Source organism: Argopecten irradians, chromosome 14, assembly GCF_041381155.1.
Source record: "Argopecten irradians isolate NY chromosome 14, Ai_NY, whole genome shotgun sequence".
In the NCBI taxonomy this organism is placed as follows: domain Eukaryota; kingdom Metazoa; phylum Mollusca; class Bivalvia; order Pectinida; family Pectinidae; genus Argopecten; species Argopecten irradians.
The window spans coordinates 32,657,561-32,729,649 of NC_091147.1; the positions used below are offsets into that span (position 1 = coordinate 32,657,561).

The following is a 72,089-nucleotide window of genomic DNA, read 5'->3' on the forward strand; positions in this document are numbered from 1 at the left end:
ATACGAGTCAAATGTCACATTCTCCTGTAAAAATCTGTTTGCTGTTTTGCACTTATCATGATACATTAAAAAAAGAGTGTTTACAAATAAATAAAGAATAAAAAATATAATCTCCAATCTTAACGGAAAACAAAACCAAACAAAAGGTAAAAAAGTCAATATTATCGTTCATCGTGTTTATATTTGACATTAAAATAAAATTGACAGCAAACAAAAATCACAAACATGTCTAACGCAGTCTTTACTAAACACCGTGTCCAACCGTACTTTGGAGGCGTTGCGGTTGAGGTAACGCAGAGATTGCGGTTAAAAGGCGGAAGTCGGAGGTAAGTCGGAGGACAAAAGGTCATATTTTCTCCCGGAATAATTTTTCTGCAAACCTGAAGCGTGCACTTGGTGGAGTAATGCCATATTCAAATTTGGGAAGCGGTGACCTTGTTGTTTACCGTCCCTGTTTTACAAACACTTCGTAAATATTGCCAAATTTGGCCACTTTTTCACCGATTGTCAAGTTTATGACGTTCTTCTGCTTCAAATATTGAGTGCAGATCAATACAACGGGTAATAGGAAAAGGTTAAACCCTTATCAACAATCCGTCAAAAGACTTTAACCTGGTTCTTCAGAGATATGATTTTGAAAATGTGTTGGTAAAAATAACGTCAGTGTTGCGGTTGACATAACGCATTTTTGGGGGGTTGCGGAAAAAGTAGAGTAAAAAAGTAACGTCAGTCAATTGTTGCGGTTGGGATAAAGTATTGTTGCGGTTGGGATAAAGTATTGTTGCGGTTGGGATAAAGTATTGTTGCGGTTGGGATACACAACATTAGCATTTAATCATCGTCTGGAAAATTAATACCTCACGTGGGCCTTAAAACAGACGTCCTAGATGGTTCATATAGCACAAACCGTGTGACCACTGCAGCCCAAACATGAAATATATATATGACGATAACATTTCCGTGATTATGATATAAAACAATGTGTCAAATACCAGCATCAGTACTTCGAGGTTTATTGGTGTAAACTAATCTGTTACATAAACAGTAACATTCCATACTATCACTTGGCGAACTTATGGGTGTTATTGCAAGTTACGGGTACCCCTTAATTAACCGGATTCCTATCCCTCATGCCTACCCTAATTACAACCTACCTTACAGGTACACAAAGGAAGCAGGACCCTGGCCACACCTGTCGGTTGATAGAGGGAGGGGTCTGTGATGTACGAGGGGCTGTGATATATGACCTGACGGAAAGACACACATGAACACGTGTGTGAATACCGACAACATTCCTTCCATTTTATTGAACAGATTTTGTTTAACAATACGCTAAATTATCTACCCATTAATTGTAACATTCTTTTACCGTCACAACATAAAATGAACACATCACCTTTACTTTATAATAGCATGATGGGGAAAGTATTCTCTTCTGTAATTTTTAATTACGTTACTTAATGCATTAACCATATGTTTGATGGAAGACACGTTCGTCGTTAATATAGTTTGTATCGGTTAACGAGATAGCAAGCAATGAAATACTCCACAATTTGATGCTTTATCAGTCTATCTTATACATATACTCTCACAGTTTGTTACGTACAAAGTGTGATATCTCTTAATTAGCTTTCATTGCATAATATATAGGAATATATCAACAAGATTAAATTCAGATAAATGATTAGCATATATTATAAGACTGGTTTGATTAGTTTATCGTTCTATTAACAGCCAGGGCCATTTAAGGACATGTCAGGTTTGTTGGTGGAGGAAAGCCTGAGTACCCGGAGAAAAACCACCGGCCAGCGGTCAGTGCCTGGCAACTGCTCCACATGGGATTCGAACTCGCGACCCAGAAGTGGAGGGCTTGTGGTAACTTAACCATTCAGCCACCGCAATCCATCACTGGATTATAAGATACAGAAGCGTGAAAAGAGCGCGAATAATTTAACGGCTGACTTATTATCCACGCTTCAGTAACAATGTAATAATTTAACAGCCGACTTATTATCCACGCTTCAGTAACAATGTAATAATTAACAGCCGACTTATTATCCACGCTTCAGTAACAATGTAATAATTTAACAGCCGACTTATTATCCACGCTTCAGTAACAATGTAATAATTTAACAGCCGACTTATTATCCATGCTTCAGTAACAATGTAATAATTTAACAGCCGACTTATTATCCACGCTTCAGTAACAATGTAATAATTTAACAGCCGACTTATTATCCACGCTTCAATAACAATGTAATAATTTAACAGCCGACTTATTATCCACGCTTCAGTAACAATGTAATAATTTAACAGCCAACTTATTATCCACGCTTCAGTAATTAGGACCATATACTAAGCTGGATTTAGTTATACATCTTATATACGAAGTCAAATCCCATAGTAATTGTATTTTAGTAAGTGATACATGTATGTATAGTCGCCAATGGAAAAAAAAACCGAAAAGAACATAGCTTGAGAGTTGAGAATTAAATGAAGGTAAACTGCTCAGTGTACAGCCAAATGACCTCATATGGTATTATTTTCTTCATTGTTTTATGCTGTTACGCTGCTGTTCATTTTAGAGCATGTCAAAAAACAAAAGTTAACAGAAAGTTGCTCATTTTAACAGACAGGAGATTCTGCTTATCATTACAAGTGGTAAATTGAATGAAATGGCTTCAAAAATTGGTAAGCTGTACAATGTACATCTCACCTATTGATATTTACAGTAAACACATAACGTCAGTGTGTTATAAACACATAACGTCAGTGTGTTTATAAACACATAACATCAGTGTGTTATAAACACATAACATCAGTGTTCTAACATCAGTGTGTTATAAATACATAACATCAGTGTGTTATAAACACATAACGTCAGTGTGTTATAAACACATAACATCAGTGTGCTAACATCAGTGTACTATAAACACATAACATCAGTGTGTTATAAACACATAACGTCAGTGTGCTATATAAACACATAACATCAGTGTGTTATAAACACATAACATCAGTGTGTTATAAACACATAAGGTCAGTGTGATATAAACACATAACGTCAGTGCGATATACACACATACCATCATTGTGTTAGAAACACATAACATCAGTGTGTTATAAACACATAACATCAGTGTGTTATAAACACATAACATCAGTGTGTTATAAACACATAAGTCAGTGTGTATAAACACATAACATCAGTGTGATATAAACACATAATCAGTGTGTATAAACACATAACATCAGTGTGATATACACACATACCATCATTGTGTTAGAAACACATAACATCAGTGTGTTATAAACACATAACATCAGTGTGATATAAACACATAACATCAGTGTGTTATAAACACATAAGGTCAGTGTGATATAAACACATAACATCAGTGTGATATAAACACATAACATCAGTGTGTTATAAACACATAACATCAGTGTGTTATAAACACATAACATCAGTGTGTTATAAACACATAACATCAGTGTGTTATAAACACATAACATCAGTGTGATATAAACACATAACATCAGTGTGTATAAACACATAACATCAGTGTGTTATAAACACATAACATCAGTGTGATATAAACACATAACATCAGTGTGTTATAAACACATAACATCAGTGTGTTATAAAACACATAACATCAGTGTGATATAAACACATAACATCAGTGTGATATAAACACATAACATCAGTGTGATATAAACACATAACGTCAGTGTGATATAAACACATAACATCAGTGTGTTATAAACACATAACATCAGTGTGTTATAAACACATAACATCAGTGTGTTATAAACACATAACATCAGTGTGATATAAACACATAACATCAGTGTGTTATAAACACATAACGTCAGTGTGATATAAACACATAACATCAGTGTGATATAAACACATAACATCAGTGTGATATAAACACATAACATCAGTGTGTTATAAACACATAACATCAGTGTGTTATAAACACATAACATCAGTGTGCTAACATCAGTGTGTTATAAACACATAACATCAGTGTGTTATAAACACATAACATCAGTGTGTTATAAACACATAACATCAGTGTGATATAAACACATAACATCAGTGTGTTATAAACACATAACATCAGTGTGTTATAAACACATAACGTCAGTGTGTTATAAACACATAACATCAGTGTGTTATAAACACATAACATCAGTGTGTTATAAACACATAACATCAGTGTGTTATAAACACATAACGTCAGTGTGTTATAAACACATAACATCAGTGTGATATAAACACATAACATCAGTGTGATATAAACACATAACATCAGTGTGATATAAACACATAACATCAGTGTGTTATAAACACATAACATCAGTGTGTTATAAACACATAACATCAGTGTGTTATAAAACACATAACATCAGTGTGATATAAACACATAACATCAGTGTGTTATAAACACATAACATCAGTGTGATATAAACACATAACATCAGTGTGTTATAAACACATAACATCAGTGTGATATAAACACATAACATCAGTGTGATATAAACACATAACATCAGTGTGTTATAAACACATAACATCAGTGTGATATAAACACATAACATCAGTGTGTTATAAACACATAACATCAGTGTGTATAAACACATAAATCAGTGTGATATAAACACATAACATCAGTGTGTTATAAACACATAACATCAGTGTGTATAAACACATAACATCAGTGTGATATAAACACATAACATCAGTGTGTATAAACACATGTCAGTGTGTGATATAAACACATAACATCAGTGTGATATAAACACATAACATCAGTGTGATATAAACACATAACATCAGTGTGATATAAACACATAACATCAGTGTGATATAAACACATAACATCAGTGTGATATAAACACATAACATCAGTGTGTTATAAACACATAACATCAGTGTGTTATAAACACATAACATCAGTGTGATATAAACACATAACATCAGTGTGTTATAAACACATAACGTCAGTGTGATATAAACACATAACATCAGTGTGATATAAACACATAACATCAGTGTGTTATAAACACATAACATCAGTGTGATATAAACACATAACATCAGTGTGTTATAAACACATAACATCAGTGTGATATAAACACATAACATCAGTGTGATATAAACACATAACATCAGTGTGATATAAACACATAACATCAGTGTGTTATAAACACATAACATCAGTGTGATAACATCAGTGTGTTTTAAACACATAACATCAGTGTGTTATAAAAACACATAACATCAGTGTGATATAAACACATAACATCAGTGTGATATAAACACATAACATCAGTGTGATATAAACACATAACATCAGTGTGTTATAAACACATAACGTCAGTGTGATATAAACACATAACATCAGTGTGATATAAACACATAACATCAGTGTGATATAAACACATAACGTCAGTGTGATATAAACACATAACATCAGTGTGTTATAAACACATAACATCAGTGTGTTATAAACACATAACATCAGTGTGTTATAAACACATAACATCAGTGTGTTATAAACACATAACATCAGTGTGATATAAACACATAACATCAGTGTGATATAAACACATAACATCAGTGTGATATAAACACATAACATCAGTGTGATATAAACACATAACATCAGTGTGATATAAACACATAACATCAGTGTGTTATAAACACATAACATCAGTGTGATATAAACACATAACATCAGTGTTATAAAAACATAACATCAGTGTGTTATAAACACATAACATCAGTGTGTATAAACACATAACATCAGTGTGTTATATAAACACATAACGTCAGTGTGTGATATAAACACATAACGTCAGTGTGATATAAACACATAACATCAGTGTGATATAAACACATAACATCATGTGTGTTATAAACACATAACATCAGTGTGTTATAAACACATAACATCAGTGTGTATATAAACACATAACATCAGTGTGTTATATAAACACATAACATCAGTGTATATAAACCATAACATCAGTGTGTGATATAAACACATAACGTCAGTGTGTATAAACACATAACTCAGTGTGATATAAACACATAACATCAGTGTGATATAAACACATAACGTCAGTGTGATATAAACACATAACATCAGTGTGATATAAACACATAACATCAGTGTGTTATATAAACACATAACGTCAGTGTGATATAAACACATAACATCAGTGTGTTATAAACACATAACGTCAGTGTGATATAAACACATAACATCAGTGTGATATAAACACATAAGGTCAGTGTGATATAAACACATAACATCAGTGTGTTATAAACACATAACATCAGTGTGTTATAAACACATACATCATGTGTAAAACACATAACGTCAGTGTGATATAAACACATAACATCAGTGTAATAAACACATAACATCAGTGTGATATAAACACATAACATCAGTGTGTTATAAACACATAACTCAGTGTGTTATAAACACATAACGTCAGTGTGTTATAAACACATAACATCAGTGTGTTATAAACACATAACATCAGTGTGTTATAAACACATAACATCATTGTGTTATAAACACATAACATCAGTGTGATATAAACACATAACATCAGTGTGATATAAACACATAACATCATTGTGCTAACATAAGTGTGTTATAAACACATAACGTCAGTGTGATATAAACACATAACATCAGTGTGATATAAACACATAACATCAGTGTGTTATAAACACATAACATCAGTGTGATATAAACACATAACATCAGTGTGATATAAACACATAACATCAGTGTGTTATAAACACATAACATCAGTGTGATATAAACACATAACATCAGTGTGTTATAAACACATAACATCAGTGTGTTATAAACACATAACATCAGTGTGTTATAAACACATAACATCAGTGTGTTATAAACACATAACATCAGTGTGTTATAAACACATAACATCAGTGTGTTATAAACACATAACATCAGTGTGTTATAAACACATAACATCAGTGTGTTATAAAACACATAACATCAGTGTGTGATATAAACACATAACATCAGTGTGTTATAAACACATAACATCAGTGTGTTATAAACACATAACATCAGTGTGATATAAACACATAACATCAGTGTGTTATAAACACATAACATCAGTGTGATATAAACACATAACATCAGTGTGATATAAACACATAACATCAGTGTGTTATAAACACATAACATCAGTGTGATATAAACACATAACATCAGTGTGTTATAAACACATAACATCAGTGTGATATAAACACATAACATAAGTGTGTTATAAACACATAACGTCAGTGTGATATAAACACATAACATCAGTGTAATATAAACACATAACATCAGTGTGTTATAAACACATAACATCAGTGTGATATAAACACATAACATCAGTGTGTTATAAACACATAACATCAGTGTGATATAAACACATAACATCAGTGTGTTATAAACACATAACGTCAGTGTGTTATAAACACATAACATCAGTGTGTTATAAACACATAAGGTCAGTGTGATATAAACACATAACGTCAGTGTGATATAAACACATAACGTCAGTGAAATATTATACAAATATAGCATTTTGATGAGGTCGATACATGATTATATCGACCAAAGAAAAAATATTGACCAAGGACGTAGTCCGAGGTCGATATTTTTTCTGTGGTCGATATAACCATGTATTGACCGAAATCAAAATGCTATAATTGTTTTATTATTTTTCTGGATTTTTTACATTTTGAAATGAGTATGAAACTAAATGAGCATCGCATTGTAAATTCTGCTCCGTGATGACAGTTACAATCCTATTAATTTGTAACAAGTATAATTTATTACATGAACCCAGTGCATGCGTGTTTGTAAATTGCATAAATGTACACGTACTCCATTATACATGTAGCTCCATGTCTTAAGGACACAGACAATTAAATGTATAGTTTGTTCTCCGTTGAAATCATACACTTCGACGTCAAACATAAATTAACAGATTCAGATTGACATTAAGATACATTATCTTATGCTTAGTACTCCATTCCGTAAAATAAAAATCGTATACATACAGTAGGATTAGCCTAGGCCTAATGTTGTAAGTAGCCTAGGTGGAATTTTAAAAATAAATATCAAACGTATTCACTATTCAATGGCTCCAGACGCTTAACGGATTTTATTCGATTATTTCCTTCTCTCCTATCGTGTTTATATTGAAACTTTAAAAGCTTAAATTGTAGTCATCAGCTGGAAGTCATCATCATCTCTGTTAGAAACCGAAACAATCAATGTCGTCCGTCACATTTTGTGGTTACGCTTCAAACTCATGTCATCAAAGCGTTTGTTTCAAAGCGCCAGGAACACGAAACGTTTTGGTAACGTAAACAATAACTTTATCTAAAAATAACCTTGCAATATACTTTTTCTAAAAACTACTTCCGGAAAAATCGTGCAATATAGTTTTTTTATCGGTGATCACGTGGCGTGTTTTTGACCAATGAGAAGTGACAAAAAATCCAGAAAAATAATAAAAACACATAACGTCAGTGTGCTAACATCAGTGTGTTATAAACACATAACGTCAGTGTGTTATAAACAAATATTCAGATGAACAGGGCCCTCAGATAGTAGTTGAACTCGATTACAGTATGTTGCTTTTTACGCGACCAATTTTCGCCATTGTCGCAAATAGGTGATTGCAGCTCTCGCGAGATAAACACACTCTGGACGAGATTATATAAAGAGGTGTTTCATGTCATATAAGGATTTCTAACTATAAAATGTTAATCAAAGGCTCAAAATCAAACATACGTTTTCATTACCGCAACACGAGCCGCGAGCGCATGTCCGTCAACTCTCAGGTAGGGCGATAATATGGCCGAGCGTAATTTTCATTACTTCACCGAAAATTCCTTTAATAGAGCATTTATTCATTTTTATTACACGTAATTGCCCTGTATTAAAGCATGGCCGGCACGCGATAAGTCTGCCCGCCTCGCCGTTTAACTGATTGTCGCGTGAGGCGTGTCGCATTTCACCTGCGAGTTCCGGTATCCCTCGGGAGTGACCGTACAGTTAAATACATAAACGGTAACTACTCGATAGATGCTATTTTGCTTTAATCAAAGCTTCGGTTATTATCCTAAATGCACACAACATTTTACCTGTGACAGTAAATACTTTCCATGCAGCCTTAAATGTTGTTAATTGACTTATAATTTCCTGACTAAATGACGATAACAACTTGAAATTTACTGTGATATAAAATAATTACCGCACGCGTATGGGCGCCTGTTCCAAAGAGCTATCTATAATGAATAAACGACGTGTATTTTAAACAATAATGTTTACGTTAACAATTCCACTGCTGCCATGAGACCTTAATACCTGACAGTCGATATCCCCGGAGCTGCTCGATCTCACTTCCGGTTTGAATAGAGCGATAGCGAGGCCGCCCCCGGGACCGTCAGTATTGTTTAACAGATTGCCAACAACAAGTTCATAATACAAGAAAATCACGCCTGTCAAATTCAATCAAATACACTCTCGACATGAAACACCACCATTTCACAATATGTCCATTGATATGTCATCCCAGCCCCATCCAAATGTGTGTGTTCAACTTCAGAAACATCTCGACAAACTTCAGTCATTGTGTCTACTGATATTAACAGAAATAATAGTTTGATTATGGTAGTGCTATCGTGTTGTAATTGCCTCACCGCAAATTTTGAATTTAAATTCGCTTGAAGAGCCTTATTGTTTGTGTTACAATAGAAAGCAATGAAATAAAAAGGAAGCATCTTTATCATTCAGAATTTGTATTATACGCATTTTTGGTACATATAAGTTGAATTCATGTTATGGACATAATCAGGTTTTTGGACCTACCACTAAATGGTGGTAATTGTTTCAAGATGTTTTGTGTGTTTAAAAGTGATCAGATCTTGCTTCTTGCTTTAAAAGCCAGAGCTGTGGTGTGCGTGGTCATTCTGCGTGTAAACTGCAGTAAGATAGCATTATATCTCTTTAATTCTAATTCCTAAGGTAATATCAAACACACCGAAGTATATCCCCCAGTAAGGTATCTCTTAATTCTAATTCCTAAGGTACTATAAACACACCGAAGTATATCCCCCAGTAAGATATCTCTTTAATTCTAATTCCTAAGGTACTATCAAACACACCGAAGTATATCCCAGTAAGATATCTCTTAATTCTAATTCCTAAGTACTATAAACACACCGAAGTATATCCCCCAGTAAGATATCTCTTTAATTCTAATTCTAAGGTATATAAACACACCGAAGTATATCCCCAGTAAATATCTTTAATTCTAATTCCTAAGGTACTATCAAACACACCGAAGTATATCCCCCAGTAAGATATCTCTTAATTCTAATTCCTAAGGTACTATCAAACACACCGAAGTATATCCCCCAGTAAGATATCTCTTAATTCTAATTCCTAAGGTACTATAAACACACCGAAGTATATCCCCAGTAAGATATCTCTTTAATTCTAATTCCTAAGGTACTATCAAACACACCGAAGTATATCCCCCAGTAAGATATCTCTTAATTCTAATTCCTAAGGTACTATCAAACACACCGAAGTATATCCCCAGTAAGATATCTCTTAATTCTAATTCCTAAGGTACTATAAACACACCGAAGTATATCCCCAGTAAGATATCTCTTTAATTCTAATTCCTAAGGTACTATAAACACACCGAAGTATATCCCCAGTAAGATATCTCTTTAATTCTAATTCCTAAGGTACTATCAAACACACCGAAGTATATCCCCCAGTAAGATATCTCTTAATTCTAATTCCTAAGGTACTATAAACACACCGAAGTATATCCCCCAGTAAGATATCTCTTTAATTCTAATTCCTAAGGTACTATAAACACACCGAAGTATATCCCCCAGTAAGATATCTCTTTAATTCTAATTCCTAAGGTACTATCAAACACACCGAAGTATATCCCCAGTAAGATATCTCTTTAATTCTAATTCCTAAGGTACTATAAACACACCGAAGTATATCCCCAGTAAGATATCTCTTTAATTCTAATTCCTAAGGTACTATAAACACACCGAAGTATATCCCCCAGTAAGATATCTCTTTAATTCTAATTCCTAAGGTACTATCAAACACACCGAAGTATATCCCCCAGTAAGATATCTCTTTAATTCTAATTCCTAAGGTACTATAAACACACCGAAGTATATCCCCCAGTAAGATATCTCTTTAATTCTGATTCCTAAGGTACTATAAACACACCGAAGTATATCCCCCAGTAAGATATCTCTTAATTCTGATTCCTTAGGTACTATCAAACACACCGAAGTATATCCCCCAGTAAGATATCTCTTTAATTCTAATTCCTAAGGTACTATAAACACACCGAAGTATATCCCCCAGTAAGATATCTCTTTAATTCTGATTCCTTAGGTACTATCAAACACACCGAAGTATATCCCCCAGTAAGATATCTCTTAATTTAATTCCTAAGTACTATAAACACACCGAATATATCAGTAAGATATCTCTTAATTCTAATTCCTAAGGTACTATAAACACACCGAAGTATATCCCCCAGTAAGATATCTCTTTAATTCTAATTCCTAAGGTACTATCAAACACACCGAAGTATATCCCCCAGTAAGATATCTCTTTAATTCTAATTCCTAAGGTACTATCAAACACACCGAAGTATATCCCCCAGTAAGATATCTCTTTAATTCTAATTCCTAAGGTACTATCAAACACACCGAAGTATATCCCCAGTAAGATATCTCTTAATTCTAATTCCTAAGGTACTATCAAACACACCGAAGTATATCCCCCAGTAAGATATCTCTTAATTCTAATTACTAACGCACTATCAAACACACCGAAGTATATCCCCCAGTAAGATATCTCTTAATTCTAATTCCTAAGGTACTATCAAACACACCGAAGTATATCCCCCAGTAAGATATCTCTTAATTCTAATTCCTAAGGTACTATAAACACACCGAAGTATATCCCCCAGTAAGATATCTCTTAATTCTAATTCCTAAGGTACTATAAACACACCGAATCATATCCCAAGTAAGATATCTCTTTAATTCTAATTCCTAAGGTACTATCAAACACACCGAAGTAATTCTAAATCCTAAGGTACTATAAACACACCGAAGTATATCATACATTTCACTTCTGCCTTGGGATGTGCTTTAATGAATGTCCAACCCGAGGCATGCCTCACATTTGTTACGAGGGTTCACATCTCCACCTATAGACACTTGATTTTTCGTCCATAATTTAAAGCGGCTGTTTAGAAGCATTATCACTGACCCACTAACATTTCAACTTTGGAACTGTTACCTGGGTAGACAGCTCACACACGTTAGACTATTGTTTGAGTCTATCGTTAATAGATTGTTGTTGGTCCACAGAGAAGTTACAATTTTCTCACGAAGGGGTCCAACGACATGAGCACTTAGTTTGGGCTCTAGGTATTTTGACCAATAGTTTCTGAATCGTTCGTTTTTTGTACGGTTTTTGTCAAAGAATAGTTGTAGATCTTCTACTCTAGTGGCATATTCAAGATCATCTTTGCTGAAAACTAATCCATGCTCATCAAAGATGGCCTTGACTATGCAGGGGCGTAGGAAGCGGGGGGCAGGGGGGGGGGGGGGCAACTGCCCCCCCCCCCGTTCCCCAGGACGGGGGGGCAAACATGTCTTTTTGCCCCCCCATTTTCGCCGACTGAAATTTTCTAAAAATGCTTATTTGAAAGAAAAAAGGGTCCTCCTGCACATTTTTCGTACTTCATTCTAGAAAATTTTCCGCTGCGCGGCGCATTTCCTAAAACCTTCAAGCATATATGTCAAACCTTAAATAGTAAAAATTCAATACACACAAACGAGACTAAAATGTCCATCAAGAGAGTCTATGTACTATTTAAAAAAATGTCTCTTAAAAGATCAATTTGTCTTAGCGAGAAAATTATTCATTTTTTATGTTACACAAGAATGTGCCGATGGTGTGAAGCCGGTGTATTCAGATCGAGTAGGGTTGCATAATGTTATGACGACACAATTATCATTTCTAAATGCAGGTAGCTTTAAATCGAAAAACTACCATGTTCAGAACGCTTTATAATCATTAAAATACATCGTAAAACTCATCTCAGCCATTCTAAATCGTTTTTTTTTCCCGGGGAGACCCCCCCGGACCCCATAACACCAAATTCTCGCGCCTTTGGGCGCTCGCAAATTCATCGAAATACATCGTAAAACTCATCTTAGCCATTCTAAATCGTATTTTTTTCCCGGGGAGACCCCCGGACCCCATAACACCAAATTCTCGCGCCTTTGGGCGCTCGCAAATTCATCGAAATGCATCGTAAAACTCATCTTAGCCATTCCAAATCGTAATTTTTTTCCGGGGGAGACCCCCGGACCCCCAAAATACCGAAATCTAGCGCTTTGGGGCGCTCGCAAATTCATCAAAACTCATTTAAGCTATTCTAAATCATAATATTTTTCCCGGGGAAGGCCCCGGACCCCCCAAACACCAAAATCTCGCGCTTTCGGGCACTCGCAAAATCATCAAAATACATTGTAAAGCTCATCTCAGCAATTCTAAATTACTATATTTTCCCCCGGGGGTCACCCTCAGACCCCTAAAACACCAAAATTTCGCGCCTTCGGCGATCAAACGCTTATTTGGCCAATTTGCGTATTTTTAATTTCCTTTTAGCGGGGGGGGGGGGGGGTTATAAATATTGAGGACCTTTGCCCCCCCATTACGTTTCATCTTCCTACGCCACTGCTATGATTTGTCTGGACATCGAATTAGTCCCTGTCTTTTCCAGAAACCCCCCTATAATTTCCTTAATCAGTGTTTGGCGCAAAGAAGAAATTTTGTCCCAGAAAAGTATGCCTTCGGTGCATTTGTCATTGCTCAGTGCATAGACCACATTATCTCTTTCAAGCATTGCCCTGATATGTCCCAGAAAGTAGCTGTGTCCCCAAGTTTCTCTGTGGACCACGCCCTGATTCTTAGGCCAAAAAATATTTCTGTTTAGGGTTACATTGGGGAAAAAATAGGGTCGGTCGGTCGGAAAGATTTTTTTAGCGTCTTTCATTCTAAAATACTGGCCGGAACCGGAGTCTGAGATCAAAATCCCGATTTTTTTAAAGCAAATTTTCATAGAAAAGTGGAAAAAAATTAAGGGTCGGTCCGGTGACCCTAAAAAGACATATTTTTTGGTCTTATAAGATGTTGGGGTAACAAAACATTTACCAAGCTTAAAAGCCCTATCTATCCTAAATCCAGTGTCTCCAATGCAGTTTGATTCCATATCAATAATTTGTTCTGCAGCGTAAAGGATTATGTTTGACAGTCGGTCCTTTCCGTGATCTATTCGTGGTATGTGTGGGTCTGGTCCCGATTGAATCATGATGTCTATGACTTCATCTGTTATGTTCATGATGTCTATGACTTCATCTGCTATGTTATGGTTTGCTTTTGTGTTTGAATTTTGGTTTTCTTTTTTTTCCCTTTTGTCTCTTATTCGTTTGTTTGATGTTGTCACCTGTAAAATCCAAGTACAGATATGTTGGAGTTTTCCCATTAGTTTGAGCATAGGAAGCACAGTCTGCCGGTACTTTAAAATTGGTTCTGGTATATGGAGTAGTACTACTCTGTACTCTAGTTTGTTGTGTGTGTTTCCAGTTGTGTTTTTTTTTTTTTTTTTTTTTTATTCGTAATCACTTTTGAGTTTACATTAATAACAATTGAAGGTTGATACTCTGGACGGTGCACTGGCCTCATAGAAAGGTTTAACATTTTAGTGTTTACTAGAACATTAGATACTATATCTTTTGAACAATGAATTAATTCAATTGTATTCACTTAACTCGAAAGATTGGTTGGTTGTTTTACCTTTTTGGAGTCCCAAGCACAACGGTCATTCGGAAGATCTTTCTTATTCTCTTCTAACTCTTTTTCTTAATAACTACGTACACATTGTCCTTGCTATCGTTTGGAACTTTCTCTGAATGAGTCTTGGCATTTAACAGGGTTTCTAAAACTTGATCATTTCTCATGAATTTGTTGGAATGTGGGGCCAGTTTTAAACAAGAATTCGACTCCTCAGAGCAAGTTTTATCGTGGCGTTGTGATGAGGTGTTTGTGGTGGTGTGTTTGCATGTGTTTGATTTGTCGTGTCTATGCTTGTGTTTGGTTCTGATATACAATCACTTTGTAAGAAGTCTTCAAAAAAAGTAGACATACTCTCTCAGTTTTTCTTTGGAAGTCTTATTTCAGGACCATTTGTTGAGTGATCTAATGGGGATATGAAAGTGTCTGAGAGACACTAACTAAGGGGACCAAATGGTATGGTCCAGTGCTGGACCACATTATCTCTAGATCTCTGCGAGTGTGTTAAGACTTCATCTTTTCATGTTCTTCTAGATATGTTCTTTACCTCAGTTCACTAGACATGTTCTATACCTCAGTTCACTAGATATGTTCTATACCTCAGTTCACTAGACATGTTCTATACCTCAGTTCACTAGACATGTTCTATACCTCAGTTCACTAGACATGTTCTATACCTCAGTTCACTAGACATGTTCTATACCTCAGTTCATTAGACTTGTTCTATACCTCAGTTCACTAGACATGTTCTATACCTCAGTTCACTAGACATGTTCTATACCTCAGTTCACTAGACATGTTCTATACCTCAGTTCACTAGACATGTTTATACCTCAGTTCACTAGACATGTTCTATACCTCAGTTCACTAGACATGTTCTATACCTCAGTTCACTAGACATGTTCTATACCTCAGTTCACTAGACATGTTCTATACCTCAGTTCACTAGACATGTTCTATACCTCAGTTCATTAGACTTGTTCTATACCTCGGTTCACCAGACATGTTTATACCTCAGTTCACTAGACATGTTCTATACCTCAGTTCACTAGACTTGTTCTATACCTCAGTTCACTAGACATGTTTATACCTCAGTTCACTAGACTTGTTCTATACCTTAGTTCACTAGACATGTTCTATACCTCAGTTCATTAGACATGTTTATACCTCAGTTCACTAGACATGTTCTATACCTCAGTTCACTAGACATGTTCTATACCTTAGTTCGCTAGACATGTTCTATACCTCAGTTCATTAGACATGTTTATACCTCAGTTCACTAGACATATTCTATACCTCAGTTCACTAGACATGTTCTATATCTCAGTTCAATATGTTAAATACCTCAGTTCACTAGACATGTTCTATACCCCAGTTCACTAGACATGTTCTATACCTAATTCACTAGACATGTTCTATACCTCAGTTCATTAGACATGTTTATACCTCAGTTCACTTGGCATGTTCTATATCTCAGTTCACTAGACATGTTCTATACTTCAGTTCGCTAGACATGTTCTATACCTCAGTTCAATAGACATGTTCTATACCTCAGTTCACTAGACATGTTCTATACCTCAGTTCACTAGACATGTTCTATACCTCAGTTCACTAGACATGTTCTATACCTCAGTTCACTAGACATGTTCTATACCTCAGTTCACTAGACATGTTCTATACCTCAGTTCACTAGACATGTGCTATATCTTAGTTCACTAGACATGTTCTATACCTCATTTCACTAGACATGTTCTATACCTTAAGTTCACTATACATGTTCTATACCTCAGTTCACTAGACATGTGCTATATCTTAGTTCACTAGACATGTTCTATACCTCATTTCACTAGACATGTTCTATACCTAAGTTCACTAGACGTGTTCCAAACCTCAGTTCACTAGATATGTTCGATTCCTCAGTTCACTAGACATGTTCTATATCTCAGTTCAGTAGACATGTTCTATACCTCAGTTCACTAGACATGTTCTATACCTCAGTTCAATATGTTTTCTACTTCAGTTCACTTGACATGTTCTATACCTCATTTCACTAGACATGTTCTATACCTAAGTTCAATAGACGTGTTCCGAAACCTCAGTTCACTAGATATGTTCGATTCCTCAGTTCACTAGACATGTTCTATATCTCAGTTCAATATGTTCTATACTTTAGTTCACCAGAAATGTTCTATATCCCAGTTCACTAAACATGTTTTTTACCTCAATTCAATAGACATGTTCTATACCTCAGTTCACTAGACATGTTATATACATCAGTCCAATAGATATGTTCTATACCTTAGTTCACTAGACATGCTCCATACCTTAGTTCACTATTTTCTATACCTCAGTTCACTAGACATGCTCTATACCTCAGTTCACTAGACATGTTCTATACCTCAGATCACTAGACATGTTATATGCCTCAGTTCAATATATTCTATACTTTAGCTCACTAGACATGTTCTATACCTCAGTTCAATATGTTCTTTACTTCAGTTTACTAGACATGTTCTATACTTCAGTTCACTAGACATGTTCTATACCTCATTTCAATATGATCTATACTTCAGTTCACTAGACATGTTCTATACCTCATTTCAATATGATCTATACTTCAGTTCACTAGACATGTTCTATACCTCAGTTCAATATGTTCTATACTTCAGTTACTAGACATGTTATATACCTCATTTCAATATGATCTATACTTCAGTTACTAGACATGTTCTATACCTCAGTTCAATAGACATGTTCTATACCTCAGTTCACTAGACATGTTCTATACCTCAGTTCACTAGACATGTTCTATACCTCAGTTCACTAGACATGTTCTATACCTCAGTCCACTGGACATGTTCTATACCTCAGTTCACTAGACATGTTTGATTCCTCAGTTCACTAGACATGTTCTATACCTCAGTTCACTATTCATGTTCTATACCTCAGTTCACTAGACATGTGCTATATCTTAGTTCACTAGACATGTTCTATACCTCATTTCACTAGACATATTCTATACCTAAGTTCACTAGACGTGTTCCAAACCTCAGTTCACTAGATATGTTCGATTCCTCAGTTCACTAGACATGTTCTATATCTCATTATCTCAGTTCAGTAGACATGTTCTATACCTCAGTTCACTAGACATGTTCTATACCTCAGTTCAATATGTTTTCTACTTCAGTTCACTTGACATGTTCTATACCTCATTTCACTAGACATGTTCTATACCTAAGTTCACTAGACGTGTTCCAAACCTCAGTTCACTAGACATGTTCGATTCCTCAGTTCACTAGACATGTTCTATATCTCAGTTCAATATGTTCTATACTTCAGTTCACCAGAAATGTTCTATATCCCAGTTCACTAAACATGTTTTATACCTCAATTCAATAGACATGTTATATGCCTCAGTTCACTAAACATGTTACATACATCAGTCCAATAGATATGTTCTATACCTTAGTTCACTAGACATGCTCCATACCTTAGTTCACTATTTTCTATACCTCAGTTCACTAGACATGCTCTATACCTCAGTTCACTAGACATGTTCTATACCTCAGATCACTAGACATGTTATATGCCTCAGTTCAATATATTCTATACTTTAGCTCACTAGACATATTTTATATCTCAGTTCACTAGACATGTTCTATACCTCAGTTCAATATGTTCTATACTTCAGTTCACTAGACATGTTCTATACCTCAGTTCAATATGTTCTTTACTTCAGTTCACTAGACATGTTCTATACCTCATTTTAATATGTTCTATACTTCAGTTCGCTAGACATGTTCTATACCTCAGTTCAATAGACATGTTCTATACTTCAGTTCACTAGACATGTTCTATACCTCATTTCAATATGATCTATACTTCAGTTCACTAGACATGTTCTATACCTCATTTCAATATGATCTATACTTCAGTTACTAGACATGTTCTATACCTCAGTTCAATAGACATGTTCTATACCTCATTTCAATATCTTCTATACTTCAGTTCGCTAGACATGTTCTATACCTCAGTTCAATAGACATGTTCTATACATCAGTATGTTCTTTTTTATTCACACGAAACCATTCAACACGATGTATATATAGTTCTTCCCAACAATCTCGCACAGGCGTTTTAATGTTACATTTTTCGCAATGAATGATAAGGTTTTGCGGTGAACATAAAAGCAATATACTTCACTCAGGTGAAAATATCAAAATTGATTGATATTTTCACTCGCTTTTGACCAATCGGAATGCAGCATTGACAGTGAAAATATCATTTTGATTGTTATCTCATTAGATTGTGCGCAATAATGACGTCATATTTTTGTGTAGAAATATGACGTTACGCTCACACATATACGACGTAATATTTACAGTTTGCACTGACATGGACTCAATAACCATGCTTTCTAGTATTATCATTGTCAGTGTATAATAATGGCACAACACGTACGGCGATTCTTTTGTTACGGCGTAGCAACGTGGGGTCATGACCCCACTTTTGGTGGGAACATATGAATGGCTCGATTCCAATCAGCTGTTCAATCGAATTCGTTGACGATGACGGGAGAGAACAAAATATGGTTATTTCAATAAAAAATATGCAACTGCCGCGAGAAAAAAATTATATTCATTTACGTGAAAAACTGTAAATATAAGGATTATCTTTTCATTTTGTTGAGGTTACATAATTTACACGTGCTCCTTTATCATTATACCCTCATAACCTCAACGAAATAAAAATATTCCTTAATTAATCGCAAGGGTAATCAACTTTGGCGGAACTAGCAGTTATGGTCTTCTGTAAATAGAAGCGGGGAAAAATGTAATAAATAGAATGTTCATTGTTTCATGATGAATAACAATTATATTTCATCCCGTGAGGTGGAAACTTTGATATTTTTCACCAGTACGAAGTTTCAACCTCACGAGATGATTGTAACTGGTATTCATCATGAAACAAGAAATATCCTATATCAAGTATGGGGAAATATTTCACAACTAAAACCGGTGACATTGCAGTGAAAAGTGTCTCGGTCAGGAGAAAGAATGCAAAATCCTCCTCACATACTCAATTCTCAACTTGTTGCCAAAAGCAGATAGGGCGTAAGAATTGTACCTACTGTCCATCATTGTGTATGTTACCTTCTTCATTCCTTTCTTTTTCGTCTCTCTGGACTCATCTTCAAATTTGGACATAAGATGAACACTCGACCCTGTGATGTAGGCTTTTTTGCATAATGGTAGATCACGCAAAAACTGCCAAAAGCGATCAAATGGCACCATTTGAAATCTAGATTTTCATTTTTTTTCCAAGTGGAGACTCCACCGTTCCCCCATCCAACCTTCATCTAGCGCCTGCGGCGCTCGCTTCAAAAAAGTATCTACACATCCAACGCCCTTCAGCTACGCGCATGGGTGGAGAATAATTCAACACACAACCATATATGATTTACATACTTTTTTCACATTACTTTTTTAATATATCATTATACATATTTTTTTTATTTGCTTCATAATAAATTTGGCTTTCTGATTGGCAGATACTTTTACTTCATACTGCTATGAAAAAAATATATCCGAGAATGGCACGAAAACCCGACGTTATCATGACTTCATATATCAATTGAATCGTACGTTTAAACGTATCTTTTATTATCAAATAGTCTGAAAAATTAATGATAACCATTAATGCACCTATTTTTTTAACTTATCGGGTTATGAAACAAAATTTCTTAAAGTTAGAAAATAGTGACATCAATGCTTAAACATATAATTTTTGTACACATCTATAGACAGTGGCGTCGCTAACGAGAAATTATTAAGTACACAAATTGGCCACATTGGTGTTTTGGGGGTCCGGGGGTCTCCCCCGGGAAAAATGATACGAATTAGAATGGCTGAGATAAATTTTACGATGTATTTGATGATTTTAAAGAATTCTTAACATGGTGATTTTTCGATTTATAGTTACCTGCATTTAGAAATGTTAATTTTGTATGTCGTCACATCATTATGCAACCCTGCTCGATCTGAACATACCGGCTGGCTTCACACCATCAGCACATTTTTGTGTAACTCGAAATAATATAAAAATATAAGACATATAAACAAATTAATCTTAAGAGACATTTTTGAAATAGCAGAATCACTTGATGGACATTTTAATATAATCCATGTATTGAATTTTTATTATTGAAGGTTTGAACATTACGTGCTTGAATGTTTTAGAAAATGCGAAAATCCAATATATGTAGTTATTTGTACGCAGAAAATGAAAAATAAGATTTTAAGCTCAAAAATAGTGATTTTCCAGCAATTTTTTCATATTTGGCTTGACGCTGCTAAAATGCTTCCCACCAACAAATCATTATTCATAATCAGTTATTTGATCTCTTGTCAATCAGTTTATACAACAACAAAAAGAAAAGAGAATTTTTTGTTATACCATCATTTGGTTTACAAAATATCATCAGATATGTTCACAGGGCATATGATTGTTATTTTTTCCAAACCGCCGACACTTCAGTTCCTAGTGTCTTAGAATTTCCTGAATATAACATTAACGATTTAGATCTTAACAAATTTGAATTTAAAGTTGGCTGAATATCTAAGTGGGGCTTCAAAATAATCCATTTTCATGTTTGAAATTATTACAGCAAAACGCCAACTAATAGCTCTATGGTATCAAATTAAAACTGAGGTAAGCCTGTCATTCCGTAAATACCATGACAATCTCCGAAACGTAATTGCGTCTTTTAGAATGAGCACATCCATTGATATTTCTTGTGTATAACGTAAGGAAATGTCAAATGGTTACTACAGTGTCACATATTTATTTCACTAGGTCTTTGTCTTCGATGGCGATGAACTAATGTGACATTGCATTACCGGGTTACCATCGTGGTTCTAACTTGTCGACCGTCCATTGCCAGATTTAACATAAGAAACATCGGTTGCAGGGATGTGGGAGCTCTTCCTGTTTCCAATCTAGTGATTCAGATATCGTGTATGATGTTCCTGACTTCACCGGCATGATGGAAAATACACCAGATCCACATTCTGCGAAGGGTTGAGCTGGTTCTCCTAAATTCGTATGAAGCACAATTCCTCATTCGTGTGAACCCTCAGTGACCATAGATGACACAGGTGGATTCTTTGTGGTCATAAATGAGGTCTGCAGTGAAGTTCCACTATTTGCCAAGTCTGAAAAACATTGTAGAAAACTTTTTTTTGAGAGTCTTCAATGGTCTAATTATGCAAACATCATATGTGACACAACCAGCACCGTCAAGAGAGTGGGAAAAGTCAGACCAATGAAAAACAATTAACATTTATGGCCTCATTAATGACCTCGTTGATATCACCTGTGTCATTTATGTTCGTACGAGAGTCCACAGGATTGATGAATGGTACTTCGTACGAATTATGAAGCTATGTATTAAGGAGAATATATTCCACCATTCGAAGAATGTGGATCTGGTGTAATTTCCATTATTCCGGATAAATCTGAAACAGCATATAAATATATGTTAGAATATGTGGGAGATCCCGAATTTGACACTGATATCTTTATTACTTTTATTTGGACTGCCAGCTACCAGACATGCCGAGTCTCTTCAGTTGATAGAGAAAGCACGCACAATGATAATGGTCACCATTAAGAACAACTAGTGAAAGAAATATGTGACACTGTAGTTACCATCTGACTAAACAATGAATGTGCTCATTTTCAAAGACACAAACGTTCTGGCCACCTAAATATTCTGTCAACTTTACATTATTTTTTTTCAACTTATAGATCTATTTAAGGAAATTATAATACACTAGGAAACTGTAGTGTCACCGGTTTTAACTTCGAAAAATAGAAAATGCCCATTATACGCACCTGGTGGTGTTTTGTAAACCTAATTAGGGTATAACAATAATTATCTTTTGCATTTCTATATATTTTTGTATTTGTTGTTGTTTTTACTAATTGATAAGACATTGAATAACTTATTACGAATAGTAATTTGTTGTTGGGAAACATTTTCGCTGCGTCAAGCAAAATATGAACAAGGGCCCAATGGGCCCGAATCACTCACCTGCAATCTGGTAATCATGCATGGTTCATACTTAACAAATAGAGTAAATAAGAATATATATCATCCTAAACACATTAGAGGCCCCTTTGCCTCTTGGTTATTAAAAAGAGGTCGTTTAAAGATTTTAGCCTATTTGACCCCTGTGACCTTGAATGAAGTTCAAGGTAATTCTTTTGAACAAACTTGGTAGCCCTTGATCCCAGCATGCCACAGGCCTAATATCAGGTCCCTATACCTTTTGGTTTTTAAGAAGAAGTCTTTTAAAGATTTTAGCCTATTTGACCCCTGTGACCTTGAATGAAGGTTAAGGTCATTCATTTGAACAAACTTGGTAGCCCTCTATCCCAGTATGTCACAGGCCTAATATAAGGTCCCTAGGCCTCTTGGTTATTAAGAAGAAGTCATCTAAATATTTTAGCCTATTTGACCCCTGAGACCTTGAATGAAAGTCAAGGTCATTCTTTTGAACAAACTTTGAAGAGCTTCATCTCAACATGTCACATGCCGAATATCAGGTCTCTAGACTGTTTGAGTATAAAGAAGAAGTCGTTTAAAGATTTTAGCCTATTTGACCCCCTGTGACCTTGAATCGAAGTCAAGGTCATTCATTTGAACAAACTTTGTAGCGCTTCTTCCCAACATGTCCCATGCCCAATATCAGGTTTCTAGCCTTCTTGGTTATTAAAAAGAAGTCGTTTAAAGATTTTAGCCCATTTGAACCCTGTGACCTTTAATGAAGGTCAACGTCATTCATTTGAACAAACTTGGTAGCCCTTGATTCCAGCATGCCACAGGCCCAATATCTGGTCCCTAGGCTGTTTGGTTATTAAGAAGAAGTCGTTTAAATATTTTAGCCTTTTTGACCCCTGTGACCTTGAATGAAGGTCAAGGTCATTCATTTGAACAAACTTGGTAGCCTTGTATACCAGCATGTCACATGCCAAATATCAAGTCTCTAGGTCTCTTGGTTACTAAGAAGTCGTTTGAAGATTTTCACCTAGTTGACCCCTGCGACCTTGAATGAAGGTCAAGGTCATTCATTTGAACAAACTTGGTAGCCCTTCATCCAAGCACGCTTTAACTCAAATTTCAGGACTCTAGGTCTCCAAGTTTAGAAGTTATTTAAACGGAAAAGTTGACGCCGGACGGCCGGACGGAAGGACGGCCGGACGACGGACGGACGACGGACGGACGACGACGGACGGACGACGGACGGACGACGGACGCTGCACCATAGCATAAGCTCACTTGCCCTTCGGGCAGAAGAGCTAAAAATTTGCTGAAAATCACCATCTTTGAGCTTAAAATCTTATTTTTCATTTCCTGCGTACAAATCACTATATATATATTGGATTGTTTGGTCCTGATATGTATTTGTTATTCAATTGCGGTCGTTTTGATACCTCATTTGTCTACTTTAGTTGAAAAATGTCCATGCTATGACTATTTTTCACTTTTTAGTGAAATTCGAGATGGCGGCCATTTCGATGACGCCATAGCCGGAACTTACACAATGTTGACATTGGTGTTTGTTGTTGTTATTGTTTAAACTGATTGATTAGTGATCAAAAACTGATTAGAAATAATATTTTGCTGTTGGAAAACATTTTTGCAGCATCAAGCCAAATATGAAAAATTTGCTGAAAAATCACCATTTTTGAACTTAAAATCCAATTTTTTCATTTCCGTCGTAAAAATCTTTGATCCTGATATATATTTGTTATTCTTTTGTGGTCATTTTGATACCTTATTTGTCTACCTCGATTGAAAAATGACTATTTTTGATATTTAGTGAAATTCGAGATGGCGGCCATCTTGATGATATCATAACCGGAAGTTCATCCCAACTTATGCAATGTTAACATTTTGATTTGTGATCAATGGGTCATAATGGTTAAGAAAAATATTGTTTCGGAGGTTTGGGGGGTGTATGTGGGACCCTCTACCCCCACTCGGGGACGGGGAGTGGGGGCTTCCTACGCCCCTGAAATTGGTACATTGTGTACCAGTCTTTGACTTTTGATCAATGGCAAAACGACATAAGATATATATACACTAATTGTACATCGTTTACGTGTATTTCAGATATTCTAGCTAAAGCAGATCAAAACGATATTTTGACCTTGAAGAGAAGTCAGAAATATTGGAACAAAATGTCGAATATTCGTTGTAGGGGAGTTAACTCTTATTGAAATAAATAATTTCAAGATTTGATTATTGAAATCGAATAACATCCAGACAGAATAGCCGCTGTATATTGTTTTATTTTTCCTCTGATGTGCGCACTTTTACATTAACTTATAATAAGTCTCCTACCAGTTTGCTCCCACAATGCTGAAGATATCTTGAAAAACTTGTGAGACATACATCTGAATGACCTTTAGATGATTTGATATTTTTCTTATTGTATGTGAAGTGTATTGGACACAAACTTATTTTAGCCCTCTTCAAAAACATTTAACAAAACATTGTTATATAAACAAGGTGACAATTATATTATTATTTACAAAATCACTCGCTTTCTAAAGAGAGAAGTAGGAGAGAGAGAAGGCGTGGAGAAGTCAGGAGTGGGAAGGAGAGAGAGGGGAGATGAGAACTCAGGGAAGGGGAGAGAGAGGGAATGGAGAAGTCGGGAGTGGGAAGGAAGAGAGAGGGGGAGTGGAAAAATTCGGGAGTGAGAAGGAGAGAGAGGGGGAGTGGATCAGTGAAAGAGAAAGGGGAGTGGAGAAAGGAAGGGAGAGAGAAGTGGAGAGTTCAGCGAAGGAGAGAGATTGGGAGTGGATAAGTCAGGAGTGGAAAAGAGCGAAAGGGGAGTGGAGAAGTCAGGAAAGAAAAGAGAGAGAGGGAATTGGTGAAGTCAGGAGTGGGAAGGAGACAAAGGGGGATTGGAGAAGTCTTGAATAGGAAAGGAGAGAGAGGAGGAGTGGAGAAGTCAGGAGTGAGAAGGAGAGAGAGGGGAGTGGAGAAGGGAGAGTGAGAGGGAGAGAGAGGGAAGTGGAGAGAGAGGGAGAAGAGAAGGAGAGAAGAGGGGAGGAGAATGAGGAGAAGTGGGGAGTGGAGAACGGGAGTGAAAGAGAGAGAGGGGGAGTGGAGAAGTCGGGAGTGAGAAGGAGAGAGAGGGGGAGTGGAGAAGTCAGGAGTGAGAAGGAGAGAGAGAGGGGGAGTGGAGAAGTCAGGAGTGAGAAGAGAGAGAGAGGGGGGAGTGGAGAAGTCGGGAGTGAGAAGTAGAGAGAGAGGGGGAGTGGAGAAGTCATGAGTGAGAAGGAGAAGAGAGAGGGGAGTGGAGAAGTCAGGGGAGTGAGAAGTAGAGAGAGGGGGAGTGGAGAGGAAGGGAGTGAGAAGGAGAGAGAGGGGAGTGGAGAAGTACGGGAGTGAGAAGGAGAGAGAGGGGGAGTGGAGAAGTAGGGAGTGAGAAGGAGAGAGAGGGGGAGTGAAGAAGTAGGGAGTGAGAAGGAGAGAGAGGGGGAGTGAAGAAGTAGGGAGTGAGAAGGAGAGAGAGGGGGAGTGAAGAAGTAGGGAGTGAGAAGGAGAGAGAGGGGGAGTGAAGAAGTAGGGAGTGAGAAGGAGAGAGAGGGGGAGGAAGAAGTAGGGAGTGAGAAGGAGAGAGAGGGGGAGTGGAGAAGTCGGGAGTGAGAAGGAGAGAGAGAGGGGAGTGGAGAAGTCGGGAGTGAGAAGTGAGAGAGGGGGAGTGGAGAAGTAGGGGTGAGAAGGAGAGAAAGGGAGGGAGAGATGGTGAGAAAAGAGAGAGAGGGGGAGTGAAGAAGTAGGGAGTGAGAAGGAGAGAGAGGGGGAGTGGAGAAGTCGGGAGTGAGAAGGAGAGAGAGGGGGAGTGGAGAAGTAGGGAGTGAGAAGGAGAGAGAGGGGGAGTGGAGAAGTAGGGAGTGAGAAGGAGAGAGAGGGGAGTGAAGAAGTAGGGAGTGAGAAGGAGAGAGAGGGGGAGTGGAGAAGTAGGGAGTGAGAAGGAGAGAGAGGGGAGTGAAGAAGAGGGAGTGAGAAGGAGGAGAGAGAGGGGGAGTGAAGAAGTAGGGAGTGAGAAGGAGAGAGAGGGGGAGTGGAGAAGTAGGGAGTGAGAAGGGAGAGAGAGGGGGAGTGAGAAGTAGGGAGTGAGAAGGAGAGAGAGGGGGAGTGGAGAAGTCGGGAGTGAGAAGGAGAGAGAGGGGAGTGGAGAGTAGGGAGTGAGAAGGAGAGAGAGGGGAGTGAAGAAGTAGGGAGTGAGAAGGAGAGAGAGGGGAGTGAAGAAGTAGGGAGTGAGAAGGAGAGAGAGGGGGAGTGAAGAAGTAGGGAGTGAGAAGGAGAGAGAGGGGGAGTGAAGAAGTAGGGAGTGAGAAGGAGAGAGAGGGGGAGTGTGAAGAGGGAGTCGGGAGTGAGAAGGAGAGAGAGGGGGAGTGAAGAAGTAGGGAGTGAGAAGGAGAGAGAGGGGGAGTGGAAGAAGTCGGGAGTGAGAAGGAGAGAGAGGGGGAGTGGAGAAGTAGGGAGTGAGAAGAGAGAGAGGGGGAGTGAAGAAGTCGGGAGTGAGAAGGAAAGAGGGAGTGAGAAGTAGGGAGGAGATGAGAAGGAGAGAGAGGATGGGATGGGGGAGTGTGAGAGGTTAGGAGTGAGAAGGAGAGAGAGGGGGAGTGAGGATGGGAGAGTCGGGAGTGAGAAGAGATGAGAGGGGGAGTGAAGAAGTCGGGAGTGAGAAGGAGAGAGAGGGGGAGTGAAAGAAGTAGGGAGGTGAGAAGGAGAGAGAGGGGGGAGTGGAAGAAGTAGGGAGTGAGAAGGAGAGAGAGGGGGGAGTGGAGAAGGTCGGGAGAGTGAGAAGGAGAGAGAGGGGGAGTGGAGAAGTAGGGGAGTGAGAAGGAGGAGAGAGGGGGTAGTTGAAGAAGTAGGGGAGTGAGAAGAGAGAGAGGGGGAGTGAAGAAGTCGGGAGTGAGAAGGAGAGAGTAGAGAGGGGGGAGTGAAAGAAGTAGGGAGTGAGAAGGAGAGCGAGAGGGGAGTGGAGAGGTCGGGAGTGAGAAAGGATGTGAGAGAGGGGGAAGTGAAGAAGTAGGGAGTGAGAAGGAGAGAGAGGGGGGAGTGAGAGAAGTTAGGGGAGTGAGAAGGAGAGAGAGGGGGAGTGGAGAAGTAGGGAGTGAGAAGGAGAGAAAAGGGGGAGAGAAGAAGTAGAGTCGGAAGAAGAGAGAGAGGGGGAGTGAAGAAGTAGGGGAGTGAGAAGGAGAGAGGAGGGGGAGTGAAGAAGTACGGGAGTGAGAAGGAGAGAGAGGGGAGTGAAGATATAGGGAGTTGAGGAGGGAGAGAAGGGGGAGTGGAGAAGTAGGGAGTGAGAAGGAGAGAGAGGGGAGTGAGAAGGAAGGGAGTGAGAAGGAGAGAGAGGGGGAGTGAGAAGTAGGGAGTGAGAAGGAGAGAGAGGGGGGAGAAGTGAAGAAGTAGGGAGTGAGAGGAGAGAGAGGGGATGAAGAGGAGTAGGGGAGAATTTAGGAGTGAGAAGGAGGAGGAGGAGTGGAGAGTCAGGGGAGAGGAGAAAAGAGGGGAGTGGGGAGGGGGGAGAAGGAGAGAGAGGGGGAGTGAAGAAGTAGGGAGTGAGAAGGAGAGAGAGGGGGATGTGAGAAAGGAGGAGAGTGAGAGGAAGGAGAGGGGATAGAGTGGAGAAGTCGGGAGTGAGAAGGAGAGAGGAGGGGGAGTGAAGAAGTAGGGAGTGAGAAGGAGAGAGAGGGGGGAGGTGAAGAAGTCGGGAGTGAGAAGGAGAAGAGGGGAGTGAAGAAGTAGGGAGTGAGAAGGAGAGAGAGGGGAGTGAGAGAAGGTAGGGAGAAGGAGAAGGAGAGAGAGGGGGATGAGAAGAAGTAGGAGAGTCGAGAGGAGAAGGAGAGAATGGGGAGTGAAAGAAGTAGGGAGTGAGAAGGAGAGAAGGAGAGGGGAGGGAGAGAGTCGGGAGGGAGAAGAGGGGAGAGAGGGAGGGAGAGGAGGAGGAGAGAGGGAGAAGGAGAGAGAGGGGGAGGGAGGAGAGGAGGGAGAGGAGAGAGAGAGAGAGGGAGGAGAGAGAGGAAGAGGAGGAGGGAGAGGAGAGGAGAGGGGAGGAGAGGGAGGAGAGAGAGAAGGGGAGAGAGAAGGGGGAGGGGGGGGGAGTGGGGGGGGAGGGAGGGAGGGGGGAGGGGAGAGGGAGAGGGAGGGAGGGAGGAGAGAGAGGAGAGGGAGAGGGAGAGAGAGGGGGAGAGAGAGAGAGGAGAGGAGGGAGAGGAGGAGGGGAGAGAGAGAGGGGGAGGGGAGGAGGAGAGGGGAGAAGAGAGAGAGGGGGGGGAGGGAGGAGGGAGAGGAGGGGAGAGAGAGAGGAGGAGAGAGAGGGGAGGAGAGAGGGAGAGGGAGAGAGGGAGAGGGAGGGAGGAGAGGGGAGAGGAGAGAGGGAGGAGAGGGAAAGGAGAGAGAGGGGAGAGGGAGAGAGGAGAGGGGGGGGGGGAGGGGAGGGGGGGGAGGGGAGAGGAGAGGGGGAGAGGGAGAGAGAGGGGGAGGGGGAGAGGAGGGAGAGGGGAGGAGAGGAGGGAGGGGAGAGAGAGGGGAAGGAGGGAGGAGGGGGAGAGAGAGGGGAGGGAGGGAGGAGGGGAGAGAGAGGGGGAGGAGGAAGGGAGGAGAGGGAGGGAGGGAGGAGAGGGAGGGGGAGGGAGAGGAGAGGGAGGGAGAAGGAGAGAGAGGAGGGAGGAGGGGGGAGGGAGAGGGGGAGGAGGGGAAGAGGAGGGAGAGAGAGGGGGGAGAGAGGAGAGGGGGGGAGAGGGGAGAGAGAGAGGGTAGGGAGAGGAGAGGGGGAGAGGAGAGGGGAGGAGGAGAGAGAGGGGAGGGGGAGAGAGGAGGAGAGTGAGAAGAGGGGTGAGGGAGAAGAGAGAGAGGGGGGAGAGGAGAGAGGGGAGAGAGGGGGAGGAGAGAGAGAGAAGGAGGAGAGGGGAGTGGAGGGGAAGGGAGGTGAGGAGGAGGGGGAGAGGGGGGAGGGAGAGGGGGGGAGGAGGAGGGAGGAGAGGAGGGAGGGAGAGAGAGAGGGAGAGGGGAGGAGGGCGGGGGGGAGGGGGAGGGGAGGGGAGAGGAGGGAGAGTGAGGGGAGGGGAGAGGGAGAGGAGTAGGGGAGGAGAGAGGGAGGAGGGGAGGGGGAGGGGAGAGAGAAGGGAGGGAGGAGGAGGAGAGGGAGAGGGAGGGGAAGAGGAGGAGAGAGAGAGAGAGAGGGGGAGGAGAGGGAGGGAGAGGAGGAAGGAAGGAGAGAGGAGAGAGGGAGAGAGGGGAGAAGGGAGGAGGAGGGGAAGGGGGGAGAGGGAGGGGAGGAGAGGAGGAGAGGAGGAGGGAGAGAGAAAGAGGGGAGGGGAGAGAGAGAGGAGAGGAGAGGGGGAGAGAGATGGAGGAGAGAGGGGGGGGGAGGGGGAGTTGAAGGAGTGAAGGAGAGGAGGGAGGGAGGAGAGGAGAGGGAGGAGAAGAGAAGAGGAGGAGAAGGGGAGGTGGGAAGGAGGAGAAGGAGGAGAGGGGAGGAGGAGGGAGAGGAGGGAGGAGGGGGGGGAGGAGAGGGGAGAGGGGAGGAGAGGGAGGGAGGAGAGAGGGAGGGAGAGAGAAGGAGAGGAGGGGAGAGGGAGAGGGGAGAGGGGGGGAGAGAGAGGGGGGGAGGGGAGGGAAGGAGAGGGAGAGGAAGAGGAGAGAGGGGGAGAGGAGGAGGGAGAGAGAGGAGAGGGGAGAGAGGAGGGGGAGAGAGAGGGAGGGGGGGGGAGGGGGAGAGGAGAGGGGGGGGGGAGAAGAGGGAGGGGGGAGAGAGAGGGGGATAGGGAGAGGAGAGAGGGAGAGAGGGAGAGAGGGGGGGAGGGAGAGAAGGAGGGAGGGAGAAGGAGAGAGAGGGGAGAGTGAGAAGAGAGGGAGGGAGGAGGAGAGGAGAAGAGGGGAGAGGGAGAGAGGAGAGAGGGGAGGAGAAGGAGAGAGAGGGGGGAGAGGGGAGGAGGGGGGAGGAGGGAGAGGAGAGAGGGGAGGAAGGAGAGGGAGGGAGGGAGGAGGAGAGGTGGGAGAGAGGGGGAGGAGGGAGGGAGGAGAGGAGAGAGAGAGGGAGGGAGGAGGGGGAGAGAGAGGGGAGGGAGAGAGGGAGGGAGGGGAGAGAGGGGGAGGGGAGGAGGGGAGGAGAGGAGAGGGAGAGAGGGGGAGAGGAGTGAGGGGGGGAGGAGAGGGGGGGAGAGAGAGAGGAGGGGAGGGAGAGGGGAGGGAGGGAGAGAGGGAGGGGGAGGAGGAAGGGGGGAGAGGGGGAGGAGGAGAGGGGAGAGGGAGGGAGAGGGGAGAGAGGAGGGGGGAGGGGAGAGGGAGGAGAGGGGAGGGAGAGGGGGGGGGAGGGGGGGAGAGAGGGGGAGGAGAGAGAGAGGAGGGGAGGGAGGGGGGAGGAGGAGGAGGGGAGGGGGGGGGAGGGGAGAGAGAGAGGGAGAGGAGGGAGGGAGGGAGGGAGAGAGAGGGAGAGGAGAGAGAGAGGAGAGGAGAGGAGGGAGAGGAGGGGGGAGGGCGGTAGGAAGAGAGAGAGAGAAGGGGGAGAGAGAGGGAGGGGGAGGAGAAGGGGGAAGAGGAGGGGAGGAGAGGAGAGGAGGGAGAGGGAGAGGGGAGGGAGGAGGGGAGGAGAGAGGGGGGGGGGGGAGGAGAGGGAGAGAGGAGAGAGAGAGGGAGAGGTGGAGAGGGGGGGGGGGTGAGGAAGGGGGGGAGGGAGAGGAGGGGAGAGGTGGAAGAGGGGGAAGAGGGAGGAGGGGGAGGGGGGAGGAGAGAGAGGGGGGAGAGAGTAGAGGGGAAGGGGAGAGGGAGTGAGAAGTGAGAGAGGGGGGAAGGAGAGAGAGGGGAGAAGGGGGGAGGAGGGTGGGGGAGAGAGAGAGAGAGAGAGAGGGAGAGAGGAGAGGAAGAGAGAGAGGGGGGGGGAGGGAGAGAGGGAGAGGAGGGGGGGAGAGGGAGAGGGGAGAGAGGGAGGGGAGGAGAAGAGAGGGAGGAGGGAGGAGAAGAGGAGGGAGGGGAGAGGGGGAGGGGAGAGAGAGAGGGGGATGAGGGAGGAGGGGGAGGGTGGGGAGGGGAGGGAGGAGGAGGGGAGAGAGAGGAGGGGAGGGGGGAGGGAGAGGGAGGGGAGAGAGGAGGGGGGGGGGGGAGGGAGAGGGGGGGGAGGGGGGAGGAGAGGGGGGGAGGGAGAAGAGAGGAGAGAGAGGGGGGAGGGGAGAGAGGGGGGGAGAGAAGAGAGAGGGGAGAGAGAAGGGAGGGGGGAGGGGGGAGGGGGGAGAGGGGAGGGGGAGGGGGGAGGAGAGAGGAGGGGGAGGGGGAGAGGGAGAGGAGAGGAAGAGAGAGGTGGAGAGAGAGAGGAGGAGGAAAGGAGGGGAGAGAAGGAGGGAGGAGGGAGGAAGGGGGAGAGGGAGAGAGGAAGGAGGGAGAAAGGAGGGGGAGGGAGGGGGAGAGGAGGAGAGAAGGAAGGAGAGAGAGGGAGGAGAGGGGGAAGGGGGGGGGGGGAGGGGGAGGGAGAGGAGAGGAGGGAGAAGAGAGAGAGAGGAGGGAGAGAGAGGGGAGAGAGAGAGGAGAGGGAGGGAGAGGGAAGGGGGAGGAGGAGGAGGAGAAGGAGTGAGAGGGGGAGTGAAGAAGTAGGGGTGAGGAGGAGAGAGAAGGGGGAGTGAAGAAGTAGGGAGTGAGGGAAGGAGAGAAAGGGGGAGTGAAGAAGTAGGGAGTGAGAAGGAAGAGAGGAAGGAGAGAGGGGGACGGGCGAGAGAGTGAGAGGGAGTGAGGGGGAGTGAGAGGTCGGAGGGGGAGAGAGAGAGGGGAGGAGAAGGTTTGAGAGTGAGGGAGGGAGAGAAGAGGGGGAGTGAAGAGAGTAGGGAGTGAGAAGGAGAGAGAGGGGAGAGGGAGAGAAGAAGTAGGAGTGAGGAAGGAGAGAAAGGGGGGAGTGAGAAATAGGAGTGTGAGAAGGAGAGAGCGGGAGGGGGAGTGAGGAGAAGTGAGAAGGAGAGAGAGGGGATGGGGAGTGAGAGTTAGGGAGTGGAAGGGAGTGAGGGGGAGATGGAGGTGAGGGGAGGAGAAGTGAGAGGAGGGGAGGGGAGAGGAGAAGGAGGAGAGAGAGGAGAGAGAGGAGGGGAGTGAGAGGAGGAGAAGGGAGAGAGAGGGGGGGGGAGGAGAGAGGGGGAGAGAGAGGAGAGGAAGGGGGGGAGGAGGAGGGGGAGGAGAGAGAGGGGAGGGAGGAGAAGAGGGGTGAGAGGAGGAGGAGAGGGGGAGGAGAGAGGGGAGAGGGGGGAGGGAGTGGGAGGAGGGAGAGGGAGAGGGGGAGAGGAGAGAGGAGGAGAGAGGGAGGGAGAGAGGAGAGAGGAGAGGGAGGAGAAGGAGGGAGGGGAGAGATGGGAGGGGAGAGAGGAGAAGAGGAGGGAGAGAGGAGAGGGGGGGGAGGAAGGAGGGAGGAGGGGGAGGGAGAGAGGGAGAGGAGGGAAGAGGAGGGGATGGGAGAGAGGGGAGGAGGGAGGAGAGGGAGAGAGGAGGAGAGAAGGGGGGAGGTGGAGAAGTAGGGAGTGAGAAGGAGAGAGAGGGGGAGTGGAGAAGTAGGGAGTGAGAAGGAGGAGAGGAGGGGGAGTGAAGAAGTCGGGAGTGAGAAGGAGAGAGAGGGGGAGTGGAGAAAGGGAGTGGAGAAGGAGAGAGGGGGAGTGAAGAAGTCGGGAAGTGAGGAGTGAGAAGGAGAGAGGGAGGGGGAGTGGAAGAAGGGGGAGTGAGAAGGAGAGAGAGGGGGAGTGGAGAGTCGGGGAGTGAGAAGGAGAGAGAGGGGGAGTGAAGAAGTCGGGAGTGAGAAGGAGAGAGAGGGGAGTGGAGAAGTAGGGAGTGAGAAGGAGAGAGAGGGGGAGTGGAGAGTAGGGAGTGAGAAGGAGACGAGAGGGGGAGTGGAGAAGAGGGAGTGAGAAGGAGAGAGAGGGGGAGTGAAGAAGTAGGGAGTGAGAAGGAGAGAGAGAGGGGGAGTGAAGAAGTAGGGAGTGAGAAGGAGAGAGAGGGGGAGTGAAGAAGTAGGGAGTGAGAAGGAGAGAGAGGGGGAGTGAAGAAGTAGGGAGTGAGAAGGAGAGAGAGGGGAGTGGAGAAGTAGGGAGTGAGAAGGAGAGAGAGGGGGAGTGAGAGAAGTAGGGGGAGTGAGAAGGAGAGAGAGGGGGAGTGAAGAAGTAGGGAGTGAGAAGGAGAGAGAGAGGGGGAGTGAAGAAGTAGGAGTGAGAAGGAGAGAGAGGGGGAGTGAAGAAGTAGGGAGTGAGAAGGAGAGAGAGGGGGGAGTGAAGAAGTCGGGAGTGAGAAGGAGAGAGGAGGGGAGTGAAGAAGTAGGGAGTGAGAAGGAGAGAGGAGGGGGAGTGAGAAGTAGGGAGGAGAGGAGGGAGGAGAGGGGGAGAGGAGGAGGAGGGAAGGGAGGGAGGAGAGAGGAGGGAGGGGGAGGGGGGAGAAGGGAGGGAGAGGGAGAGAGGAGGGGGAGGAGAGGGGAGGAGAGGAGGGGGGAGAGGAGGGGGGGGGAGAAGTGAAGGAGAGGGGGGAGGAGAGGAAGGGGAGTGGAGAGAGGGGGGAGAGAGAGAGGGGGGAGGGGGGAGAGGAGGGAGAAGAGAGGGGGAGAGGGAGAGGAGGGAGGGAGGAGGGGAGAGGAGAGAGAGGGAGAGAGGGGGAGAGGAGTGAGGGGAGAGACGAGAGGAGAGGGGGGAGGAGAAGAGGAGAGAGGGAGGAAGAAGAGGGGGAGAGAAGAGGAGGAAGGGAGAGGTAGAGGAGGGGAGGAGGGGGAGGAGAGGAGTGGAGAGGAGAGAGAGGGGGGAGTGAAGAAGTAGGGGAGTGAGAAGGAGAGAGAGGGGGAGTGAAGAAGTAGGGAGTGAGAAGGAGAGAGAGGGGGAGTGAAGAAGTAGGGAGTGAGAAGGAGAGAGAGGGGGAGTGAAGAAGTAGGGAGTGAGAAGGAGAGAGAGGGGGAGTGAAGAAGTAGGGAGTGAGAAGGAGAGAGAGGGGGAGTGAAGAAGTAGGGAGTGAGAAGGAGAGAGAGGGGGAGTGAGAAGAAGTAGGGAGTGAGAAGGAGAGAGAGAGGGGGAGTGAAGAAGTAGGGAGTGAGAAGGAGAGAGAGGGGGAGTGAAGAAGTAGGGAGTGAGAAGGAGAGAGAGGGGGAGTGAAGAAGTAGGGAGTGAGAAGGAGAGAGAGGGGGAGTGAAGAAGTAGGGAGTGAGGAAGGAGAGAGAGGGGGAGTGAAGAAGTAGGGAGTGAGAAGGAGAGAGAGGGGGAGTGAAGAAGTAGTAGGGAGTGAGAAGGAGAGAGAGGGGGAGTGAGAAGTAGGGAGGTGAGAAGGAGAGAGGAGGGGGGAGGAGTGAAGAAGTAGGGAGTGAGAAGGAGAGAGAGGGGGAGTGAAGAAGTAGGGAGTGAGAAGGAGAGAGAGGGGGAGTGAAAAGAAGTAGGGAGTGAGAAGGAGAGAGAGGGGGAGTGAAGAAGTAGGGAGTGAGAAGGAGAGAAAGGGGGAGTGGAGAAGTAGGGAGTGAGAAGGAGAGAGAGGGGGGAGTGGAGAAGTAGGGAGTGAGAAGGAGAGAGAGGGGGAGTGAAGAAGTAGGGAGTGAGAAGGAGAGAGAGGGGGAGTGAAGAAGTAGGGAGTGAGAAGGAGAGAAGAGGGGAGTGAAGAAGTCGGGAGTGAGAAGGAGAGAGGGGGAGTGAAGAAGTAGGGAGTGAGAAGAAGGAGAGAGAAAGGGGGAGTGAAGAAGTAGGGAGTGAGAAGGAGAGAAAGGGGGAGTGGAGAAGTAGGGAGTGAGAAGGAGAGAAGAGGGGGAGTGAAGAAGTAGGGAGTGAGAAGGAGAGAGAGGGGGAGTGAAGAAGTAGGGAGTGAGAAGGAGAGAAAGGGGGAGTGAAGAAGTAGGGAGTGAGAAGGAGAGAAAGGGGGAGTGAGAAGTAGGGAGTGAGAGTGAGAGAGAGAGGGGGAGTGTGAGAAGTAGGGAGTGAGAGGAGAGAGAGGAGGGGGAGTGAAGAAGTAGGGAGTGAGAAGGAGAGAAGAGGGGGAGTGAAGAAGTAGGGAGTGAGAAGGAGAGAAGAGGGGGAGTGGAGAAGTAGGGAGTGAGAAGGAGAGAGAGGGGGAGTGAAGGTGGGAAGTAGGAGAGGGAGTGGAGAAGAGAGGGGAGAGTGAGGGGAGGGAGTGGAGAAGTAGGAGTGAGAAGGAGAGAGAGGGGGAGTGAAGAAGTAGGGAGTGAGAAGGAGAGAGAGGGGGAGTGGAGAAGTCGGGAGTGAGAAGGAGAGAGAGAAGGGGAGTGAAGAAGAGAATGAGTGAGAGGAGAGGAGGGGGAGTGAGAAGTAGGGAGTGAGAGGAAGAGAGGGGGAGTGAAGAAGTAGGGGAGTGAGAAGGAGAGAGAGGGGGAGTGAGAAGTAGGGAGTGAGAAGGAGAGAGAGGGGGAGTGGAGAAGTAGGGAGTGAGAAGGAGAGAGAGGGGGAGTGAGAAGTCGGGAGTGAGAAGGAGAGAAGGGGGAGTGAAGAAGTAGGGAGTGAGAAGGAGAGAGAGGGGGAGTGAAGAAGTAGGGAGTGAGAAGGAGAGAGAGGGGGAGTGGAGAAGTAGGGAGTGAGAAGGAGAGAGAGGGGGAGTGAAGAAGTCGGGAGTGAGAAGGAGAGAAGGGGGAGAGAAAGGGGGAGTGAGAAGAGAGTAGGGGAGTGAGAAGTAGGGAGTGAGAAGGAGAGAGAGGGGGAGTGGAGAAGTAGGGAGTGAGAAGGAGAGGGAGGGGGAGTGGAGAAGTAGGGAGTGAGAAGGAGAGAGAGGGGGAGTGAAGTAGGGAGTGAGAAGGAGAGGAGGGGGAGTGAAGAAGGAGAGGAGAGAGAGGGGGAGTGGAAGAAGTAGGGAGTGAGAAGGAGAGAGAGGGGGAGTGAAGAAGTAGGGAGTGAGAAGGAGAGAGAGGGGGAGTGAAGAAGTAGGGAGTGAGAAGGAGAGAGAGGGGGAGTGAAGAAGTCAGGGAGTGAGAAGGAGAGAGAGGGGGAGTGAAGAAGTAGGGAGTGAGAAGGAGAGGGAGGGGGAGTGAAGAAGGGGAGTGAGAAGGAGAGAGAGAGGGGGAGTGAAGAAGTCGGGAGTGAGAAGGGAAAGGGGGAGTGAAGAAGTAGGGAGTGAGAAGGAGAGAGAGGGGGAGTGGAGAAGTAGGAGTGAGAAGGAGGAAGGAGAGAAGGGGAGTGAGAAGGAGAGAAAGGGGGAGTGTGAAGAAGTCGGGAGTGAGAAGGAGAGAGAGGGGGAGTGGAGAGGTCGGGAATGAGAAGGAGAGAGAGGGGGAGTGAAGAAGTAGGGAGTGAGAAGGAGAGTTACTTAATATTATAATTAGGGCTTTTCGCCATGTGGTGAAAAGACCTATTGTTTTTGTTCTGTTTTTAATTATTATTATAATTATAAGCTAACCGATACTTACATTATATATATCATTGGCTTCTTAGGTAAAATATGTGTTTTCGTTTAAATATCACATACAGTGTATATAACAATAATGACAATCAAAAAACTAACCTAATTTTATAACATATATGTATAATTCATTTTTCACAAAAATAATACGGGCAGCCACTTGAAACGTCATGATATACTCGTGCGTATCAAAAGGTCTCCAATACTTTTAATGACATATGTATCAAATTACTAGTAATCGTTTCTGTCATAATTTGCGTGCCCCTGTGTTTTGGCTGAGGTGACCAAGATTGCATTTTACGGTCTCGGAATAGCAGTTGAGACTGCTTGTTTTACATATGTTCATAGAAATTTAACTGTCAAAAACAGATATATCTAGATTTAATATCCCATGAAAAGTTACATAATATAAGACAACGATCGAGAGCATCGTGGGTAGCGGTAGGCCAATGACGTCTCCTTGCAGGCGGTGTATGGGATTTGTAATTTATTTAGTCTAGATGAAATAAATGATTATTCTAATTACTGGTTTATGTAAATAATGAATATACTTGCAATATTTTCAACGTTGGAATTTTTGTTTTGCTATAATTAATAGCGATACTGCTATCGTTTGTGCGATAAGATGAGATGAGGAGGTTTTGCCGAGTCATCTCGGTTTTCCCTTTGGACACCAAAATAAAACTTGTATTGTAAGATATTGACCGTGTATTCTGTTTATCCTGCAACTTTTTCATTATACATACAGAAGATGGCATTCAAAACGAAAGCAAATTGCTTGTTATTTACACGATTTCGCTCAAAGCGAAACGCTTCTTTGATGATCAAGAGATGAATTCACTAAACCAAATGAGTAGGTACTCCTTTTTACTACCGTGGGAAATATGTAAGCGACGTCATTCCGGTGATTGTGACGTCATTGTTTGCCGGGACTGACTGCCGTTTCATTCACTCCTACTAAAAGTGACGTCACTGGAATGTTCGGGATCAAATCATCAAATTTAGAAATTGAATCAAACGAAAGAAATTAAACGTTTATTTCCTGTAATTCCTATTGCAACTATTACAGGAAATTCTTATTATCCGGTATCGAGTTCTGTGCCCGACCTTATGTCGATATTAGAGCTGAAAATGCATTGTTTCTTGATATCGTTCCGCATCTTTTGTTGAGGTAGCAGAAAACAGTAGATTTGGACAATCTATGAAATTAAGGCGCATGCCTTAGAAATATAGATATAGTCATTTAACTGTAAAAAATACCTGTACAAAAGTATATATATAATTAATCAGCACAACTTTTGCAATTACAATTTGATATTTTGATACAGATTTGGCCATATTCTGCGCTTATTCATGTATGTGAATACCATGGTAACAACAAAAAAATACCTGAAAAATTGCAAAATATCATGATTTTTAGCCCAAAATTGCAGAAAATTGTACTCAATTTTTTTCTTAAGACCAACCTTAAATTGAGCACTTCTATCACAATGGCAAAATAAGCCAATTTATTTCATAGGTCGATTAGGTGGATTTTTCAATATTTTTGCCTAAACCCGCGCCATGGATTTTCCTTCAAGTAAAGCTAGCATTTCCGGTCAAGACGCACTTCCGGAGGAGCCCAGAATTGTAATCTCTAACCCATTTTTGTTATGTTTATTTTTGAAAAAAATGAAACTTATATCAAACCCTCCATATTGGATGTACCAATTTCAGAATATATTTTATTTTTAATTGTTTATGCATGGCTCAAAACAGGGGCTCCCCACTTAATAAAAATATAGACCGTGGCCAGGCTGTTCTTCTCTGGTTTGCTACCTGACTTTAAATTCGTAAAATGAACTTTACCCGCGAAGGGCGTCAGAACGCTTGTTTTCAACGGGAATAAACACCGTAGTGATAAAGACCTTTCAAGTATGGCAACAGTCAATATTTGCATCAGGGAAATAGGGACACAAATAGTCGATTTTCTCCAAAAGTAAGTAAGTTGCACTACATTAATTTTGCTGGAACACTTAAAAAGTCGTTCTGATTTTAGAACAATTGGAATTATGAAGATATCTCTTACAGTATTTTTATTATGATTATTATATATAATGTAAGTTAATTATTATCATTCTACACTTTTTTGTGTCCAAAAAATCTTCAAATTGGTAAGGGGTGACCGCAACATTTTTATGTAGGTCAAAAATCCAAGATGGCCGCCATGACGTCATACCTAAAAAGTTTAAAACAGCCATAACTCAAAAACCGTTTAAGATACAGCAAATATTTTTGATGTTTTATGTAGATCGTTTAAAAGACTAGACTGGTTCCCGCCTCAGTTACCTCCCTTGCGTACGCTTCACTGAGGACCGGTAGCGAGTAGCCATCTTGAGTGAGAATTTCAACTCCAGAGTAGTGCGCATTATTTCTGCGCATGCTATGTCATCATGAAGACGGCTACTTCCGTTAAGAGAAAATAACGTCATTAACGTCGTTCCTATAAACACTTTAATCTCTGTTAGCACGAAATAGTTTCAAAACTTAAGACCTTATTTCCTTTTGTTTATATATCGTTGAAATTAATTATTTATTCTTTAAGTGAAGATCCGTCGCTTCGTGCGTAAAGGGGTTTCCCACGTCTAAAAAAAGTGATGCCTGTGAACCGGATATGTAGATTGACCAATCAGAAAAATCATCATGGTTACCCGCTACCGGTCCCTAGTGAGCGGAGCGCAGCCTGGCGGAGAGTAGAGAACTAAGGGAAGGGAACCAGTCTAATAAAAGACTAACTTTTATTTAATTACAGCTATTAGGTCAAAGGTCAAACAAAAAAGTTCGCTATGGGGTCAAAGTTCACGAATTTTTATTTTTTTGATTTTGCAAAATCTCTTTTTATAAATTGAGCAGAATGTCATTTTGATGAATTTGGTGTCTTTTATTTTTCGATAACACTTCCGGTTAATGCTGTATGCCATTTTGAAAAATCCTTTGATCTTTGCTAAATTCCCGCCAAAATGTTTATCATTATATATTGTCGAACTGAATGACTAATATAGTCTGCAATTGCTATAGAAAAGACCCCTCTAATGTTCTCTAACGTTTGATATGATTTTCATCTTCATCAAAAAAACAAAATGGCCGCCATGACGTCATATCTTAAGATTTAAAAATGCTTATAACTCACTAACAGTTCTTTTCACAGATTTCATCCAATAATATTTTTTGCAGATAATCTTAAGCGTAAACTTTTTTTCTCTACATGTTATTACAAAAAATGGCAACTTTCGGTTTTCGGTAAGGGTCAAATGTTAAAGGTCCTGTTTTTAACAATAAACTTGAAAACTTTTCTCCTGAAGTTCTGTAAGGTCTAGGATCTTCATATTTCATATATAAGATGTCCAGGGGATGGGCTATAAAGTCAGATACTAGGAATGACCTTAACCCATATTCAAATTCACAGAGGTCAAATACATATATCACAAATAAATTGTTTAAATGGTCATAACTAACTTATTGTTGGTTTTACAGCTTTCATGATATTATGTTATTTGAAGATGATCTACAGGGCAACTTCAAAACCCATGCATTACCTAGTTCTTAACTTACCTGGCAATGACGGTATTGTAAACTAAATATAACGAAAAGCCCGCTAAATTGTCTATGACAATTTCTAGTTTATGCTATTATCATTTTAATGTATATGTTTTAAATGTGTCAGTAAGTAAATTCACGCGTGATTGGTGATTTGTGATTTTACAACTTCAAAACTGTAACCACGGTGCCGATTGGAACTAGATCGGAACAGAGCTAGAAAGGCACCCCAACCCCGTCGGGGCGACACACCTCAAGTGTAATTACAGTGTCACAAAAGGTGATTAGCGGGTCGCGCGTGAGATAGTGTCCCTTACCTGAGGTTTTGACACCTTTTCTCTAATCTGATTCCGAAACAGGTATGTATTGTGTGGTAATTTGTCTGACTCGGAGAGAGCTGCTCATGTCCAGTGAGTGAGTTTTTGTCTTTGCCCCCGGGCAGACACTTTATCCCGCGAAGTGACTGTTATATTTCCGTTACCTACCCGGTATATATATCGCACGTGAACACGACTCGCGAGAGTACTAATAATGATGTCGTTTGAGAGACGTGCACCTAGACGGGCTTCCTTTGGGGGGAGAACCTCATCTTGTTTACGAGAACCACTTGTATTCCGTCGTCTGTCTACAAGATCGCCGATATCAGCTCATAAAACCAGGGACACTCAAGATAAAACTAAAGGTGGAATCCTCTTCAGAGTGTCGAGTCCTCGTGGGGTGAGTCTCTCAAATAAATATTCAGTTGTGACAGTCCTCGTAGGGTGTGTCTCCCAAACAAATATTCAGTTGTGACAGTCCTCGTGGGGTGAGTCTCCCAAATAAATATTCAGTTGTGACAGTCCTCGTGGGATGTGTCTCCCAAACAAATATTCAGTTGTGACGGTCCTCGTGGGGTGAGTCTCCCAAATAAATATTCAGTTGTGACAGTCCTCGTAGGGTGTGTCTCCCAAATAAATATTCAGTTGTGACAGTCCTCGTGGGGTGAGTCTCCCAAACAAATATTCAGTTGTGACAGTCCTCGTGGGGTGTGTCTCCCAAATAGATATTCAGTTGTGACAGTCTTCGTAGGGTGAGTCTCCCAAATAGATATTCCGTTGTGACAGTCTTCGTAGGGTGTGTCTCCCAAACAAATATTCAGTTGTGACAGTCCTCGGGGGGTGAGTCTCCCAAATAAATATTCAGTTGTGACAGTCCTCGTGGGGTGAGTCTCCCAAACAAATATTCAGTTGTGACAGTCCTCGTGGGGTGTGTCTCCCTAATAGATATTCCGTTGTGACAGTCCTCGTGGGATGTGTCCCCCAAACAAATATTCAGTTGTGACGGTCCTCGTGGGGTGAGTCACCCAAACAAATATTCAGTTGTGACAGTCCTCGTGGGGTGAGTCTCCCAAACAAATATTCAGTTGTGACAGTCCTCGTGGGGTGTGTCTCCCAAACAAATATTCAGTTGTGACAGTCCTCGTGGGGTGAGTCCCCCAAACAAATATTCAGTTGTGACAGTCCTCGTGGGGTGAGTCTCCCAAACAAATATTCAGTTGTGACAGTCCTCGTGGGGTGTGTCTCCCAAATAGATATTCAGTTGTGACAGTCTTCGTAGGGTGAGTCTCCCAAATAGATATTCCGTTGTGACATTCTTCGTAGGGTGTGTCTCCCAAACAAATATTCAGTTGTGACAGTCCTCGGGGGGTGAGTCTCCCAAATAAATATTCAGTTGTGACAGTCCTCGTGGGGTGAGTCTCCCAAACAAATATTCAGTTGTGACAGTCCTCGGGGGGTGAGTCTCCCAAATAAATATTCAGTTGTGACAGTCCTCGTGGGGTGTGTCTCCCTAATAGATATTCCGTTGTGACAGTCTTCGTAGGGTGTGTCTCCCAAACAAATATTCAGTTGTGACAGTCCTCGGGGGGTGAGTCTCCCAAATAAATATTCAGTTGTGATATATGGTAATTATCAGTCTTAACCTTAATTATACGTTTGATTCATTCCAACGAATTAGGAATTATTGATTATTCTGCTGAAGAGTCAACAATTTATTGTACGGTATGAATTTTTACAGAAACATATATACAATGTGTTCATATGTATATACATGTATACATATGTTTCTGCTCTTTATTATGGTTTTTTTTTGGAGGGGTTATTGACAAACAAACAAATACAATGAAATATATGTATGTATGTTGGTGTGCTAGTGTTTTTCTCTCTATTCTCGAAAGTGATTTAATCATTGTTTCATCATTTTTTCTTTTCAGCTGTCAAGTAGAGATAATCATATTGTTTCTATACAATAAAATTTCACATGATTGATAGGACCACAAATTTAGTGCCTTAATTATAGTTATTACAAGGAGTGAAGGACGTATGAGATCTCACTTATAAATTCTTGGTTATTATTTCTTTTACAATTACATAAAATTATGTTGTTAAAGTGTTGAACAATTTAATAAATAAATCAAAATGTGTGTTGTTTTTTTAATTTCACCTAGAAGGTCTAGATTCTAAATACAGTACCATTTCATTATGTTTTCACGATAAGAAAAGAATGGCTGGTGTAATACCATAATTTATGCCAGAGAAAAAAAAATATCCATTTTAAATATGATATGAAAAGTGAAAATAAGTTGTAAAACATGTTGTAAATAATTTCATTCCCATTTCACGTGTGCAGGTATCCAGTTCAATATAGACTGGCCACCAGACTCTTTAAAGATGCTCCACCGCTGACAAATGGTATTTTTTTTACTATAAAAAAACGGGAACAGACGATTTAGTATTTTTCTCCAGTTAAAAAGTTACTTACCTTTACACCATTACCACCATTGAAAAGTTTGAGCTTATAATTTTACTTCAAGTTAGAAATATGAAAAATATTTAATTGCATCCCGAAATTCCGTGACACTATATCCTTTATGAAATGAAGTACTGATTGCGCATGCATCAAAGGCGAAATAAATTTGTTATATTATTTTTTGTGTTAATTAGGCATATATATACACGATTAAACACCAATTATTGTTCAAATGATTAACATCATTTAACAAGTTATGCTCTGTCGGCGGTGGAGCATCTTTAAGTTACTGGTAAGACTTTAACTACTATGTGATCCTGTATGACGTTATTGTCTAGAATCAGGCATGTAGTAGAGACAAAAATAATCAAGCCAGATTTAAGTGATTTTTTTTTAATATTCTAGAGACTGGTGGCCAGTCTATATTCTGTCACGTTTCGGTCAAGTTCATTCTGAATCCGATATTTACTAACTCCCGCATTCTTACCCACAATGCCACAGTCAATATGAATCCTGTGTCGTGCATTTCCTGTTCGATCCCTTCCTGTTAGTTGTCACCCCAGCTCTCCTGGTTTCCTCGACCCATTCTCCCATCGTTTGCCGTCTACCATCCCACCATGGCATCATGACGGTGATAGCAGCATGCAGTCGCTTCCTGCGTCGATATTTGTTCTGCCAGGAAGCGTTGATCTTCTTCGTTATATTTGTGATTCTCTACAATTCACTGTTCCATGCTAAGCCAATATGGCGTTATTTCCAAAGAGCAAAATTGAAAATGCAACTCCGATGGAATGGACCCAATAATACATACAGTAAAGTAGGCTATCATTAATTTTAGAAACTGTCTAACATAGAAAATGAATCATAGTCTATTTCCAAAAGATGTTCACAATATGATGATTTTATGTAATGGATGCATGTGTTTATGAATCATTGATTTTTATATGTGCAACTAGCTGGTCGGGAAGAAGTCCTGATTCCACTTATTACAGTGGAATACCACTATAACATCTAAATATAGCTAGCATGACACTACCCAAATTGGAACACTTTTGGAATGTAAGAGATTGTAAACATTTTCTAAGATTGGCTTGAATCCAGGTTTGTCTCTTGACATTCCACAAATAGACGCCTTCAGGTTTAATTTCATGATCTGTTTATTATACTAGTTAATATGTTATTTTTTGTCTCAAAAAGTAACTCGCATCATCTGAAGACAATTGAACTATTATAACAACTGTTACATATAAAAGTTTTCTGTACCTCGGTATTTAGCTCTGTAAGAGAATTCTGGAAGTTGGAACCCAACCAGAAGTCATTAAGGTAGTGATGATTTGGGAAAAAAATAATTGTTTAATACATCTCATGAAACACATTATTACCACATAAACAATACAACACCATCATGAAGTATTCGTCAGCAGAACCAGACATTCAGAAATCTGGACGCACAGTAGAATATGCATCACGACTACTGGTTGGGTCTCAGTATGGAAAAAACCCTAGAAACATACAGAGGTACATCTGTCGGTCGTAAAAATGGCAGAGTTGCGAATCTCTCATTCTATATATTTGTTTCTGGTATTATCAAACCATATTATTTGTTTTAAATTTTCTATTTATGCAATAAAACCTTACCAATTTTTTCTTTTTCTTAAAGATACCAGCTTCCCTCAGTTTTACGGAAACTGAAGTGAAAAAGGCCTCATGGGACTTGAGGAAACAGAATGCTGCTGTTTATGCTATCCAGGGGCGACGTCCTCACATGGAAGACCGCTTCAACATCGTCAGTCATTTGGAGCACACTGGCACATCTATCTATGGGGTGTTTGATGGACATGGGGGAGAAGTGAGTATCATTCCAATCTCATTCAAACTTAGATCTTTATTGTAGAAGGCTATCTCATTCTGACAGAAACTCATTAATTAGTGTCATCTTGATTTAAATTGAAGTGGCTAGGGCTTAAGGATGAATTCTTCTGAGGTTTCAGTCCCTTTGAAGTCTCGTTTCAACAAAGATCAAAGAAGTTATGAGATTTTCAAATGCAATTTCTCAATGTCTGTAGCAAGTTGCCAGTTGCAAATTTTGTCAAAAAATTTAATTTCTATATTTGAATTATTTAGTTGCTAATTTTTGCTGTAAATCTTTATTAGATATGTGGTAATTAAAATATTGAGCACTAATATGTGAAATGATATATATGCTTTTGTCACTTTATTTTACATTTAATGGTAATTTGAGCACTTTTATTTTTTACTCTAAAATACCGAAAAATAACAAATATTCAAATTGGGCACAAAAATAAGCACACAGACCCCCGGTTTTTTTGCCTGATTTAGAAAGAACAATCCTTTCCTTTCTGATATGCAAAATATTACCAAAATTTTAATACCAGAACTTTTCCTATAAAGGGTAAAATTTGGCAAAAATGGTTGAAAATGGTGCATTTTGTAGCTCAAAATTAAGGGGTAGAGGTAGCATATGTTGTTATTCTGAGAAAAAATATGTCTTATTAATCAAAACTGGTACATGTATATCTTTAAAGAAGACTACTAGAAAATAAATTCTACAACATTCGTACATAGCAAACACCTCATTATGAAAATATGGCTTCTCTTGTGTATATGGTTAAAACGGCCAAATTCCCATGAAATCCAATATTTTGTCAACTAAGTATCTTACAGTGACAATAGCTTAATAATAGACACAGACATATGTTTTTTCTTCCATTTTCTTTTATGGTATGACCTATTTCCGAAAATCTGTATGAGAAAAAAAGTTTAATACAAGAAAATTTTGACTTCTCAGAGGAGTACATCCTTAAATATATATTGCAGTTAACAAATATAACAATTCCAGGTACAGTAGATGTTCTCTAAAAATAGTCATCTTCAGTAAAACATGGTGTAACACATTTCTGAGGACCATGGGCATTATTTTGTTGTAAGCGTTTTGTTAAATTACAAAGAAATGAAGAACTTTCACAAGGAATGAAACAAATGCTACATTAAGCCATGGATTTCTGTGCTGGGTATAATTGTGTATTACTGTACTACCATGGGGCATGAAAATGATTTTAAATTAAACTATTTTTGTTGTTTCTTTTCAAGTTTGCTGCTGACTTCGCTGAAAAGACTTTGTTCAAAAGTATTATGATTCGGCTGCTGAAAGCATCACTTGACGAGCAGACGGAGAACATAACATCAATGTTGACTCAGGAAATGCTCAATGTTGACAACCAACTTCTTGATATAGCACGCTCCAACATGGACATTTCAGGTTTGTTGTTTTCATTTGTCATGTGTAGAGTACTTTCTTGCTCTGAAATATTTGAATTACCTCCCTTTAGCTACGATATTGATTGTGACATGTGTTATGAATAACTATTTATGTACATTGAAGTCAAGATACAGTAACTATGATATGACATCATAATACAGTAAGTAGCTAGGACGCCTTGAAGATGCACAGGAGGGCTGAAAATGTTAGCGGCGAACTATGATATGACTAGGGCTGTCACGGGTACTAAATTTTGTCCCCGGGTACCCTAATTTTAGTACCCTACCCGTACCCGGGTATTCGACACAGATCTACTGCTTTTCTAACAAATTAGGTTACGTTATGTTTGCTGTTTGGAAAGATTGGTTGATCGACTGAGATTTGATGAAATCATATGTGAGTTCAGTAAAGATAGCTTCAGACGTTAATTGTCTACTTCATTTCTATTTGACATTCATAATTGCTAATGAGCTGCCGTAAAATGTCAGTCTAACCAGCTTGTCTGTAGCATAACCAGTCCCAGAGAAATGTTTTTGCAATGCGCAACAGGAAGTACTACATTTGGACGGTCTCGTGTGTTATCGGATATGACTATAGTGTGACCTATTTAGTGCACATGTCCGTCAAGTAGATTGTTCTCGCATCAAAAGACGGTCATGAGAAATAAAATGTATTGAAAAGATAAGGTGTCATCCTTGGTGAGTGAAAACAAAAACAAATGAGTTGGATTTTGTAATACTTTAAATATAAGTTCTAGACTTGTTTACGTGCATCCAGACAAATTGTCCTATTTTGACGGTTACCCGGGTACACATTTTTTGACCCGGTTACATCCCCAACCCGACCCGTAACCGGGTACTCGGGTACTCGTAACAGCCCTAGATATGACGTCATAATACAGTAAGTAGCTAGGATGCCTTGAAGATCCCCAGGATGCTGAAAAAGTAAGCGGCGAACTATGATATGACGTTATAATACAGTAAGTAGCTAGGACGCCTTGATGCCCAGGAGAGCTGAAAAAGTTAGCAGCGAAATACTTTTGCCATGAAGGTTTTTTTCTTCATAAAATGTACATTGTATATACACTATGTATATAAATAGTTTGCTGTAAAGCCTTAAAGGCTTGTGTTAAAAAACTTTGAATTCAGATGTATAGAATTTAAAGGCCCGTTACCTCTCCGGAGCAAAATATAAAGGTTTCTTAAAAAACATTAATAACACCAGAAAATGCATAACGATGATCTAAAATAAGGTTACGACACCAAACATATGCAAGATTGCCTGCGTAATATATGAAAACAGTGGAGAGTCAATTCGCTGTTTTGCCGTCTGGCGCAGTGATAGTCAACTACCGCGCGGTATTTAGAACGACGGCGGGAAACATAATACGACCCGCGTTATGAAAATAAACATTTTATTTAAATTATTTTAATCAAATCGTTCAGAAGGTGATGATAAATGTAGTATTAACGGTAAGATAATAATTTTTAGGACTCTACAAAATTATCGATCTTGTTTTACATTCCCATTTTAAAAATTAAAAGCCGTGTCGGAAAGGTAGTGGGCCTTTAAATAAGAATTACTTGAACTTCAACAGCCTTGAATTTCAAATTTAAAGAGAAAAACATTACCATGTGACATGAGTTGTATTATAGATGAATTAAATGTATTTGCCGTAGCCATGGTAATTGTCTGGTGTATAAAGCATGTCTGTGTTCACCCCTTATTCACCCCTAAAGATACATTTGAACTCTTCTGATTCAAAGGCCAGAACAGTTCATTATGAATTTTCAGGGGTGAATGAATTATTGAAGGAAATTTGGGTAATGTTTCTTTTAATCAAATACATATAAAATTACCCACATGTTTATAATAATATAGTAATTATTTATTTACTGTGAATTATGTAGTCATTGTCACCATGTAAAACAGAGTGTTCTATGTTTTTATGACTTGCAGCAGAAATATGTTGACTCTTACGTCGGCTAACTTCAGGAAATGATGTCCAGCATGTTAGTTTGAGTGACATACACTCACAGTTTACAACCATTTTTACACCATTTTTACTGAAACAGGAAATGGACTGGAACCGCAATGTATAGAGCGCCATCTATTTTAGCTATAAGGGGACGTAATTGACAAATGTTCCTCATTGGAAAACCATTCGTTACAAGTCCTAAGTTCTAAGTCTGCATGTTCTCTAAGTACATGCAGTATAGCTATACACTTATATTGAGCTCCATAACCTTTAATTTACTAAAATTAGAATGTTTTTATCTAACAGGTTCTACAGCTTTAGTAGCCCTCATGAAAGATGGCAAACTGACTGTAGCAAACATCGGAGATTCCAGGGGCGTACTATGTGATAAAGATGGTAGGAGTATTCCCTTGTCGTATGACCACAAGCCTCATTCGGTGAGAACAACTTTCCTGAATAATAGATAAGCCAATATAAGCTTCAGTATAACAAAATCAAATATCAACTCAAAGCTACATAGTGTATTGATACAATTACGTGCCTGCTCCGAATCTTAAAGCAGTAATACAGGTTCATGTTAGTATGATGTTACACAAGAATTAGTGTAACATCATTACACTATAAACTAGTATGGTAAGTTCATTTATATCAAAGTTATGAAATTATTTTACTTTTACATTTATCAGTGATAACTCCATTAAATTTGATGGTAAAATGTATGTGCTTGACTTTTCAGGTGAAGGAAAAGAGGAGAATTAAAGAAGCTGGAGGTTTTGTGAGTTTCAACGGTGTGTGGAGAGTTGCTGGTGTTTTAGCAACATCAAGAGCTCTCGGCGATTACCCGCTCAAAGACAAGAACCTTCTTATTGCCGAGCCAGATATCCTTAGCTTTGACTGCAAAGAAATACAGCCCCAGTTTATCATCTTAGCAACCGATGGATTGTGGGATGTGTTTGGTAACCAGGAAGCTGTGGATTACATCAAAGAGAGACTACATGAGCCTCACTTTGGTGCTAAAAGTTTAGTGCTTCAAGCTTACTATCGAGGTTCTCTCGACAATATATCTGTGATGGTAGTTAAATTTGATACAAATTACAAACTGTTACGGTAGTTAATGGCCCCAAGCAAAGGAACATTTAGCATTTCTCATGTGTTCACATCTCAACACACGATCTGATGACCATTATTTCCTATGTACATTTACGATGTTCTCTATGACTTTGAAAATTTCAATGTCAAATTGTATGCACTTTAGTGCTGAAGTTTCTTAAGACAAGAGGAATGAGATGTTTTATTAAAACAAATTTTTTATTTTACAATCTTTAAGTGATTATAGATGACTTTTGTCAATACATATGTTCAATTCTAATTTATACCTTGCATAACATCTGCTATGATCTAGTACTTATCTTATGCACCGTGAAAACAGAACAATGTCTTTTAATAGTGGAATTTAAAAAAATATCATCATGAATTTGAAAGTTGATGATGCAATGTTTCAAAATAGTTTCAGTCCATATCATTGAAAAGAATTATGAATAAAAAAATGACTGAAATATTGTTCAAAGAAATTGTGTAGTTCATGTACAGTACTGATTATTGTCTTTGCATTGTACAGATATATGTTCTTTATATGGGAGGGGTTAGTTTGTGACAAGACATTAGTTTGTGACAAGACATATCATTGACATAAGTTTTTGAGAAAAAAAATAACATAATTTTCTCAAACAGAAGTAGATTTTTCTCCACTGTGAAATGATTACAAAGGTTGTGCCAGTTCAAATTGATTGTGTGATATATCTACCAGTTAAATTGAAAGTGTTGATTGTGACATTACATGATACCTTATTAGTATTTTTCATAAATTTAGATTAAAATTGCACCACAAGTAAAGTTGGGAGGCCATTGGAAATTTTCTGATTCAAAGCAAAACCAAAGTAAGTAACTAATTCTTTTATGTACCAATTAAAAAATATATAATTTAGATGATATATTAATAGTTGATCTGATTTTTATTTAAGCATTGATGTAACTATTTTTAACTTCATCAGGTTATGAAATAAATATTGTTTGCAAACTTTTGTGAGAATCCGCTGTGTGAATCTGCGTAGTGGATTCACACAGTTTGCAAACAAAATTTCTTTCATAACCAATGAAGTTAAAAAATTGTTACATTTTTTTTTTAATTTTTCAAGCTTCTTAATAATATAAGATGCGTTTAAACATAAGATTCCATTGATTTTTCAATGGATTATTTTAATAAATCAATATGCAACGTCGATGTCTCTATTGTGACGTCATGATTACGTTGGGTTTTCGCGCCTTTCTCAGATTTTTTTTCATGGGTTAATTATGTAGTGGTGTACAATAGTCATTCTTCATTGACGGTATTAATTGTATCATTTTACATTTGTTTTTATTAGGATGTTATGAACCTATACACAGAACAATGTCAAAGTCACAGTGGTCTATCTTTTAATCTAGGTTGAATCTTAAAATCAAGTTCATTGAAGTAACTACATATTTGAAAGAAACATAGAGTTCCTGTGTGTTGAATTGAATTGGTTTTAAGATACAAAAATGCATATTTGAGGATCGTTCTGTCTCTTGTTTAAAGTGAATAGTCGGGCAAAGAAAACCAGTCAAAATGCGTTCATTAATTGGCCTTAAGCCTTTCTTTGTCCAATTGTTCACTAGAAGTTCTATGTTTCAGCTAATTTTACCTAGTTGGTAGTTGTATGGAAATATTTGTAGTTGTATGGAAACGTTAAATATTAAAATTGAAATTGTATTTGAGAAAAACCTACTTATTTATCTCACTGTTTTAACATAATCCTGGTTGAAGGAAGAGATGATGATTTTACAATAGTTTTATAGTGTTAAATACTGTCAGTATGCCACAGAAAATTACATTGCATTCATATATCATTTGTATAGTGTTGTGAATACAAGGAGAGTATTATTAAACACTTTTATATACAATAGGAATGAAAGTTTTTATGTGTAAATACAGGACACCTAGATATTCATGTGGTTTTTATTCGGTGATAAAATGTCACAAAAGATGATTTTATGCAAATTATTCTGAACTTATTGTGTTATTTCTAAAATATGTTAATTGGCATATCAAGAGTCATATTTGTCCTTGTTGATAATTCCGTCTTTTCAAATTACAAAGTTGTCTGCCTTTTGGAAAGTATGGGTAGTGACATCATCAATTTTTGTGCGAGACTTATGTTTCTCTAAAATGAAAACAACGTTATTGTTGCAAACACATAACGTCTTAATACCTGCCAACAAGGGCAGATAATTCTGATATGTAAAGACGGAATACATGTATGTAGTACTCCCATGAATAAGATGCAATACTATAAAGTGCAATATATATATATATATATATAGATGTTATGAGTATTTTATAATGTTGGGTGTAATTGGATGCTGTAAAAATGTTACAAAAAATATTAAACTTATCTTAAGTAGCTTATCACTGAGGTGTTCTTTCATTTGTAATAATTGCCAATTAAATGAAAGCAGTTATAAACTATTAGACGTTTTGGTAACTTTTCTCCTTGGATGTGCTGAAGATTTGTACATTATAGGCTTACCCAGGGTAATGTGGAAATGTATTTCTGTTGATATGATAGCTTTGATCATTACTGGTATATTTTGACCCTGAAGTACAGACATGCAGGTGTGTATTTTAGAAAAGTGAAAAACTGCAGTACTCAGCTTAATTTCAGGCAGTTTCCTACTCCTCTACATTTTGATGCATGCACTTATATTTAGATGTGATTTTGAAATCAAGTGACATGTATACCATCTCCTGTCTTCGGGTTTGGACACTTTCATCATATTGCAAGTCTACAGAAAAAAAACCCACACCTTATAATTGGCAATACCTGTGTGACCTTGGCCAAAGCTTCAAATGTAGGAATTACTGAAAAAAACTAGTTTCTACTTCATCTTAATACATATACAGTTTGAATGAGAAAAAAATAAAATATGAAAAAATCATGAATTTTACTGATATTGCAATAATTATTTAATTGAACAGTTGGGCAAGGATGGCTAAAGTCGGTAAAAATGGTGTGAATGTATCCAGTATAATTTCTTATGAAATGGAAAAATAAAATCTCTCGTCAAAATCTGTCTGCGTACGAAGAAATTAATTTAAGTATGGAAATTCTAAAACGTCCTCCCGGCTCACTATGTCCGTGATTACATTTCCACGCAGCCTCGCTTTCAATGCTTTCAACTTTTCTTTACTTTAATGGTCAGAACTAGTACTGGAAAACTAAGCAGAACTTGACCGTCGTATTAATATGTGAGAACTTTTGGAAGGCCAATGAACGCATTTAGACTGGTTTTCTTTGCCCGATATTGCAATAATTATTTAATTGATTATTCACATTTATATGTTTCATGGAAAATATACCTTGATTTTAATCTTTTAATTTGCCAACATACAATTGTAAGTACCTAAGGTCCTAGATTCATCATGACCAACAAGTCAGTATACAATTAATGTGTGTATATGTATATAGTAAAAAATATGGGAGTCCAAACAGAGTGAAGAAATATAAGAAAATAAACAACGACAAAATTCATGTTTGCGCTTTAGCCATATCATGATGACTTTTCAGGGAAAAAATTAAGCATTCCTGAAGAGCCATCATGACATAACGAATGCTCTAGCTAGAATTGTGTCATTTTTTTTTTAATTTTTCCTTTATTTACATAATTATAAATTAATCAGGAAAATGCCTATGGTGAAAATTTGACAGATTTACCAGTTTTAGAGTTTAGTTAATAGAAAGTTGGATCAGTCCCATGTCCCCATATCAGTTGATGAGGTTGGCTCTATTCAACACAATAGAACAATGTAATTCAGTGTATAACATAACTGTCCACAGGGACCTGGCACAAATTTTTTTAACCAACATATAGATATACCGTATATGTTAAAAAATTTGTGCCAGGTCCCTGTGTAATTGTCCATATATGGATGTAGTGATAGAAAATAATAAATCTCTGATTGTGAAATATATTACTGTAGTATTTTTTTAAGTACATTGTTTTAAACATTTTAATTTAAGATACCAGTATAGATTACTTGTGTACAAGTTCTGATCTCTGATATACAATTTGACTACAAAGGATAATTATGACACATTTCAGCAGAACACCCACAACATCAAACCTTGTCGGTTTTCAGGTCACCTGAGACGAAGTCTCAAGTGACCTATTCTAATAGCCTTTTGTCTGTCGTTGTGCGTCGTTCGTCGTATGTCCGTAAACAATTTATATTTTCGACTTCTTCTCCAAAACTGCAGAAGCAATTTCAATGAAATTTTGCACAAACCTTCTAAGGCATAAGGCCAATCAAAATTGTGAATTATATGGTCCCCAGCCCTCCCCAGGGGGCTGAGGGAGGGGCCAAATGGGGTAAAATTGAGTAAAATTTCAAAAATCTTCTTCTCTACTCACAGATGTGGTAAAATCAAATACTCTTCATAGATAGAAAGGTCTAAAGGTCCTTTACATAAATTGTGAATTATATGACCCTGGGGTATCTAGTTTCCCCCTGGGGAGGGGGGTAAGTTTACTATAGTTTATATAGGAGATAGCATTTTAACATCATATCCATATTGGTCCAGACCGGCCCCCTGGGGGCAGAGGGGCGGGGCCAAAAAGTGTCAAATAGGCTAAAACTTCAAAAATATTCTGTTAAAATTCTGGAAATAGTAGAATCAAATAATTATAGATGGAAAGGTCTTAAGGTGTTTTATAAAAATTGTGAATTATATGACCCTGGGGTCTCATGTTTCCCCTTGGGGAGGGGATCAAGTTTACTATAGTTTATATAGGAAAAACACATAAATGAGCATTTTTTTATCAAGTTTTATTGGAAATGAGTCAAACTTGGTTAGAATTATTAGCCTACGATATAGCATTTTAACATCCATATCAGTCCTCGATGACCCCCTGGGGGACTAGAGGGGCAGGACCAAACAGGGTCAAAATGATTAAAATTTCAAAAAATACTTCTAAGTTCACAGGTTTGATGGAAGCAAATACTCTTCATAGTCTAAAAAGTCAAATTATAAATCACTGACCAACTTCAAGGCCCAGCATATAGTGTTTATATGTCTTTAATTTGTTACATTATTTGTTTCATTATATATTCTAACTCAGGTGACCGTTAAGGCCCATGGGCCTCTCGTTAATTACATAAAATGAATTTTAATCATGGCTTGTTTTAATGAGAGGAGCTTGGTTAAAGATGCTCCACCGCCCACAGAGCAAAAATGATATTCATCACTTGAACAGTAATTGGTGTTTAATCGTGTATATAATAGTCTAATTAACACAAAGAATAATATAAAATAATTCATTTTGCCTTTGGTGCATGCACAATCATTACTTCATTCCATATAGGATATAGTGCCACAGATTTTTTTCGGGATGCAATTAATTATTTTTTGTAATTTTAACTTGAAGTAAAATTAGAAGTTCAAACTTTTCAATGGTGGTAATGGTGTAAAGTAAGTAACTTTTGTAACTGAAGAAAAATACTAAATCGTCTGCTCCAGTTTTTAATAGTGAAAAAATACCATTTGTCTGCGGTGGAGCATCTTTAAGTTGTTTCAATTTTTTACACCTTTATTGTATAATTGATGTGATGTTTTACAGCTGACACTGTCACCAACTTATATGACACAAATTGTTTGTATATTTGCGGTTTATGCTATGACTTTATTTCAAACCAATGTTATAGAGAGGATGAATATAAAAAAAGCCTAAATTCTGATTTATTTGACTTTGGATTTGTTCATAGTTCTATGTATTGAATACATGTGATACTGTTGTGATGATAATGTGAAAGTAATAAACAAATACAGATAGTCTGGTTAGAGATGACATATACAATGTATAAGAGTCATATATTGTAATTCAGCTGTTATAACATATAATCCTGTTTCCTCTAGCTAGCTGTTTTAAGATCATAGTTTAGATGTTAAAGCAGACTATCATCTATATTTGCTATGGGTTGGAATTATAGAAGGCCTGGGTCAATATGGGCCTTGAGTTAGAATTATAGAAAGCCTAGGTCTATATTGGCCTTGGGTTAGAATTATAGAAGGCATGAGTCTATATCGGCCTTTGGGTAGAGTATTAAAAGGCCTGGGTCTATATGGGTCTTGGGTTAGAATTATAGAAGGCCTGGGTCTATATGGGCCTTGGGTTAGAATTATAGAAGGCCTGGGTCTATATGGGCCATGGGTTGGAATTATAGAAGGCCTAGGTCTATATGGGCTATGGGTTAGAATTATTGAAGGCCTGGGTCTATATGGGCCTATGGTTGGAATTATAGAAGGCCTGGGTCTACATGGGCCTTGGGTTGGAATTATAGAAGGCCTGGGTCTATATGGGCCTTGGGTTAGAATTATAGAAGTCCTGGGTCTATATGGGCCTTGGGTTAGAATTATAGAAGGCCTGGGTCTATATGGGCCTTGGGTTAGAATTATAGAAGGCCTGGGTCTATATGGGCCTTGGGTTAGAATTATAGAAGGCCTGGGTCTATATGGGCCTTGGGTTAGAGTTATAGAAGGCCTGGGTCTACATGGGCCTTGGGTTAGAATTATAGAAGTCCTGAGTCTATATGGGCCTTGGGGTAGAATTATAGAAGGCCTGAGTCTATATGGGCCTTGGGTTTGAGTTATAGAAGGCCTCAGTCTATATGGGCCTTGGGTTTGAGTTATAGAAGGCCTGGGTCTATATGGGCCTTGGGTTAGAATTATAGAAGGCCTGAGTCTATATGGGCCTTGGGGTAGACTATTAGAAGGTCTGGGTCTGTATGGGCCTTGGGTTAGAGTTATAGAAGGCCTCAGTCTATATGGGCCTTGGGTTTGAGTTATAGAAGGCCTGGGTCTATATGGCCCTTTGGTTTGAGTTATAGAAGGCCTGGGTTTATATGGGCCTTTGGTTAGAATTTTAGAAGGCCTAGGTCTATATGGGTCTTGGGTTAGAATTATAGAAGGCCTGGGTCTATATGGGCCTTGGGTTAGAGTTATAGAAGGCCTGGGTCTATATGGGCCTTGGGTTAGAGTTATAGAAGGCCTGGGTCTATATGGGCCTTGGGTTAGAATTATAGAAGGCCTCGGTCTATATGGGCCTTGGGTTAGAGTTATAGAAGGCCTGGGTCAATATGGGCCTAGGGTTAGAATTATAGAAGGCCTGGGTCTATATGGGCCTTGGGTTGGAATTATAGAAGGCCTGGGTCTATATGGGCCTTGGGTTAGAATTATAGAAGGCCTGGGTCTATATGGGCCTTGGGTTAGAATTATAGAAGGCCTCGGTCTATATGGGCCTTGGGTTAGAGTTATAGAAGGCCTGGGTCCAATATGGGCCTAGGGTTAGAATTATAGAAGGCCTGGGTCTATATGGGCCTTGGGTTGGAATTATAGAAGGCCTGGGTCTATATGGGCCTTGGGTTAGAATTATAGAAGGCCTCAGTCTATATGGGCCTTGGGTTAGAATTATAGAAGGCCTGGGTCTATATGGGCCTTGGGTTAGAGATATAGAATGCCTCGGTCTATGTCGGCCTTGGGTTAGAAATATAGAAGGCCTCAGTCTATATGGGCCTTGGGTTAGAATTATAGAAGGCCTGGGTCTATATGGGCCTTGGGTTAGAATTATAGAAGGCTTGGGTCTATATGGGCCTTGGGTTAGAGTTATAGAAGGCCTGGGTCTATATGGGCTTTGGGTTAGAGTTATAGAATGCCTGGGTCTATATGGGCCTTGGGTTAGAGTTATAGAAGGCCTGGGTCTATATGGGCCTTGGGTTAAAGTTATAGAAGGCCTGGGTCTATATGGGCCTTGGGTTAGAAATAAAGAAGGCCTGGGTCTATATGGGCCTTTGGTTAGAATTATAGAATGCCTGGGTCTATATGGGTTTTGGGTTAGAAATATAGAAGGCCTGGGTCTATATGGGCCTTGGGTTAGAGTTATAGAAGGCCTGGGTCTATATGGGCCTTGGGTTAGAATTATAGAAGGCCTGGGTCTTTATGGTTCTTGGGGTAGACTATTAGAAGGTCTGGGTCTGTATGGGCCTTGGGTTAGAGTTATAGAAGGCCTGGGTCAATATGGGCCTTGGGTTAGAATTATAGAAGGCCTGGGTCTATATGGGTCTTGGGTTAGAAATATAGAAGGCCTCAGTCTATATGGGCCTTGGGTAGAAGGCCTGGGTCTATATGGGCCTTGGGTTAGAATTATAGAAGGCCTGGGTCTATATGGGTCTTGGGTTAGAAATATAGAAGGCCTGGGTCTATATGGGCCTTGGGTTAGAATTATAGAAGGCCTGGGTCTATATGGGCCTTGGGTTAGAATTATAGAAGGCCTGGGTCAATATGGGCCTTTGGTTGGAATTATAGAAAGCTGGGTCTATATGGTCCATGCGTTGGAATTATAGAAGGTCTGTGCAAATATTGTTTCACATGTGAAATCTAAATTAAATTAATTTGGGTAAAAACTATACATGTCATGCATGAACAAAACTATGTTCAACATAAAAATGTACATATGTATATTTTTTTGTTATTTACTGATAGTCACAATAAAACAATGCATATATAAACTTTCGTTATGGGTGTTTATAAATAGGAAAAACAAAACAAGCTATTCTTTTAATGTCACGGAGTCAAATAGACTTAATTCTCCAAACGATTTGACAATAACTAAGAGGCCTTAAAAGACCCGACATTGGGCATGTTTTATGCTGGAATAAAGGCCAACCATCTTGGATTTTGATAATTGAAGTTTGTTACCGCTGAAGGCCTGGGTCTATTTGGGCCTTGGGTTAGAATTATAGAAGGCCTGGGTCAATATGGGCCTTTGGTTGGAATTATAGAAAGCCGGGTCTGTATGGGTTGGAATTGTAGAAGGCCCGGGTCTATATGGGCCATGGGTTGGAATTATAGAAAGCCGGGTCTATATGGGCTTGGATTTTGAAAATTGAAGTTTGTTACCGCTATTTCTCAGAAACAACTGAAGGGATATGTCTCAACTTTCATATGTAGGGTTCTGAATGGCCCTTGTCCATAATACATTTTAGGACCAATCGGTCAACAATGTAGATTACAGGCCGCAGTTAGATTTTGAAGTTTAAGGAGACGCCATCTGGCTATTGGCACAAAGCACCGTATACAGTCGTGGCTAACAATTCAAGAATTCCTTAGTTGTACGTTTCCAAAATATTTGATGACTTTGAAATTAAAATTTAGGAAAAAGTTCATTCACTTGAACAAACTTGGTAGCCCTTTTTTTAAATATTAGCCTAGTGACCTTGAATGGCGGTAAATGTCATTCATTCCTACAAACTTGGTAGTCCCTTTTCCCAGCATGCGACAGGCCAAATATCAGTACCACAAGTCATTTCGAGGTTTTTGCCATTTGACCCTTGTGACATTGAATAAAGTTGAAGGCCATTTTTTGAAAAATTTGGTAGCCCCTCATCCCAGCATGTCACAGACCAAATATCATGTCTCTAGGCCTCCTAGTCATTTAAAGACTTTGGTCATTTTGACCCGTGTGACCTTGAATGAAGATCAATGTCATTAATTTGAACAAACTTAAGGTAGCCCTTCATCTAAGCATGTCACATGTCCAATATCAGTAAAACCTAATGTAAATAAAGCTAACCATGTAATGTTGTATAGCAGTAAAACCTAATGTAAATAAAGCTAACCATGTAATGTCATATATCAGTAAAACCTAATGTAAATAAAGCTAACCATGTAATGTCATATACGCCTTTTATCCTGTAATGTATGATATGCTTACTTACGAGATTGGCTTATTTTCCAAACATTATATCAAAATTAAAACAAAAGAAAAAATAAATTTACCTGGTATATTTGAACGAATTTCGGCCGGGTACGAAATGGTCCCTATATGTCGTATTGGAGCACTCCCTCAGAAAATCTTTGTATGTTTCCAAATAATTGTAAACGCGTACATGCATTTATATATTATTTTTGTCCAAAGGAAACATAAAGACCATCCTTAATATCTACTTTACCACTCATAAGACGTCAAATTCATAATTTGTAGACTTGCCGTATAGTTTTCCTTCGGAAAGACCATCATATTTATATGTAAAAAAATGTCTCGCTGTGAATTTGATATTTCATACGGTTCAGTTTTATTGCCTAGTGGGTAAGTGATATCAAACAAGTAAGATAAAATGCATACAGACATTTTAATAATGGTTTGCACAAGCATTTCTTTGCTCCATTAGCAGTAATATACAGCAATTGTAGCTCTAAAGACGACACCATTTTCTATCTAAAAGTCTTTTGAGCTACAATATTGCAGCTACTGGTATATATATAGGTACATTAACAAATTTGATAATTTTTAATACAATTTTGCATTTATTTATATGCACATATTTATGTATATAATAATGTATAACAACACCGCTACAGAACGTTTCATATTGACTACCATCAGAAATCAAAATACCCAAAGTACTGCAAATACATCACAACAGAAACAGAACAGAAGCTGTTTGAGAACATCGCCTCTGGAATTTTGTTGATTTAAGTCAGGTTCCTTGTAATTTACCAGTATTACTTTTCAGTCCATTGGGCCTCTTGAAATTTTCAAAATTCAGCAGTTTCCCCCTTCCAGTAATTGTCATTACCCAATTATTATCCTAAATTATTGTAGAAATCAATTTCATTTGTGACGGATATCAGTTTTTCAACACTTGCACCAGAACCTTAACCTGGATACTTCAGCCCATTGAGCCTCTTGAAATTCTGAAAATCTAGCATTTCCTTTTCAGTAATTGTCCATACCCATCACAACAATTATAATCAAAATTGATTGTAGAAATCAACGTCAGTTGACAGGTAACAGTATTGTAACACTTACACCAAAACCTTAACCTGTCTATTTCGGCCCATTGGGCCTCTTGAAAATCTAAAAATCCAACATTTGGCTCTTTTAAATAATTGCCCACGTCCATCACAACAATGTAATCCAAAAGGATTGTAGAAATCAAGGTCAGTTGTGACAGACAACAGTTTTTCAACACTTACACCAAAACCCATCCTCAGGGTTTCCGATCACTTACGATCTCTACATCCCTGGATCATCCTCGCTACTCCAGGGTTTCCGATCACTTACGATCTCTACATCCCTGGATCATCCTCGCTACTCCAGGGGTTCCGATCACTTACGATCTCTACATCCCTGGATCATCCTCGATACTCCAGGGGTTCCGATCACTTACCATCTCTACATCCTTGGACTATCTCATAGTAAATTAAAGGCAACAGAACAGGTAATTAGTCCTTTGATGCACATTGGTACACATCGTATAACGGTACACTGTGGTCGACTGTGTGGCTTTGAAGTTGGGCGTCATCAAAGGATATCTTTGCTGGTTTGTGATTGGTCAAGTGTTTTCTGCTGAGCTGTCTCCGATTTTACTATGAGATAATCCAGGGATGCAGAGATCGTAAGTGATTGGAACCCCTGGAGTAGCGAGGATGATCCAGGGATGTAGAGATCGTAAGTGATTGGAACCCCTGGAGTATCATAAACCTCGGATTTCGAACGCCGACGCCGGAGTGATTCCATAAGCCTCCCTCTCTTCGAGAGGAAAGCTAAAAATTAGAATGAAATCAAATTGATTTACAAATCAAAATATATAAATATAACAATTTTTATAAAAAACGATAAACTGCTAGGCAAAATCAAATTAGAATAAGATCTTCTATCTACGAGCGGACGGTCTACGGAGAGCGACATTTAATTCAATGCTTTGTGTATCTTATCAGCAGTCAAATTTCTTGTGGCCAACTTTGATATAAATTATTTCAAGAATATTCAACTGATCACAGAAAATACTTATAAATGTTTTGTTTGACAGTCTTCTTTATTAAAATTCCTACATAAAACAAAAGATTTCAAAATAAAATAAAAGATCCAGAGGGATCTTGGCGCCCACCAAATAATGATCTATGCCTGACAAGTGAAAGAGCTAGCTAGGATCTTTTCTCTGCTTTTCAAACTTTGGGTCCCAAAATGCAATATGCACAACTAGGGTGAAAGGGAACCTATAAATGAAATTTGAGACAGATCCCTTGAGTAATTTCTGAGTAATAGCGATAACAAACATCAACTGCCAAAATCCAAGATGGCTGCCTGGCGGCCATATTGTTTTTCCGATCACCCTCAAAATCAGCATGACACTCCGAGTGCCCTAGGAAAACCTACATATGAAATTTGAGACAGATCCCTTGAGTACTTTCTGAGAAATAGCGGTAACAAACATCAACTACCAAAATCCAAGATGGCTGCCTGGCGGCCATATTGTTTTTTCTGATCAGTCTGAAAATCAGCATGACACTCCTAAGGACCTAGGGAACCATGCATGTAAAATTTGAGAAATATCAGTGCAGTACTTCTCGAGCAATAGCGGTAACAAGCATTGTTTACGGATAGACACCAGACCATGGACGAAAGGTGATTTGAATAGAAATGAGTTTCTGTCTTACACTCTTGACTCTTGTGTTGCACAATTATGTAGGTAAAACCATGCACACAAGAGGGCAGACTTTTATAATGCCTTTACCTCAGATCTGTTTTCAACAATCATTTAAAAACGTTATTTTATGTACACAGAAAGAAACTCTGATAAGTTTACTTTATAACTCTCAGGTCTATAAGCCTTAGATAGTAAGCCCAATTTGTATTATCGTTAACAGAGGTTATGTAAGAGGAGTCACCAGTGTGTATACAGTCAGGATAGACCTAGATGGAACTGTGTATTCCACCAATCAGAAGGCAGTCTTCCCAGTACTGGAAAGGAATATTATTCAATGAATAGGAAATTTATGAATGAAATGGTTCAAGAGGTCACCACTAGATGTCATTGTAGGGCAAGTCCTACACATATAGTATACCAGATAGCAATACCTTAAATTGGGATATTTTGGCATCCGGAAATTTTGTATCAAAAAAGGTAGAACGAATATACGTACCCCGCCTACTATACCTTTCGGCCGGGTACGAATTGGTCCCTATGTGACCTAGTGGAGCAGTGCCTCTGAAAATCACTCGGGCATAGTTTTCTATACTTTTTTTGTAGGTTTCCAATTATTTTATGCGTATACATGCATTTACATATTATTTTTGTCCAAAACAAACATAACTACCATTCTTAATATCTACCGTATCGCTCACAAGACGTCAAATTCATAATTTGTAGACTTGCCGTATAAATTCTCTTCAGAAAGACCTTCATATGTATATGTAAAAAAGATAATGTCTCGCTGTGAATTTGATATTTTCTACAATTCAGTTTTATTGCTAATAGGTAAGTGAATCAAGTAAGATAAAATGCATCCAAACGTTTTAATAATGGTTTGCAAAACCATTACTTTGCTCCATTGGCAGTCATAGGTACCAATTGTAGCTATAAAGACGACACTATTTTCTATCTAAAAGTCTCTTGAGCTACAATATTGCAGCTACAAAATAGGGTGGTTAAATTTTGGTGCATTTAAATTTGATTTTCCCTATTCCGTGTCAATTTGGGCTCATTATGATTCATATATAAAAATTTTGAAGATTTTTTTTTGTCTACAGACATGGATCCCACCACGATGAAAATCGGACGCGATTAGTTTTGAAGCCTTATCGATACAAAGACGACCCTTTGAAATATTTGTCTTCAATGGAAGTGATTAATAGTCACACATCTAATGATATATCTAATGATGTTTGCACAGAAGACTCACACAGGTAACTTTTTTTCTGGTTAACAGAACATACATTAAATACGTGTTTATGTAATGTGATGGAGTGATTTATCCGAAAGAACGTGTTTACATGCCTACTAAATGACATGTAGAGGTATTGATCGTACAAATTTGTAGCCAAATTTTGGAGTTAAATTTTAGTGCTTTCATGTCAAACGCCAAATAAGCCAAAATATGACCAAATACAAGCGCTACGTGTGTTTTGTTAAACAAGAGGCCCAGAGGGCCTGTATCGCTCACCTGTTTTTTTTTAGTAATTATCATAAAGACTCTGACAATTAGAAAAAATAGCAAAATTGACTCCCAAAGTTTAATTTTGAATCACAACCATACAATGATGCTATTGATACCATACAAATATGCTATCCAATACATAGGTTCAGAGACAAAATAATTTATATGAAAATAGTAGCCTAATTGAACTTTTTGACCCCACTTTTATTGCCGTATAACGTTCATTCTCCACTAATTTGCATGTTTTCAGAAATGAAAACATAAAATATGAAAATTGAAAACAAAGGTCTTATGTATTGTCATTTGTTTGGCAAATATCTCTACTTTTTAAATCCAAAAGGGCTGGCTCCTATCTTTACTCAAAGAAAAGTTATAATTGTTACAGTCAACCATCATATTTTGGTAAAGAACAGATACGTGACTTTGTTAAAATGAACTAAATTGAGGTTTGTCATTAGAAATGCCACAAAATATACACTTTAACTGAATGTTTGCTTTGGTTTTGGACTTTTCTTTCCATTCAAAGCCATTTGTCCGTCTCGAAAGCAACTTGTCTTTATCAATTGCAGTTATGAAAAGTTCATTTGTGAATATTGGTTTGTATGATTCATAAGTGTGTTCGAATAGTTTCATATAAAAATAGTACCAAAGTATTTTGTTTCTATATTTTTCCTTATTATCAAACTGTATCTTTATCTGCATCAGTACATGTCAGTAATTTTGTATTTGTATAAATCACAAATTACTGTATATGACATTAAAATCCTGCTTTAAGCAGTAACGTATATGTTACAATATACTTAATATATGACTGTAGAAATCTGACAGGATTATTATGTTTTTCTGTTTTATAAATTCGTCAAAATGCATCAAAGAAAACGTACTTTTCAGCGATTTCACTTCTCTGCAATACTTTAGATGATTTTTGCGTAAATTAGCAGCGATAACGTATCTGTTTTCTTGGTATATGTCTTTATGAAGTATTAGAAAAAAAACGAATTCAATAACAAGAATCTGCTTCAAAACTTGTAGTCAAAACTACAACATCGAAATTATCAAACGATAGATCAAAACTATTGAAAGCGGCGTCGATGAAGAGATGATTTATGTTTGTACCATATTGGTAACGTATCTGTCTACATCGATTCCCATTGACTGCGGATGGTTTCAGCGTTCTTGTCATTAAATGGGAAAAAACGACCTGCACGGCTGACAGGTAGATGTGATAACTCAGGATAAACAGTTCGTCTGATATTTTTGGCCAACGAAACCTCACTTGTCCTTTGTTGATGTGTTTTGACATGAAAAAAAGGAATAATTCATTCTCATTGTGTCCTCGCCTTCCTTCACCTGAGAAACGTATCAGTCTCCGTCATACTTGATTGTCACAAACAACCCTAAACTTACATTTTCTTACCATATCTAGTCTGAAACAAATTGCTACAAATGAAACCAAGTTCACTCAAATTAAGGTTTACGTACAAAAGTACAGATCCGTTTACCAAATATGACAGTGTACGTTACCAAAATAAACAGATACGTTATTTCATGTTTATATATCACATTACCGTATCATTAGTATAACAAACATTTTAACAATATCTGGCTATAGAATGTATTTGAATTAGTCGATGTAACACTATTTTTATTAGTTTTACACTAAACATTAGAGTTAACGGTACATCTTTCATCAAACAGATACGTAATCTTTTATACCAGATACGTTACTATTTTGATATGTGATTTATACATTTAACAATTAATTATATACCTAATAGCTTAATCAATACAGCTAAACTAGTGTTAGAAATCACGTGATTATTATCAGAAATGTATATATATATGTTACTATGTACAGGTATATACTAGAGGAAAGTAAAGGTTTTTCTTATTTCGAGTTTCCCAACACTGGCAACACAACGAATCTTCCCGCTTGTAAACTATTGACAAACTCTCGGACACTTGCCACGTGGTTAAGCTAATTTCGAATGTTTTATGACAAGCGTGAGAATTTCTGTCGATATGGGTATTTTTCCATAACGTATCTGTCGGTAACGTACTGACCGACACTAATCCCTCTCATCATTTAAATGACAACCGTGTGACTTGTCGACCAAACCACAAACATTGTAACACTTAGTATTATATACTTTTCAAACTGTGATGTGAATTTATCTCTGTGGGAAAGTGGCATCTTAGGTAATCAAGTACATAGTAGTAACGTATCTGTTGATGTCGTTGCGTAACATGTATATTTTCAAGATTAGATCGCACCTGTCTATGGCATGTGAAACGTTGCAATATTCATTAAATTTATATTTTTGTTCTAAAAAATAAATATTTGTTCTTTAAAAAAATAAATATTTGTTCAATAATACAAAATATACATTCAAAAAATAAATATATATTCATAAAGAATAAATATTTATTCAAAAATTGAAATATATGTTCATAAAAAAAATATATTTATTCAAAAAAAATAAATATCTGTTCATAAAAAATAAATATTTATTCAAAAAATTAAATATATGTTCATAAAAATAAATATATGTTCATAAAAAAATAAATATATGGTCAAAAAAATAAATACATGTTCATAAAAAGTAAATATATGGTCAAGAAAAATAAAAATATTTGTTCAATCTGTATTTAGGATTATTGAATATATATTTATACATTCAATGTGCCAAAATAAATATATGTTCATAAATGTTGCATTGTGGGACAGTATGTAATGACACCAAGGGCTTTCGTTACGGCGTATTTGATTGGATAAATGAAAACGAAAGTAGTCTTGATCATGGAAGTGTTTGTTTTCAAATGAAGGCTGCAGACGATTTGACGATGGAAGTGGAAATGCTATTTGTTTTGGTGAGTAAACTAAGTAATACCTACGTGTACATCTCAATTAAATGTAACTGTGTGACAGGGCACATCGTTTGCAATTGGCGTCCGACCAGAAACATATATAACGTTACGTAACCTCCCGTCAAATAGTTCAATAAACCACAACATGTCATGTAAGACCAAGACCGTTTTCGTTTATTCGGAGCAACCAGTTCGACCGTTTGTTATTGTCATTATCTAAAATGTAAATCCTGACGGACCTGCAGTTTTTTTGATGACCTATAGTCATCATGCACCGTCCGTCGGCGTCCGCCGTGCGTAAAACTATTCATTCAAACGACTTCTTCTCAATAACCGTAAGGCCTAAAGTACTCATATTTGGCCTGTAGCATGCTGGGATGAAGAACTACCAAAGTTGTGAAAATGAATGACCTTGACCTACTTTCAAGGTCAAAGGAGTCAAATAGGCTAAAATCTTTGAACACATCTTCTTCTCAATAACCGTAAGGCCCAGAGTACTCATATTTCTAAAATGAAGTATGCAAAATGTGCAGGAGGACCCATTTTTCTTTCAAATGTGCATTTTTAGAACATTTCAGTCGGCTACATGTAAGTTAGATAAAATTTGGCCTAATATCTCAAGGTGTGTATGTATGTTAGTCTGTAAATATAAATGAGCATGATTCTTATCCCTATCCAAAAACTACAATCACTAGGAATATGAAATCCAAATAACTAAACTTGTTCTGAAACATTTTCTATCAAAAATAAAATTGGAGTTATCCCCCTTTAATCAGTACTTATTAATATTATTATCACTATACTGTAATTAATTCAATTTATTTGTATATTTAAATATATGTATAAATTAATTGCAGAATGAATTCATGTTTATACTTTAAAATAAGATCTGGAGAGGACTTAAATAGGCGTAGCCTGATGTCCGATCCTATTGATGTACATAATATCAATAAAATATTGTTGAAATTGGAAATTGAAAATTGGCTAAAATGGGGGGGGGGGCAAAAAGACATGTTTGGCCCTGTCCTGGGTAACGGGGGTGGGGAGGCGATTACCCCCCTGCCCCTCTCTTCCTACGTCCCTGCCAAGGACGTATACTTATAAATCCTTGTTATGACGGATAGAGGTCGGTGTCTAAAAAAGCGGTCTTTTTTCGGCGATTCTGGCCAATGTCATAGCAAGTACCGTACAGTACAGAAGTCCCCCATTATACAGATTGGGGACACTCCCGTATATATACGCAGAATAGTCCTGCATTTGAGTAATAGTCCTGTATTTGAGGGAGTGTCCCAACCTGTTTATACCGCCTATTTCCACCCTGCTGATGTACAGCTAACTCCACAGATTCACTTTACAGCTAGTATACAAGTAATTGATCATAGAGTTAAAACATTTTTACTGAAAAAGCGTGCTTTTGCAGTATTGCTACGGCCCGGATGACCCACTAATTTAAATGCGATTGACCTCTCATTTGCATGCGATTTTTTCTTTTTTCCTCTTTCTAGAACAAATCGTAAGTGAATCCCCACCATATAAGGATGCAACCATTGCATCATGTAAGTATCTAATTGTAAGTGCTATCTCATGCTTAGTCACAGAAGAAGTCGTTTATATGGAAATAGCTAAATTGACCACTTTTGACCCCACTCCTCAGCCCCCCCCCCCCCCCGGGGGTCATCCCCATCATTTGTTCAATTATGAATCCCCACACTATAAGGATGCTACCATCGTATTATGGGTGCTATCCCATGCTTGGTTTCAGAGAAGAAGTCGTTTATATGGAAATAGCCAAATTGACCCCTTTTGGCCCAGCCCCTCAGGCCCCTGGGAGGTCAGCCCCATCATTTGTACAATTTTCAGTAAGTAGCCCATAAGGATGCTTCCAGTCAAATTTTGTTGAAATCCGACCAGCGGTTATGGAGAAGAAGTCGATTGTTGGACGACGACGCCGGACGCTGCGGTATCCCATAAGCTCACCTCGGTCAGCAAAAAATGTCATATTTTATCACCAGTTTACACAGTCCTGATATAATATAACACAAAGACAACATCCACATTGACAATATTTTATTGCATCTGAAGTGCAAATATATAACTAATTTCAAAAGCAGAAAAAATGATAAAAAAAAACAGCATAATTTTTGTCAATAGAATATTCAATAGAAAAAAAAGTCAGCTGTATATCTGATGATCACCTCAAATTCTATTGAAATTTTATTGCAAACACTGATTTCTTCTAATATCTACATTCAGCAAATCAATAGATAAATGGAATTCTTTTTCTTAAATTCTTCAATTTAAGTATGTACATTTTTTTAAAGTAGCTATCCAAATAAAAATTAAGTAAACTAATGGCAGATTAAGGTGCTGCTGTAACGTCTTACCAGGAATCTCCATGTTTATGTAGAGATAATGCTACATCAACAAGCAGAACATCCTCTATGTAGAGATAATGCTACATCGACAAGCAGAATTTCCTCCATGTAGAGATAATGCTACATCGACAAGCAGAATTTCCTCTATGTAGAGAAAATGCTACATCGACAAGCAGAACTTCTTCTATGAAGAGATAATGCTACATCGACAAGCAGAATTTCCTCTATGTAGAGATAATGCTACATCGACAAGCAGAATTTCCTCTATGTAGAGATAATGCTACATCAACCAGCAGAACTTCCTCTATGTAGAGAGTATAATGCTACATCGACAAGCAGAATTTCCTCTATGTATAGATAATGCTACATCGACAAGCAGAACTTCCTCTATGTAGAGATAATGCTACATCGACAAGCAGAATTTCCTCTATGTAGAGATAATGCTACATCGACAAGCAGAATTTCCTCTATGTAGAGATAATGCTACATCAACAAGCAGAACATCCTCTATGTAGAGATAATGCTACATCGACAAGCAGAACCACCTCTATGTAGACTGGTGTTACCTACTTGATTTACTTACCATAACTTTGACCAAAACTTTACAATGCCTCACTAGTTGCCACTTACACAATTATTTTTCCATTTTATACGTACAAGCTATCCTTTCTTGTGAAAAGTATTCCACATTTGTATATTACTGAGTTATCTGCCCCTGCGGGTAGGAACCGATTGCTACCTCATGTTTTTTAGGGTAATGTCAGATCTTCCGGAGAAAACAAAATTTGTTTGATACCTACACATATAGATGCATAACTCTACTAATATCAAAAGACTGAATATTGTCACAATCATTAATTTGAGAAAACTAGGTTATTTTCCGATGAGAAATAAAAGTACATGTTTTCAATAACAAATAAAACAAGTACATGTTTTCAAGAGAAGATAACTCTTCTAAAAAGGAAGACTTGAAACAATATCAATTTATGTCACCATTAACTTACCTGGATCTAACCTAACACATCTTACAGAATGACCCAAATATATCTGAAAAAATAACTTTTTAAACAGTAACTGCGTTAAAAATCCAAATTTACCAACAATCAGTATCACCATACACTCAGCTACTTACCTTCTCCCTATATCACAGGACTAACATTTAACGGGACAATTCAGTTAAACAAATTAAAATTTTGCCAAAAAATTAAAAATTTTGATCAGAATTTATACCTACAGAGGACTCCACGTAATCGAATAATGGTAATTTGAATATTTCGGATATTTGTATAAAATTCTGCGGTCCCGATTTTTGCCTTCTTTATCATTGTTTCTCATATTAAATACATGTCCATTTTTACCCTGTTTTATTGAAAAATGAAGTTTCCATAAATTATCCCTTCAAAAGTTTAATCCCGGCATTTCATTCATCAGTTTCATTGATTCATTATTTTCTATGTATAAAATAATCCATTCTGACAATTCACAATCAAACTTAAGGAATATGACATTTTTTCAAAAATTTGCAATGAACACCTCTAACAAAATCCAATTCCTTGGCACAGGTACAATTCATCATTATGTACAACACTATTTTTTCATGTTTTTACAATAACTGAAGCACAAATCATACACAAGACAATCAAAATACTAGCTCAATGTACTATAAAAATTGGAAGCCTTTATCTTCTGACTTTTTATTTGGACCCTTCAACGCATGCATGAAAATTTCCTGTATGGAATGAAGGATGTGCTGCTATAAGCTAGCACAATGACACGCTTGAGTAGCGTGTAGCAGTTTACAGCTAGCATATCTCCCACTCCGTACAGGAAATGTTCATCCCAATCCTGAAGAAATCAAACAAAATAGGTTTCACAGCACTTTGAGCTAATTACTAATCCAACATCAACGGATGCCCTATCTCAGCGAGTGATAAGAAAGTTACAAACCGTAAAACAAGACAATCTATAGTCATACATCTCGTGTCTCAGACCCGCTGTATTTGTGGCTTGATGTTTTGATTGTGTGTTTGCGAGCATTACATCAGAATTTTCAGTGAAAACACAGCGATTTTCGCTCAAAACGTGTAATGATATCACAATAGATACCTTGCAAAGCCAGAATAAGATGAAAGTAATATAGCACTTGGTCTACTGAGACGGAATTGATCTGAATTCACTTGGTCTACTGAGACGGAATTGATCTGAATTCAATCGACTCTGATAATGGTTAGTAATATAGCACTTGGTCTACTGAGACGGAATTGATCTGAATTCACTTGGTCTACTGAGACGGAATTGATCTGAATTCAATCGACTCTGATAATGGTTAGTTAGGTGCTATATACACATTTACCATCATTTAAAGAAGTCTCTATATAACTTATGCACCTGTAGATATAAACTTGATTACATTTCTGCTTAATTCATGTGACAGTAATATTAAAGTTGCTAGCTCTATTATTTTCTAGGTTGATGCACTCTCTAGTTAATACATTGGGAGTCTATGGTCACAACACACTCCTGGCAGTCAGGTTCAACATATAACAGTCAGAACAAGAATTTGTCAAATTATCTAAAATGACAATATAAATAAAAATAAAATGTAATGTCACATTCATATCTATTAGCAATTACTAACACAAATTTACTGTCATTAAAACCATTCTCTCACAAATGCCTATTACACTGTAGTCTCTAGCACTATTTACACACAACACTTCACATCTCACACCACA

At 39.3% G+C, this 72,089-nt stretch overlaps 3 protein-coding genes across 4 annotated transcripts in view; 1 reads left to right on the forward strand and 2 right to left on the reverse strand.

Annotated features, from left to right (window-relative positions):
• Positions 1–34,122: 34,122 nt before the first annotated feature.
• On the reverse strand, positions 34,123–39,887 carry LOC138308051 (proline-rich protein 36-like; the record flags this gene model as incomplete). The annotated part of the gene is made up of 4 exons (XM_069248994.1): positions 39,745–39,887; positions 35,219–37,379; positions 35,092–35,187; positions 34,123–34,275 (listed from the first exon to the last, which is right to left on the reverse strand). Coding segments are annotated over exons 1-4 (2,553 nt in total), but the record flags the coding sequence as incomplete, so codon positions are not given.
• Positions 39,888–44,274: 4,387 nt separating this feature from the next.
• LOC138308251 (protein phosphatase 1L-like) lies at positions 44,275–52,524 on the forward strand. Its single transcript, XM_069249243.1, has 5 exons — positions 44,275–44,596; positions 45,440–45,628; positions 46,891–47,059; positions 49,344–49,474; positions 49,774–52,524. Exons 1-5 carry the CDS (start codon positions 44,405–44,407, stop codon positions 50,146–50,148), a joined length of 1,056 nt encoding a protein of 351 aa, XP_069105344.1. The 5' UTR covers positions 44,275–44,404; the 3' UTR covers positions 50,149–52,524.
• Positions 52,525–71,594: 19,070 nt separating this feature from the next.
• The window catches only part of LOC138308208 (arginine and glutamate-rich protein 1-like), a 9,982-nt gene continuing 9,487 nt past the window's right edge, over positions 71,595–72,089 (reverse strand). For both annotated transcript variants that reach the window (XR_011206088.1, XM_069249175.1), the window contains one exon: positions 71,595–72,089. This exon is cut by the window's right edge. The gene's annotated coding sequence lies outside the window, so the exon portion shown is untranslated.

Bases quoted from the DNA above. Each gene is read 5' to 3' on its own strand.
- LOC138308251 (XM_069249243.1), top strand. From the start codon at position 44,405: ATGACGGTGATAGCAGCATGCAGTCGCTTCCTGCGTCGATATTTGTTC. The intron at 45,629-46,890 runs GTGAGTATCATT...TTTCTTTTCAAG, and splicing joins TTGATGGACATGGGGGAGAA to TTTGCTGCTGACTTCGCTGA. The intron at 49,475-49,773 runs GTGAGAACAACT...TTGACTTTTCAG, and splicing joins ATGACCACAAGCCTCATTCG to GTGAAGGAAAAGAGGAGAAT.